At 49.3% G+C, this 70932-nt stretch overlaps 4 protein-coding genes across 4 annotated transcripts; 2 read left to right on the top strand and 2 right to left on the bottom strand.

The window, feature by feature from the left end:
* Nucleotides 1-15719: 15719 nt before the first annotated feature.
* Nucleotides 15720-19087, top strand: LOC122383544 (glycine-rich cell wall structural protein 2-like). Its single transcript, XM_043370056.1, has 3 exons — nt 15720-16287; nt 17771-17917; nt 18191-19087. The coding sequence occupies exons 1-3, from the start codon at nt 16093-16095 to the stop codon at nt 18749-18751; spliced, it is 903 nt and encodes a 300-aa protein (XP_043225991.1). The 5' UTR covers nt 15720-16092; the 3' UTR covers nt 18752-19087.
* Nucleotides 19088-19091: 4 nt separating this feature from the next.
* LOC122383543 (protein app1-like) lies at nt 19092-24339 on the bottom strand. The gene is made up of 4 exons (XM_043370055.1): nt 23296-24339; nt 20871-21024; nt 20377-20519; nt 19092-19904 (listed from the first exon to the last, which is right to left on the bottom strand). Exons 1-4 carry the CDS (start codon nt 23877-23879, stop codon nt 19748-19750), a joined length of 1038 nt encoding a protein of 345 aa, XP_043225990.1. The 5' UTR covers nt 23880-24339; the 3' UTR covers nt 19092-19747.
* An 8944-nt stretch (nt 24340-33283) lies between these two features.
* On the bottom strand, nt 33284-35050 carry LOC122383546. Its single transcript, XM_043370059.1, has 3 exons — nt 34670-35050; nt 34337-34428; nt 33284-34093 (listed from the first exon to the last, which is right to left on the bottom strand). Exons 1-3 carry the CDS (start codon nt 34868-34870, stop codon nt 33883-33885), a joined length of 504 nt encoding a protein of 167 aa, XP_043225994.1. The 5' UTR covers nt 34871-35050; the 3' UTR covers nt 33284-33882.
* A 755-nt stretch (nt 35051-35805) lies between these two features.
* LOC122383545 lies at nt 35806-38339 on the top strand. The gene is made up of 3 exons (XM_043370057.1): nt 35806-36092; nt 37563-37654; nt 38105-38339. Exons 1-3 carry the CDS (start codon nt 35892-35894, stop codon nt 38262-38264), a joined length of 453 nt encoding a protein of 150 aa, XP_043225992.1. The 5' UTR covers nt 35806-35891; the 3' UTR covers nt 38265-38339.
* The last annotated feature ends 32593 nt before the right edge of the window (nt 38340-70932 follow it).

Below are 70932 nucleotides of genomic sequence, written 5' to 3'. Positions count from 1 at the left end.
TGGCCGCCTAGGTGTTGGGAATTGAGATGCTCGCCGATTCGCCGTAAGTGTGCAGCAGTAATGGCTGACAGTGCCCTTTGACGGACCGAACTGCGCGGCGCGGTGATATCGACTTTCGCTACCTGACGTGGCGAGCTGGGACTAGCAATCGGCGGAGTGCGGGCTTTGGCTTGTTACTCGGCTGAGTCCACCGTCTTCACGTCACACGGATACCTAGAGATAGTAGGTAAGTGAACGGCGCTGGTTGTTGCCAATTCGAAAAAGGTTTGACGAAGGCTAGAATGATATATCCAATCACGAGATGTTGTGGAGTGCAGACTAATCCACGATCCGCTCTCGGCCCTCGGGGCAATTCTTTTATGTTACATGATATTTAATTAGAAAAAGTTTGATATCGATACGTGTGGCATTGAAATAGTTCAGGGAGAGTTAATTTTAACCCGGCAGTTGCTGGGGTATTTCGCCACCCACCGTTTGCTGGGGGGGGGGGGGGCGTTAAACGCCCCCAGCCGATAACTCGAGAACCAATAGGCGCAGCGAAACGCACGAGGCGGCAAACGAAAGAACGCGACGAGACGCTTCAGATGAGTACTTTAAAGTTGAATTTTGAGGTCACAGGTCGGGTCAAGGTCAGGTCAAACACCTGAAATCGGGCTTTCAGTAGCATGGACTTCAGGACTTCGCAATGGGCGCCTCTCGTCATAAACTCTGTCAAAACGGTGCACAATCCATCATATTAGGCCTACAAGAGTGTCAGCTCCATGTAGGGGTCATTCAAGCATAGGTCAGGGTCAAGGTCAGGTCAACCGGGTAGGCACATATCTCCGAAAATCAAAACTGATATTCGCAGCCTGTGACACATGTTTTATGGGTAATTTTGGGCGTAGAACACGATGGTGGCATTCATTTAATCATATGTGTACGTGTTCGGCTTAAAAAGTTAAATTTAAGAAATGCATGTATCATGGTCGTGAAGTAGTCACGAGAAATTGCCGAGATTTAGTTCAAGATTTTGGAAAATGCGGAACGATAATCAATAATCGAAGATAGCCATTTGATTGTTCATGGTATTGGCAGTCTAATGGCGTTTACGGCATGTCTGTATGTCTATTCTGTGATTTTATATGATTTTTTGAACATATGCCGTTTTTGGTCGAAAACTCAGAAATCATGACGTCACTAAAACCTCGATATCTCAAAAATTTTCCGAACGATTTTTTTTAAACTTTGTCACAATAAACTTGAATCAATTCCCTACAGGTACCCAAAATTTGGCGCCTGCGGCGCGCCGTTTTTATGCTATGGCCCGGCGAAAAAAGTGGGGGCGTTTAACGCCCCCCCCCCCCAGCAACTCGCGGGTTAATGCAAAAATGGACCAGTAGATATTTATTTATTTTTTTAAAATACAAATCTCCATTAGAAACGTCAGATTTTCATCTTTAAAGGGACACTCCCACCTTAACATTAGTTTTGAGTTGAGATAGCCAAATTGGTGGCCATGGCCTGCAAATACCGGTTTGGGCACTCACAACATCGAAAAATGCTTTAATTCGAAGATATATAATTTCAAACTTGCAGTTTTCGGATTCTAAGGGGCTAATGCATTGGAATGCCCCCTTAGAATTTGTGACGTCAGCGGAGATCTAACGATTTTTAAATCTTAGACTAAAACCATCGTTAACACGTGGTGGTATAGGTACGCTGCTTTGCGCGCAACGTCTGCCGCACTTTAAGGCTGCCAAATTATTGCTTCCAAATAAAGTCGCTAGTAAGCGTATTTGGAAATTCCGACCTCGACGAGCATCTGTGGTAGAAAACCACCACTTTGGTAGGGGAAACCAGGGGCGGTCGCAGACTTGGAGTTTGGGGGGGGGGGGGCAACTTGGCAAAGGGGCCCCTGCGCTGACCCGTGGGGCCCGGTGCTAGCTTAAAGGGGCCCACGGGCGTAGTGCATGGGTGCAGAAATCCAGGCCATGGCCGGTGAAGCGGGGGGCGGGGGGGGGGGGAGGGGTAGGGAGCGGCACCCGAGCGGAGGGTCATTGCGAGCTTTGAGGATGTTCCATGTCGAAAAGGTACCGATAAGTGCATTTTAAAGCATTGATAATGCCAATAACTCACGCAAATGTGAATGGACTACCGCAAAAGTAAAGACGGCTAACTTTGCCATTTTCTGAGATCATCGTGGTAAAACTTTTGACAGTGGGTCATCGGTATCTGTTCACTATTCAATCACACGTGTTCCGTTTCATTTTTGTTTTTTAGGTACTTGAGCACAAATGTAAGTTTTGAAGACCATTACAGTAGCAAATGCTTCGAAAGATGGATAGTGGGCAAAATATCCTAAATTTGTCGTGCTGCATGGAAAGTAGTGTTGCTGAGAAAAGGGGGTTTGTTCCAGATTATTGTGGATGCAGAATACATTGTCTGCACCCTATGCAGAATTATTGTTGGTGCAATTGCGCCCACTGCACCCATGGTTCCTACACTTATGGGCCCATCGATAGCGCTTCGGTGATACCTATCGCCTAGATGCTGCAATGGGGCCCTTATAGTACAGTGTCAGACCCCCAGAGGCCAGCGTTGTATCCAAGGGTCAGCAAAGGGCCTCAAAGGCCCCAGGTAGGGCCCCAGAGGCTGATGTGGGCCTTCAGAGGCAAGTGCGTGACGTCCAAAGGTAAGGCTTGAGCCCCCAGAGAACATAATAGGGCCATCAGTGGCCGGTGTAGAGACCTCATAGGCCAGTTTTGGGCCCCCTCAGAGGCTAGTGTGGGGCCTCAGGTGTCGGTATGAGGCACTTAAAGACCGTTATGGGTCCTCAGAAACCGGCGTCGATCCTTCAGAAGCCAATGAGGGCCCTCAGAGGCACATAAGGGTCAGTTTGGGTCCCAGAGACAGAAATGGGACCATCAGAGGCCGGTGTGGGACCTTTAGAGGCTGGTTTGGGCCCTTAGGGGCCAGTTTAGGGCCCTCAGAGACCAGTACAGGGCCTCCAAAGGGCAGTTTGAGACCATCAGAGACCGAATTGGGCACTCAGAGCCTAATCTAATGTGGGTCTTTACAGGCCAGCATGGAGCCCTCAGAGGTTAGCGTGGGGCCATAAAAGACCGACATGGGCCGGCGTTGGACCCCAGAGGCCAGTAGAGGGCCCTCAAAGGCCAAGATGGGCCCTCAGAGGCCGATGCGGGCCCTTAGAGGCCGGCATCAGGTCTTCAGAAGCCCGTGCGGGGCCCTCAGAGGCTAAGGTGGGTCCTTACAGGACAGCACGGGCCCTCAGAAGTCAGTGTGGGGCCCTAAAAGATCGGCATGGGCCGGGGTTGGACTCCAGAGGCCAACAGAAGGCCCTCAAAGGCCAATATGGGCCCTCAGAAGCCGATACTGACCCTTAGAGGCCGGCATCGGGTCTTCAGATTCCAGTGCGGGGGGCCCTTAGAGGCTAATGTGGGCCTTTACAGGCCAGCATGGGCCCTCAAAGGTCAGAATGGGACCCTAAAAGACTGGCATTGGCCGGCGTTGGACCCCAGAGGCCAGCAGAGGGCCCTCAAAGGCCAAGATGGGCCCTCAGAGTCCGATGCGAACCCTTAGAGGCCGGCATCGGGTCTTCAGAATCCAGTGTGGGGCCCATAGAGGCTAATGTATGTCCTTACAGGCCAGCATGGGGCCCCCAGGTCAATGTGGGGCCCTAAAAGACCGGTATGGGCCGGCGTTGGACCCCAGAGGCCAGCGGAGGGCCCTCAAAGGCCAAGATGGGCCCTCAGACGCCGATGCGGGCCCTGAGCGGCCGGCATTGGGTCTTCAGAATCAAGTGCGGGTGGCCCTTAGAGGCTAATGTGGGTCCTTATAGACCAGCATGGGGCCCTTAGAGGTCAGTGTGGGGCCCTAAAAGGCCGGCATGGGCCGGCGTTGGACCCCAGAGACCAGTGGAGGGCCCTCAACGGCCAAGATGGGCCCCAGAGGCCGATGCGGGCTCTCAGAGGCCGACATCGGGTCTTCAGAATCCAGTGCGGGGCCCTCAGAGACACTTAAAGGTTAGTCTTGGGACTCGAGAGACAGAAATGAGGCCACCAGAGGCCGGTTGGGCCCCTGAGGCCGGTTTAGGGGCCCTCAAAGGCCAGTAGAGGGCCCTCAGAGGTCAATGTGGGTCCTCAGCGGTCAATGTGGACGCTTGACCGCCACTGAAGGGCCCTCAGAGGTCAGTGTAGGACCCTCAAAGACTGGTGTGGGAGCTGTTAATGGCTGGCGTGGGTTTCTCGAGCCTCGTGACAATCGAATACGGGCCAGGGCCCGATACGGCCATGGGGGCCCATCGGTTGTTTGGGGGGGGGGGGCCAAATGATATGATGGCCCCCCCTGATTTGCCTTGGGGGGGGGGGGGGGGGCCATGGCCCTGATGCCCCCCCCCCCCTGCGACCGCCACTGGGGGAAACTACTGCTGTCTGCTACTATTTGCACTGCAAGTGTCGCTATAGCTGCGCCATCTATGCATAAAGCATATACCTACTGAACTGATACATATAAACCGCGACATCTGTGTGTGCTGATTCTAGTTAGCAATTACCGAGGGCACCAGGGTGGATCTTAAAAACGGCAGCGCTCCGCCGTCGGTGTTTTTTTTAACTTATTGAATAATTTTTAGCTTTAACATTACCAATCCAATACGTACCAATACATACGCATATATGTTACAGCAAGTATGCGATTTCAGTTAGTTTGCAACGACCCTAGGATGGTTGTATCCTCCCTGAACGATCAGTTTGTTTGCAACGACCCTAGGGACGTTACAAAATAACTGCTCGTTCCGGGACATTGTAACGAAACTAGGGTCGTTGCAACCTCCCTAGTTAGTATGCAATGAACCTAGGGCTGTTGCAAAATAACTAGGGAGTTTAAGAAATCATCGAGTCTCGTTTCACAGGAGGGCCGTCAACAATCTTGTCCGATGAAAATCTTGTTCAATCTAGTTCATCTAAAAAGAAAAGGAGAACAAAATTTGAACATTCAGCTCTGGTGTATTTCACGACGGCCATCAAGTACACATTTTGTGCAGATTAGGTGCACATTTGGTGCAGATTTGTTCAAATTAGATGGGCATTCGCCAGGAAGCCTTCGTAAAAACGGCTATTATCCGCTCGTTTTCAATCTTTTTGTGATTGTAAACGTTCAAACATGTGAAATGATGGTGGTCCCATGCATTATGGTGGGTGTCAAGGTAACGTGAAGGTCAGGTCAAGGTCATTGACCTTTGATGACCTTAGTTCACTTCTTCTGGGTTCATATATTTTTAGGCTAGTTTTTGGAGCTGATTTCGAATTTAGCATCCATTTGAACATTTACGAAGTGATGTTGGCGCCTTCGTACCCGGTCACGAACCTGTCAGTGTTGGTTGACACCTTATATGGTCAGCTAGCAAGACGCCTACTGGTTGACCTGACCTGACTTGACCCGACCTGGCCTAAAAACATCAAAACATCATCGGTGATCAAAGCTAATATGAAATTCGTGATCAGCGCCCCGAAAAACCTCGTAACAACCTAACTCTCTTTAACAGGTCCCGATTTTCCCGACTTTTGAGTAGGTAATAACCTAGCCCCGCCATGTGCGTTTGCGGCTAGCAAAACACCAATAAAGGCGAGAGTTGACCCCGCAGGACCTGTTGGTTTTCTACATGCGCGCCGGCCGGGGGAGGGTTGGTACGACCCCCTCGTCGTTTTTCGTCCCTGATGGAGTTAGAGCGTCGCGGAAAAAACGAGCGTGTGTGCCGTTAGGAGACACAGCAACTAGTACCCGATTTTAAGGTCTCAGGTCAACCGGTGTCCTCTGAGGTCAGGTCAAGTGACCCAACACACGGGTTCGGTTTTTGATTAATAACTTCTTAAAAAACAGTCGCCGAGGGCGATTTTAGCATCAACGTGCTCGCCTTGCTCAGGCGCGTCGAATGGTATAGGTACTTTTTGTTCGGGTGAGGTCAACTTGAGGTGTTGACCTCGGGTCAAGGTCAGGTCAGAGACACCTAGGTCGCGAAATTGGTCAAAGGAGGTCGTGTGGCATATTATTCGATTCGGCAGCGCTTCCTCAGTCCATTGGTGGCTTGACCGACTCGCTAGCTCAGTTTGATCGGGAGTTATTGACGAAAAGTTGCAAAATTGAAGCATCTAACCTTGCAAGGAGTGCATGAAATCACGATCCGTGTGCTTGAGGTAGTTTGAGATCGTTCCCGGCGCCAGAATAGCAGTTTTCATTTTTCTCCATTGACTTATAGTGGTTAGGTCACGTGACCGACCTGACCTCATGTGATCTTTAGGAAAAATCCTAGAGGTACAAGTTGTGAGGCTTCTAGAAGATGCACGTACTGTAAGCTTCATCCCCCGTAAAAGCTCCTCTGGGACTGAGGGCGTTGCGAAGTTAGGCATGATGTTTGACAAGATGTTGGAGGACCGAGACATAGCGATGCTGCGTAGGATTCTCTCGTCGGATGCGCCGCCATCTCTAGCTGGACTCGTGATGCGTCGCTCTGATGTGAATAGGAGGCTCACTCGCGGCACATGTGGGGATCAGCTGGACCTGCCTAAAATTAGAACAGAGCGAGCCAGGCGTACTTTTCATTTTAGAGCAGTAAAATCGTGGAACGGTCTCCATCGTTAGCATTCTGGCAAACAAGCTGTGATGTATTTTGTGATGATTTTTTTTTGCGCTGCTCACTTTTATTTACTTTGTCTACTTTTTACCCGCGTATTGTGCATTCTTAACTTCACATTTTGCCATCTGAGTATCTTACTGGTACAGACGATTCTCTTTACTTTTATACTGTGCGTCATTCTTATTGATGTGTGTTTTATACCCACTTGTAGTTTTATAGATTGTGAATGATTGTATGACGAGAGCACTGAAAAACCATTCACATGGAGGACTCAATACATGATTGATTGATTGATTGATTGATTGATTGATCTGAGGACCGTCCACTTATGACGTCATAGGTCAGTAGCCTGACCTGACCTGAAAATCTGGTTGGTGTCACAAGATCCGGCTTGAATCAAAGGTCAGGTATGCCTAGTTTGAGCTCTCTGTTGCTGGCATGTTCGGAGCTATCGCGAAAAAAAACTAGGGGGGGGGACGAGGATTAAGCTAGGCTGGGTTAGGTAAGTTTGGGTCAAGTAGTAGGGGTCCCACCCGCACCACCTGTTTATAGCAGGTGTACCTAAACACCAGCGACAGCTTCGTAGCAAGTTGCATTGGCACCACAACTATACATACTTCTCAACTGTCTCAACGAATGCTGGATTCGAAATAAGCTAAAAAAATCCCTTAAAATCGTAAAATTTGAAACAGTCACCCGAAGTCACCAAACGTCAATGACCTTGACCTGGCAGATAACTGACAAGTCAACTTGAAACCCATCACGATGCATGGGACAACCATCAGTTCACATGCTGGCACGTTTATATGTAATCCCAATAGAAGTCTGGAAACGCAATTTTATGTGCGCTAACATAAACGACAAATCATTTCGGTCTGCCATGGTCTCAGAAATCAGATCAAAGGTCAAAGGTCATTGGTTTCAGGATCATTTACTGTATAGCGAATGTGTAACCAGTAACGTAGATAAGTCCGAGGACACTCAAAGTTTCGTTACGATCGGCCACTTTTAGCGCGAGATAATCGCGAAAAACGAGGGATTTTATCCGGCCCGCACCCCTAAAAGTGTGAGGGATAACCCGCACACGGATAGCGACGGATATCCATCACACCTACCCCAGTAACTATATTTTCTACATGTAAGCATATGCTGGCGATATAATGCAGCCAAAATTATCACAGTTACGTGCTTTGTCCCGGGCACGACATATGCTCCTGAGCTGAATGTTCAAATTTTGTTCTCCTTTTCTTTTAAACTGAACTAGATTGAACACGATTTTCATTGGACAAGATTGTTGACGGCCCTCCTGTGAAACGAGACTCGATGAATTCTTAAACTCCCTAGTTATTTTGTAACAACCCTAGGTTCGTTGCATACTAACTAGGGAGGTTACAACGACCCTAGTTTCGTTACAACGTCCCGGAACGAGCAGTTATTTTGTAACGTCCCTAGGGTCGTTGCAAACAAACTGATCGTTCAGGGAGGTTACAACCACCCTAGGGTCGTTGCAAACTAACTGAAATCGCATACTCCCTGTAACATATGCATAGATGTCGCAGCTATAGCGACACATGCAGTGCAAATGGTAGCATGGACAGCAGTAGTTTCCCCTACCAAAGTGGCGATTTTCTACCACAAATGCTCGTCGAGGTCGGAATTTCCAAATACGCACAACCACCCTAGGGTCGTTGCAAGCTAACTGAAATCGCATACTCCCTGTAACATATGCATAGATGTCGCAGCTATAGCGACACATGCAGTGCAAATGGTAGCATGGACAGCAGTAGTTTCCCCTACCAAAGTGGCGATTTTCTACCACAAATGCTCGTCGAGGTCGGAATTTCCAAATACGCCGCTAGTAACAGGGGAGATCCCAAAAAGTAAACAAAAGTAAAAACCTAATATCTTGAAAACCAGTGAATATTTTTCGGTGAAATTTGGTAGATATTCGTTTCATCGCTCTTTCTGAACCAAGGGACATCACTTTCATGCCAATTCATTAACTTTTTTGAAGGTGGGAGGGTCCCTTTAACCCTAGATCTGATGCGTGTATTTGCAAGCTATATTTTATACAAAGTCTTTCGATGAATCCCGAAACGTAATATCACTAGCCAATGGCAATGTCGTAACTTGTTTCAGTAACCTGAGATGAAGGAGCTCAGTCACTTGGACACGGCTTGGTAGCGTGTATCCGTGTGTTTCAGCAGGATATCGCTTTTGGCACGGGCCCGTGGCCGGTGTAAGCGTGTATCTATGTGTGTTTCAGCCGGATGTCGCTGCCGGCGGGGTGGTGGCCGGTGGCCGAGTGTGCCGCAGAGCTGGTGCTCAGCCAGCGCTGGTCAGCCGTCTCGCTGTCCGCTGGTGCCGGCGCTCAGCGCTGGCTGCTGGGCGCCCTGCTGCTGGCTCTCCACCGGCGCGGCGTGTTCACCAGTGTGACCGCTGGCGGAGAGGCCGCCCCCGGCACCACCGGCACCATGCTGGTGACACCCGCCTCGCTGGCGTCGGTGGACAACAGCCGCGCCCGGCCGCTGCTGGTGGTGGCCCTGGAGGGTGCCTCGGAGGAGGACGTGCGCTGTCATGCTCACCGGCTGGTCGGTGCTCTCGTGTACGACGTACCCTCGGGCAGGGTGTACCGAGCGGCGAGGTACGCCGACGTGGGGCCCCCCGTACAGTACATGGGCACGTGTGGCAACCTCAGCGACGCTATACGTGAACCAAAACCGCTAGGCTGGCAAGACGTTAGAGTGGTCAATAAGACTTACAATATTCTCACAGCAGAGTCGTACGACAGGGAACTTGCCACGAGTCCGTTTACCGTCGTTACCGCCATTCGACAAACTGCAGAGCTACTGGAAGAAGCAATGGGTTTCAAAAGCAATGATTTAAATATGACAGGCATCCGTTTTATAGATGTGCTGGCGTTTTTCAAGAACGGTACAATCGACTTCATGCCGGACTATTTCGGCCACACGTTCAGCCGGCGCGACTACATGAGGTTCCCTCACCCCCTGTTGAAGACTGAGGGTGTGATGTTCATTGCCACCCCTCCCCTGATGCCTGATTCGGGCCTGGGCGGAGTGTTCAGCTCGGGCGCTGGTCTGGCACTGCTGGCCGGTACTGGTCTGCTGCTGGTGCTGGCCTGTCACCTGCTGCTGGCCGGCGCCGAGCCGGGTCCGCTGGCCACCGTTCTGAGCACGGTGCGCGTGCTGTGCAACCAGGGGCTGACGCTGGCGCCGGCCCGCCGTGTCACCAGCCAGTACGTGGCCGGCGCGGTGGTGTGTCTGGCCGCGCTGCTCGTCTGTCAGTTCTACACGGCCGGTCTGCTCAGCCGCATCACCACCGGCCGGCGCCGGCTGCCCTCTGAGCGGCCCGAGGACCTGCTGCTCAGCCCCGACTGGCAGAGCGTCATCTACAACGGCTCGGTGTCGCAGGAGTTCCTGCTCGCCCGCTACAGGGATCGGCCAGACTTCGTCCGCGCCATCTCACGCCTGAGCCGGCAGCCGACCGATGCGGACGAGCCCTGGGCGCAGCGTGCTGAGCGCAGCCGGTTCGTCTTCTTCTCTCCGATGGACAACTGGCAGACGCGCTGCTCGGCGCGCCGGTGTCCGCGGCTGTGCTGGTACCCGCAGCCCATCTATACCACACGCTCCGGAATGCCGTTCCGGCGCGGTCTGCCGGAGGAGGACGCCTGGCGTCTGGCGCTGCTGCGGGTCCGGGAGACGGGCCTGTGGCAGCGCCTGCTGCGCCGCCAGGTACCGGTGCTACCCGGTAGCCCGATCACCGTCTGCGACCTGGCGCCTCAGCCGCGAGACCACGTCTCCAGCCTGTCGCTGCACTCGTGTCAGCAGGCGTTCACGGTGCTGCTGGCCGGAGCGGCGGCTGCAGTGCTGCTGCTGCTGGGTGAGCTGCTGATGGCGCGGCTGACCCGGCGATACGACCAGAAACACAAGGTCACGCGGCAGGAGATCGGACTCAACCAGCAGGCGCAGAGTATAGGCGAACAGGAGCACAGGAGTATCAGTCAGCAGGAGCATAGACCAACAGCGCTTTCCCAGACTAAAGAGCAACTAGAAGACAATTGGTATTCCATTGGAACATGAGCTGACCAAATTTAACCAATTTGGAACAGAACAATTACCGCATAGCCCCTCGCAAAATGGCTATTAACCCTATTAGTGGCAGGCTCCTGGCTACCCCATATTAGTGGCAGGGGGGGGGGCTGTTTACGACCCCCCCTTGATATCTCGAGATCTAACCGGCCGATTTTCAAAATTCAAACGGCATTCGATTTGGCTCAACAAGATCTACATTTCTAAAAAAAAAATTAAAAAAGTCAATAGGGGGTAGAGGGGGGTAAAAACGGGCAAATTGCAGGTACTGTTTATCACGGCCAGGTTTCTGAACCAATCTTAACACAACTTTTGCCGAGCGATAGAGAATGAACCAGAAATTCACATGGATCCTAAAAATATGCATTTTCAAAAATCATAGGCGGATACAGATCATTGAGATTGGGGGTACACAAAAAGTATAGTAAATAAGGTTTTTGTTGGTACTGTTTCTAAAAAGGGTGGCAATGGTCTTGTTATGTTACAATTTTCTTATGAGAGAACGACTAAAATTGTATTGGTCATGCATAGGCGGTGTCAGGGCACCTATGTTGGGAGGTAAAAAATAACCCCCCCTTTTTGGACGCCTGGATCCGCCTATTATAGCAAAAACGTGTCAAAAGAGGATGCACAATAACTTTGTATATGTTATCACATGATACCTTTCATTCACTGTTCGTAAAACTGGTGCAGCATCGTGATCTTCGCCCAAATGACTCGCTTCACGAATAGGACCCCCAATTCCCAGTGCTCTGGAGCCGCCCCTGGTAAAGTTATGAACTTGAAATTTTCAGGGAATGTGCCCAATTTAGTTTTAGGAAAAGTCAGAAAATTTCAGCATCGTAGCTTCAGCGGTTTCGGAGATATTCCCGAAAAACCTGAGGGGTGGATAAAAACAACCCCCCTGCCACTAATAGGGTTAAGAGCCCTATTTGCCACAGCCACTTGTATAGTCTTTTGTCACGATTCTTACACTGGGTAAATCACGCATCGTCCGTCAACCAGTTCATGTCACATACCCGCGCATATACCATAAAGGTTAAGGTACACACTAAATGTACTTAAGTGCTAGTAAATGCTAAAATATGTAATGTATAGTCAGTCTTCGAAGTACCGCGCATCGTTGCGGTGGATCCATCAAGCCCGACCGAGGAAGGGCTGTTAAATTTGAGAGTCACCGAACCAATTGACCTGGAGGATGGATGAGGATGTCAATTGGCTCGGTGACTCTCAAATTTAGCACCCTTCCCCGATCGGGCTTGATGGATCCACTGCACCAATGTACGGTACTTTCAAGACTGACTGTACAGCCTAGCGTTCATTTATGCATCGACATGGGCATGTAGAAGTGTAGAGCCATCCACATATGCGTGGATGTAGGTATATGCATCGTTGCGCATGCTCCTAGACAACAGTATCACATTAGCCTCGCGTAGGCGCCCACAAGGGATGCCTATCTCAGACTATAGTGAGTGATGATGACCTTCAGAAGACGGCCTTCGCTGATACGGAGTTCCACAACATTTCAGCAGGAACGCCTCACCTTTGTTTTCTCAGTCACTTTCAAAAGTGAGGCGGCGTCATTGTTAGTCCTCGCGTGCTGAGGGGAGGGGGCGAGTCACGCAAACAACTCGAGATCACATTACGTGACAACGGCAGGTTCACAGCTATTACGAGGAGTCTGTCTGGTCTGAGTTAGCCCATACTTCATAGCAAAGGAATTGCGAGTGGCTAAATATACTGATATCTAAAAAAATTGTCTCATCGGGTGGTAGATTATGTGTAATAATCAAAGAGATTTTATAAACATATTAAAGGCACTCTTTGAAAGCCTTAAGAAAATAACTAAATAACTTAATACACGATCAATTTGAACAAGCTCAAAGGTCCCTCAGGTACGATAATCAGTTATCAGAAAAACAGGGTCATACATACTCTTATCATAAGTGTCACATCATATTTTCTCAGCTTTAGCTTCTCAGTTGGTGAGACGGTAACTAGTTAATTTATGTGATGCGCTCTTCTCCGTAAGCAATGCCGTTTCAATGCGTTTACTTATCCTCGACGCCCGTTTCTACTGAGAGCATCAGACAAGAGTTTAGGGATGGTAGATAAATGTCGCTGCTCGTAGAAGTTAGACGATGGCCAGCTACTCGTATGCGAAAACTTGATAGGTACAAATAATAAGTTATGGTTTGCTGGTCCAAGTCCAATCAGTATAGGCATACGTGGGATCCGACAGGGACCCGATAGGAAGTTAGGAACCCATTCGGATTCAGATCACTCCATTCATCCATTAACCGGTTGTGTGAAGCCATATTACGCCATCTGTAATATCCAGTCCAATCGCACTCATGCACTCCACCCAGGGCAGCGACTGTTCTACACAGTTACTAACAGTAACTAGCAGCTCCGCTACACGTCATTGAACGGTCAATGTCGTCTCTCCATCCACTGCACTGCGGTGTGCCCCCCCCCCGGCACCAGCGGCCCCGGCCGACAAGGACCGACACAGTGACGGGCGGTGTCAGCGCTGTGACCTCTGCACTCTGACCCACACCCGCCTGGAGGTCGATAGCACCGCGGGCGATCGAGCAGGACCTAACGGACCGGCGCGGTGGCGACAGGGAACGTGCCAGTGGAGCCTCATAGACGACGAGACATGTTAGCGAAGTAATAGTTACATCGACAGTTCCCAGCAAGAACATCGTATAAAAATCTCAATTTCGAAAAATTTGACACTTCGGATGTTCTTGCTGGGAACTGTCGAAATGTAGAACATGAATGCCTATTAATGCTACGATACCTATGTATGCTACAATTAATGACTGCTGCTAATGACCGGTACTAAGTGATATCCGGCCCACTAATCTCCAGGGCCTATACGTAATCCTCATCCTTGATCACACTCTATTGATCCGGGCTGACGCTTTCGACATCCGGGTAACCGTGTCGAGGGCAGCTTCGAGATATATAGGAGCGTGTTTCGGTAGCCGTTTGAGCGGCTGGGTGGGTTATGCCACCGGAGATGCGAGTCTTAAAGGTAGTGTGCCAGCTTTCTTGGACCATATGGAGTTAATGACCCGGATAAGGAGAACCGGATTTTTAGAACTTATCCATACCTTCAAAACTTATGGAAACGTCTTAAATTCTTCAAATTTTGAGTACCCCAGTGCGAAATTCGCCCAGACGGGTTGTCGGTCGTACCCCAACCACATTTCACACCACTATGAACAATAAATGCACACACTAAAATCGCTATTACCGATAGGCTCATCCAATCAAGTTTCGATAAACCCGTTCATCATCATCTCCTGCGGTTTCGAACACGCCTGTTAGGTGGCTTCTGATGCTCGTCGAGGTCGGAATTTCCAAATACGCGTGGTGCGTCGGGCCGCGCGCTCTGACTTCGGCCAAGAAAAATGCGTCAGCTGATCATTGTCATTTCTGCCACTTGCGTGTGGTGTAATGGGGTCATAACTTAAGAGACGGCTGTTTCATATCAATTATTTTACATAAAATCATATTTCAAACCACAAATTAATGTTCGACAGCCAAATTTAAGAAACAATACCAATACAGGCTTACAGTTTAAGGCTCGACATTGTGTTGTCTACGATTAGACAGCTGATAACTCATTCCCGTACGTCGTATGGTCGTAACACTATAATGACCTTTGCTTATTGTCACAAGTGCGCCGCATTCGCGATTGTTGCCCGACGCCTGTTTGCAGGTGAGCCCACTACAGTTGTTATACATATCTAAAAACCGATAAACTTTTAGGCGAAAAAGGCACTATTCCAGGCCCATTTTTGATTTTTTTTTGCGATATTAGGTAAAAACAGAAGCTTCTTATCCTAGGAAAAATAAAACGGGAAATCTTTCAAAGGTGGCACACTACCTTTAACCCGCGCTTGACTGAGCCTAAAGCCGAACGCCATTATTGGCTGAGCAGGGGGGGGGGGCGCTTAACGCCCACCATGTTATCTTCAAAAAGAAGCACCGTAGCGGGACGCGAGAGGCGGCGTTGGTAAGGCCTCACCGAGACGCATCAGATGCAATCCTGAAATTTGGAATTTGAGGTCACATGACCTGTCAATGTAGGGTCAAAGGTCAAATGAAGCATGTATTCACACTTTGAGCTCTGGCGCTAAAATCATAAAAAAGGATTTTTAAGGTCAAGGTCAGGTCAAAACAGGTCACTGATTTTAAAATAATGCAATTACCTTACCTACATCATCCTATTTGTAAACAATACCTACCAGCCACATTCCACCAAGCTATCTTCCACCTTGAATCGCAATTTACCTACTCCTCGGCAACCTTCATCTAACTAGGAAGTAAATAGGTATTATAGTTTCTTTTAGCAGAAAATATCCTGACATTGAATTATTTTTATCTGCAACAATTCTGCAGTCGTTATCATAAAGGCAGCGCCGCAGCAGCCAGCGTGATTAATGCCAGCGCTGCAGTGCACAGCACATTGTGTGAGATCGCTGGCCGTGAAAATGTCAGAAACTCGCTCTGAGAGCTGATGACGAGTTCCGGAGGAAGGAGGCGGAGCTAACGCCTCATTTCTGGACCGCGCGCCGCCATTCAGACTCTTCAATGAAACCGCTAGACGGAGATGACCTGGCCGTCATGAAGGGCGCTTCGGTCACAGCGTGCAACATGACCCTTGCAGCATGGCCTCCGGCGGCCAAAAATGTTCATGGTCTCTGGGTACCATGAAAGAGGTAGTGGCGGGGGCTGGTCCGGTTTTTTGGCCGGTCGGGTGGGGCAGGTGGCCGCACTCACGACTGTCGGAGGAGAGTGGCCTTGGGGCGTGCCGTGCCGATGCCCGCGCGAGTAGCGTAAAGAAGCGACGCCGCCGGATAGGGTATTGTGCGAGCCACGAGCGCGATGACCTCGCCGCCACAGGATGCGTGATAAAGTCTGCCTGCTGCCGGAGGGACTCATTGTTTGCGCCGCCGCGACGAAGGCACCTTCCCATCCTCCTGCAAGGAGCAGTGAAACGAGCCAGTCTTCCACAAACCCAGCGCCGAGTTAGAGACATCCTCTACATCCGAACACACCTGTCATCAGCGACCTCACCCGTCCCGGCATCCGCTCGTCGCTCCTGTCAAACCAGCGCCGCGCTGTCGGACAGTTTGACCCGCGCTGACACCGGCACGTGCCGCCCCGTCCGGCCCGTCCCGTCCTGACCAAGGCCACCGCCTGCCGTCGGTATAGCCGCATATTAGCGCATCACATTGTGCGCCGCGTAATTGTCTCGCGTGCCGTGCCGTCCGTGCCTGGGACGTGTCGGGTCAGTCGCTGCGCCAGCGCCGTCCCCTTCAGACCGTCAGGATGCTGGCGACCATGCTGGTGGCGACCGCCCTGCTCTCCCTATCCGTGGGCCACTGGCTCGGCGGCGGAGAGGCCTCCTGGGGCGGCAACGGCAGAGACTGGGGCTCCGGACGGACCGGCGGCGGCTACTGTCGCGACCGACAGGGCTACCTCTACCGCTGCGGAGACACCAGCTGGGGTACCGGCAGTCGCTGGGTGAGTTCTCAGGGGGCGAGATGATATCTGAGCAGACGAGATGAGTTCTGGGCAGATGAGGTGAGTTCTGAAATCCCGCTGGGCGAATTCCTTCCCAGAAGACGAGGTGAGTTCTGAGTTGACGAGGTGTGTTTAGAGCAGTCACCAGGTCAGTTCTGAGGGATGGGTTGAGTTCTGAGCAGACAAGGTGAGTTATTAGCAGACGATCAGAGTTCTGAGCCAAACGATGTCAGTTCTGAGCCGCTTGGTGAGTTCTAAGCCAGATGGTAGACCTAACTTCTGAGCCTGGAAGCTCGAGGGAGTTTTGTGATGAAACCGGAAAGGTATTTGCAGATTTTTTGCTTTTAGTGAACCCTGAAACAGGAGTTCGTGGCTGTCATGAAACAGAAATTCAGTTGAAGTTATTTAATCACTTTGTGTTTCCAAAACACCATCAGTAGCATGTAATTTAAAATTGCTTTGCGTAATGGATACACGTGCACGCTAATAGACGAGCGGATAGAAGCCGATTGAGTGTGAAAACACGAAGAGCCTTTAAAGTCACCCTAGCGTATCTAATGAGTGGTTATCTAAACGTTCCTTTCAACACTAGCGACCAGGAAACCACAAACACTGTTGATAGAGCATCGCTTTGATCCTGTTATACTTGTGTCAAAATGTACGGCTGACAAGGTTGCAGATCGGTGCAGACTCTGTTCAATTGTTCAGCCACATGAACGGTTGTCAATGCACTAAATGCAGCTGCCACAAACTCAGAGTAGCTCGCACTGTCAGTGAACTGGGTAACCCCGAGTAGCGCCGGACAGGCCGTCGTCCAGCGGTCATTGTCTGTGCTCACTCCCACTCAGTCTGTTTGTGCTGTTCCTGAGTGCTGGCCACACCCGGCAGTATCGCACTGGCCCCTGACCAGCCGAGCCCATCGACCCGGCGGTGTATTGTGGCCACCCCCTGAACCGAGGCGCGGCGCCGAATCGTGATCACGAGCGGCGCTGCTGCCATGAACTGCACGCAGTCCAAGGACAGGGGCTGTCTGCGCGTGACACGAGCATGAGGCCGAGCCACTGAGCCGCTGTCGCGCGCGGAACGGCGAGGAGGAAACGACCAACACTGCGTCATTCCTGGTCCCGGTTTTTGAAGCAGAACTTAGGATATCACCCTGATTTGACAAATTTTAGCTTCACACTTCAACGAGGTTGACATTGGAAGTCTTGTCGGCAGCGAAGCGCAGTACCCCTTCGTAATGGTCGAAAACCATGCTGCTGCATGAGCGTCACGCCATACGACACTCTATGATTTACTTTGCATTTCAGCTCATATTAAAATCTCAAATGGAGTTGCATGTGCTTACAAACTAAATTAGCACATAAAACAAATTGTGCCTACAATTTTGTGTCGGCATTGTTTCACCCTGTCGCTGCTCCGCCACCCCGTCTCCACCCAGTCCACCCCTGCCCGTCACGCTGACCCCACTCTGCTCCGACAGAATGACTACTACGGCACCGGTGGCTACTACGAGCGGGCCCGCTACGTGGGCCGCGGCCGGGTGCGCTACCGGGGACGATACGAAGGGGCCGAGCTCATCTGCGACTTCCGACGAGACGGACGGCTCGGCTACGACGAGAGGATTGAGGTGAGAATGAATAATGAATATATCAAATAAATGATATATTATGTAAGAACTTCATTGCTTAGCAGCTTAGATTGTTTCCTGCAAAATATTGCTGCATCATGTTCGTTATTTTTGCAATGTTTTTAATCATACAAGGAAAGACAGGCCCGATATCTTGGAATGTTTTCAGACATTGCTGGCAAAGTCCAAAAAGCATTGAGCCTAAATACGTCCTAACTCCTAGGTACTGCTAAGTACAACCTCGTCATTATAACATCTTTCCACGTTCTACAGAACGTGGTCTGGAAGAAGGTGCGCGACAACTACTACGGCAGCGGCGGCGGCTACTACGGCAACAACGACGGTTACTACGGCAGCAGCGGCGGCGGCAGCGGGGGCTACTATGGCGGCTGCAGCGGCTCCCGGGGCTGTGGCGGCGGCAGCTACCGGGACGTGGACCGTCACTACCCGGGCGGGTACTACCCGAGCGGCGTGGTGGCCGGCTGGGTCACCACATCCGGGGACGTCAGCACGCTGACCCTCTCCGACCCGCGGCCCTACGACGCCGGCAGGTACCGCTGCTACGCCCAGGTGCGCGGATGGTCCAGCTACGGCCGAGGCGATATGGTCTACATGGAGGTGGATTATCGCGGTAGCGACAACTGGGGCAGCGGCAGCTGGGGTAGCAGTGGCAGCTGGGGTAGTGGCAGCGGCTGGGGTAGCGGCTGGGGCAGCGGCTGGGGCGGCTGGGGGTACCGGCGCAGCGCTCTCTCCAAGACCGAGCCGGACCGCGTGGTTGACGGAGATGAAGCGGCGAAGACCAAGACCGAGTCGTCAGACAAGAAGGAGGCCTAGGGGCGGAGGATGCGGCCCTCAGCGAGTGTTCACTGCTCTCCAGCAGGCTTGGAGAGCAGAACGACCACTGAATTGTGCGGACAGACCAATCAGCCTCGCTGTAAACGGAGGAGGGGAGCTTTGTACTTTTATATAGCGGCATTAAAGAGTGCCTTTGCTGCTGCCTTAAAGTGGCGGAGAGGTATCGATATGTTGGGTCAGTCACCGGTGTTCGATGGTCAATTAATGCTGTAAATATCTGCCGTCGGTTTTGTGTTCCGAAAAAGTCGCAGATGACTGTGAGAACATACGAGATGCCTGAGGTAGAGGAATAAATGCAGTAGATGAATAAAAAATGCTAAAGCGACGTCTTATGTATTATCACAAAAAATGTCCAAATAGCACAAAAGCAACATGCAGAAAGTGACGAAACGACAAACCGGGTCATGTGATGAATTAGACCGGAATCTCCATGCGTGCAGTTTATGGAAGCGTCATCGATTTCCTTTTGGGCACGCTACGCATGCTTTTTTATGTAGCAATTATGACTATGAATACAAACTGCATGTGACTAACTATGAGTTTGTTATGTCAACTTCTTTAACACCGAGCTATATCGCAGCATTCAAACAAAAGAACAAGCGAGAATATAAGCAGTAAGCACGTAGCATTCGCATAGACCAAACAAAATATCATCAAGCGCAGATAGCATATTCAAGCGTCACTTGCCCAGTTCATGGAGGAAGCAAAGGTACATACAAAAGTTATCCGTGCCAGTGGAAGACGAGCGCTGCCTAGTTGTTGGCCGGTAGTATTAACTAGAGATAGAAGAGAGCATTTTCAGCTTCTATCGACACTTTTGGTAACAATCTTATCCCTATCCCATCGTGCCCTCCAAATATCTCACGACTCTTCCATGTCTTTTACAAACGCACGAACACGCACTGAACACCATGCAGTACCTAAGCACGCCTACTCCCTGGTCAAGGAAGGACGTTCCCTCGCTCTGGCGGATCCTCACCCCACCAGTCCAGTACGGGGCGAGTTGGCAGCGAACTGGATCTCCATGTAGACTGGATGCCGGTCGTCGGGATTCAGCCGGTTGACGCGGGTGGCGTAACACCGATAGGTGCCGTAGTCTCGTGAACTGGAGTTCTGAATCACCAGGCTTGTCCTGCGGTAAGCCGAGAAAAAGAACCGCATTATTGTAGTGACAGTCTGTTGATAGATATGCATATTGCACAAGACCGACATAGCACACATATTTCTAATAAATTTTTATTTTGAAAGCTGGTGCCTTTTTTGGCTGTAAGGAGCTCAATGCCTGCCCATGGAGGATGTATAGGATGTAGGTGAATGAAAATCAACATCACAATTCGGTAACCAAATTGCCCACTGTAGCGTTAGCGAAAATCTAGTTCGGCCCTTTTGGCAACCATCGACAGTCATAAAAACCCCACCCGTCCATGACCTGGTTCCGACATAAATCCCGTCCCGCCTCTGATCTGGTGCCGACAGAAACCCCTCTCCGCCTCTGACCTGGTACTGATAGAAACCCCTCCCCGCCTTTGGCCTCATGCCGACAGGAGCCCCCCCTTCCCCCGCCCTTGACCTGACGCCGACAGAAAACTCTTCCCGCCCCTAACCTGGTGCCGACGACGTTGAAGTCGTAGTTGACCGGGGGCGGTACGACGTAGTCGCTGGGACAGTACAGCACGTTCTCCGATCCCGAGGCCATCGGGGTGTTCAGGTAGACGTCATCGTTACCCAGCCTCTGCCACACCACGTCCTGTGTGACACAGGGGTCAGTGAGCAGCGGACGCCGTGGGAACGTTCGCAGGAACGATAAAATACGAGGGAAACGTTCTTCTCGAACTGATCTATTGATACGACACATAGACCTCTGCATACATAGTTCTTTGTCCCACAGTTACTGTACAAAAGCGCAATTAGCTGTTTAAAAAAAACGCAAAGCTTAGATAACACACTTCTACGATTATATGTCACCTTATTACGGATAAACAGATTTCAGACCGAGACAAGACGAAGAACTATGATATGGGTTTGTAGTTCAGTATGAATTTGACTCTCCAAAACCCATTCACTAGCCAAGACGTAGATCAGACCGATTGTTGCTTACGGTGAGGATGTCGGAGCTGGGGTAGGGCCCGTTGGTGGTGAAGTCGCAGATGAGCTCGGCCGTCCTGCCGCCCAGGTGGACCACACCTTCTCCCACCTGCACGGCCGACTGGTAGAACGAGCGGATGTCCGGCCGACTGGGCGCCTGCACCCGTCTGCCAGTCGGAGAGGACGTTATGTAGTTAGAGAACCCCACCGTAAACCAAGGGGAGCTGTATCCGAAGGTTGGGACTTTTCAATTAAGTCAATCACTATTCTTAAGAATTGTGTAACTGTCCCGACTGGTAGAAGGAGCGGATGTCCGGACGACTGGGCGCCTGCACCCGTCTGTCAGCGGGAGAGATCGTTATGGTTAGAGAATCCCACTGTAAACCAGGGAGAGTTGTTATTATCCTGACTGGTAAAAGGAGCGGATGTCCGGACGACTGGGCGCCTGCACCCGTCTGTCAGCGGGAGAGAACGCGAGTTAGATGAACCATATAATTATGGTTCATCCTCTCTAATCAACGGTATAGAGATCATGAACCAAGGAGAGTTCTAAACTGTCCCGACTGGTAGAAGGAGCGCATGTCCGTCCAACTCTCTTCTTCGAGTGACCGTATAGATTGACCTATACGGCGGGAGATCAATTGACGTTGGAGGCCGTATAGATTGTGGAGGGAGAGTTTCTAAACTATCCCTGCTGGTAGAACGAACGAACGGAAGTCATTCCACTAGTCGTCCCAATTGAGACGTCTAAACACCGCGCGGGTTTGCCAGCGGGATTAGACGTTTTCATTGAAACTCGGAATCTCGGGGTGGGTTCGGGGCTGAATTTTTCTCTCAAACTAAAGAAAAGAAACATCAAAAGCAGGTTAAAAGTACTATTAGCAAAAACTACATATAAGCCTAAATGATGCAAAGAACACGCTTTTTATGCATCTGTATTAGTAAACAATGCATTTATAAGTTCGTTGTCTCACTAATTGCACTATTTCAATAACGTTGTATTTCTTGAAGCGGAAAAATCACAAAGACGCCTTATTCTAAACGGCAGCATAAATGAAAGCAGTTTGAAAACAAAAGCGTCGTAAATGTGGCGTGCATCACAGAGAGGAAACAGGCAGTTAAGGACCAACTGCATTCAGGTGCCTGGGGAAGACAGGGTCCAAGGCCAAACACCGGTAATGAAGCTGCAGTTGCGCAACATTTAACCCGGCGGCCGCTGGGCCTCCGCGCCACCCGCCGGCCGCTGGGGGGGGGGGGGGGGGCATATAGTTGCCCCCCCTTTACTTCCGCGACGATATCGTCGCAACGCGAAGAGATAGAGAAGCGAAACTTTGCACACGTCTTTCTGAATACCTAGCCGAGGTTGTGTCCAAATTTGGTGTCGATCCCATTTGAAATGACGTCACAGTGACGTCATAAGCCAAATTATAGATTTGCGACTCTCAGTTTCCTCACGATACATCAGATGTATGGGACCGAATATAAAGAGCCGATTATTGGTCAGGAACTAGATGGAAGTGTGCTTAGATGTTTTAGGATGACAGCAGGTGCTGTCTAGTTCATTTGCAGTTGAGTTTCATGCTCAGCGTCATCAGAAACGGTCCATATCGGAAAACGACAAAACTTTATGACGTCACTGTGACGTCATCTTTGGTGCTACAGCCACCAAACTTTCTCCAAACATTGCCTAGGTATTCATTTGAAGCTATGCCAAGTTTCACGTTCGTAGCTTATCAGGTTTCGGAGATATTCCACAAAACGTAAAGGGGGGGGGCAACTTTATGCCCCCCCCAGCGGCTCGTGGGTTAAAAGATTCGCCTTACATATTGTATGTGGGCCTATCACCATGACTGTATAAACAAGCAAATAAGTTCACAAGTTAATCGGTTCTGGATAATAAGAAATCGGTAACAGATAAAAGCACAATCGCCGGTGAATAAACCAACTGGAACTCTCGCATTTCCGCGCTCTTTTGGGGAAGGATGTTTGAGCCGTTAACTCGGCCGCTATGTCACGTCACGACAAGAAAGTGGTGTTTGAAAAAGTGTCAAAATTGTTTAAAAAATAATGCAGGTTATCTTTAAGTCAGTCAACCGGTCAGGCTACCAGAGGCCATCAAAGATCAATTGATGTCGATTTCGACCTTTTTTTACAAATCGGCGTGCAATTTTATAGAAAGAAAACGAGCATCCCATATAGGTCTTTAGTTTATAATCCTTTCGCTACAATGCCATTATACATATCAACGATTTTACCTCATAGGTAGCAGAAACCATCAAAATAGACTTTCGTGCAGAAACGGCAGCAGTTTTTCTGCATTATCATTTGGCATTGTTTTTACCATCATCTCATCATGCTTCGATCATCTATAATCCCTACAAAGTCCTTCATTTCACTTCACCTAAGGTCAGCTTAAGGACTCAAGAGTGCGTACTCACGTGTCTGGGTACGTTGGGAAGAGTCGCGTTCGTGGGACATACGGCTGTCGGACCACAGAGACTGTCGGCTGTCGGATCACGGAAACTGTCGGCTGTCGAATCACAGAGACGATCTGCTGAGGGAGGACCGGGACGGCCCGCGGTGGCTCGAACGGCGGCAGCGGCACCAGCCGCACCGAGGGCTCGATGACGCGTACGTCAGCCGGTGGCGGGATGACGGGCGGCGGCGGGATGACGGCCACCACGGGCGGAGGGAGGACCGGCCTCACCGGGACCGGTGGCGGCAGCAGGCGGAACCGCGGCACGGGCGGCGCCGCCGGGACCACCGGCACGTAGGGCACCCTGCCCACCGAGTAGAACCGCGGCTGCTGGTAACCGGGCGAGTAGCCCGCGTCGGCTTCGGTCTCCACGCACAGGACTATGGCCGGGTCACAGGAGCGGGTCCTCCGTGGCGGCCCGGCGCGACCGACGGGCCCCCGCGGGCGGGTGGGGACGCTCGTGTTGGCACTGGCGGGCGCGGCGGCCGCTCCGGCGCTGAGCACCGCCACCAGAAGAACGGCAGAGATCACAGACGGAGAGATCATGCTGGCGGCGGAGGCAGCAGAGAGTTACCGGTCTGCCGGCAGCCTGTGCTGTTTATGTAGCGCCACACAGCACACACGCGCCGGCCGGTCGGCGGGGTGGCTACGTGCCGCTTGTGATCGCCGACCGCCGATACATTTTTTGACGGCTGCGATGTGCAGGAATGTTGTCAGGGCCATGGCGGGGTGGGGGAGGTGGCCAGCCGTGTTGGCGGAAGTGGTGTTTGTAACGTAGAGTTGCTGCTGTTGTTGACTGGAGGAAACCGGATGAAGAGTGATAAAAACGCGTGATTCCGAAGGCCAAATGACTTTTTTACCGTTTGTGCAAAATAGACGTCAAATTTGTTTCAATTTAATCACCGATATTTAAGCTTTCTTCAGTAACTTCAAAAGACAGTAAAGAAATCTCATCGTTATTTCTTTATAAACCTATCTGTTTTGCAAATCACGTCATACGATAGTCATAAATTCCTTTCCCATTTCAGCTAGCGATGCAAATCACACTTTCATGACACACGTGCCTAAATAACACACATAAGATTCAAGCAAGCGGAAATAAGCTGTCATATTCCTAAGTGTCCAGCAACACGTAAAACCATGACCTACGCCTTGAACTACGCAGTAACCATAGCACAATTCGCGGTGTGGACTTCCGCAAACTGCTTGCATCGACATAAAAGAGCCGGGCCATACAGGCTAAAATTGCCCATCGGTTCCGCAGAGAGGCGTTTCCAGAGACGCTCGGGTTGGCAGCGCGGATCTGCGGCGTTTAAGGAGCCCATTCAGCGGCCACGGACGGCGTCGGCTGCGCCACTCGTCGTCACGCTGCCTGCGTCACTCATCGTCACGCCAGCGCCACTGCACGTCTCGCGCTGTCACACACCAGTGGCCCTATCCGTAGCAAAACTCCGCCCCACCGCCGCCACCAAGGCTACTGTTTGGGCCAGTGACGCTCTTTGAAGCTTCCGTTGCGTATGAGCAAAACATGCTCTATTTTGCTGTAGCACCGGAAATATTTCAGTCTTTCTTGCCTTCCCGACAACCCAGGTTTGCTTGATTAAAAAGGCACAATTTTAATGAATAGCGTTTCAGCTACTGAACACAAACTTGCGGCTGCCGATTAATTCCCTTATTATCGGGCGATATGAAATTTGAGTATGCTTAATAAACACGACGCTACAAATGCGACTCGTTTTTGCTTTGAAAAACGTCTTACATATGTAACCATAAAACAACATTGTGTAATTGAAGCCGCTATAGAAACATTGTGCATATTATTTTTAAACAACATAAATATATTGTTCAGAGATGCGATGTAGGACCATGTCAAAGCATGACCCCGTATTCCGCTGCCCAGAACATACGCCCAACGGCCAACAGCACTGCTATCACACATGGAAACATACTGGGTCACCGTAATTAGCATTCATAGCGGGGAACACTGTCGCCGCGGGCTATAACTAGTAATGCTTTGCGCCGACACACGCTGACGCATCTCGCTTTTCATGGCCCGCTTCGACGCCGGTTTTCCGTCAGCCCATAACCGGGATATTACACACCGTACAAAGCGTTCCAGCTTTGCGACAAAAGGCTCCAACGGTGTGGAACAGCGGTCGCGGCCCGGGAGGGGTCACACAGGTCGAGCCGACGACCCCTCATCGGTGCAGGATGACGTCAATGTAGCGTCACCAGTCTCCCATCAATCCAAACGCGGGGACGGTGTAGAGGCGTCAGCGGAAACGGCGCGGGAGGGCGGAGCTAGGTCGGGGGCGGGGGCGGGCTAGGTCGACAGGGGCGGCTCGGGGTCAAGTGCGGGAGACCGGCGCGGCGGCCGGCTCGCCGGACCGTGTCGCCCCCTGACACCGGTGGTCACTCGCCGTGTGTGTCAGGCCGTGACATTGGCGGTCAGTTGGTGTGACGAACGTGAGCCAACAATAGCCGACGGGGGCGGACGCTAACCTTGGCCTGACACCATCCCTCACCGTCCGCGCTACAGTCTGTCCTACAGAAATGCACCCCTCATCCATTCCGTCCATCACTGTCCTTCAGAATATATAATTCAAATCGTACCGGACTCTGTTATTGGGTTTACCAGTACCTGCCACAGAATCGCTCACTTCTTCGTGTTTTCCAAGTCGTTCCAACCAGCACGTTCCTCGTTCTGACAGGAAGTAACAGAGCTAAAAAGGCTGATGGGGTGGAGCGACTGGCCTCACGCAGACGTACCGTTACAAACGCCGGATTACAGGTCGGTAGGCACAAACAACTGACGATGTGAGTATAGGTGTGGCTGTAACTAGGGAGTGACTCGTCATCCGAGTCCGACCATGTTCCAGAAAAGAAACAAAGCAAATGCATGCTCCGGAAGGGTATTTCGATTATCTTACATAACAAACTACGTGATAGCGAGAAGACGCATGTTTTATTTGCATGACGTTATATAATGCACCTTAAGGTACTGATTACCTTCTTGCTGGCGGGAGCTCATGTTTTGGAGGTGTATTTTTCATGCAAATTGAATGATCGAGAGCTTTATTTTGACAGATTATAGTGTGTGCGTGCTGAGAGCTCACTATCACAGCTGCACACATGCCTCTTAGCACACGTGATTTTAAATTGACAACTTACGCATATCATAAGGCTGCAAAACAGTAGCCACAATAAAACTTTTATTTATCACGCTGCGTCACTTTATAGTTCTGTGTAACACATCAGTCATCTTTTGTCACAAACTGTTTGTGATTTACGTCGCTGCTTATAGTAGCAAGTAAGACGCTCGACCGGCAGCGGAAAGGAGTTTAAAACCCGCGACCGCCTGGGGGGGGGGGGGGTCGGATCTGACCCCCCCTCCGTTTTTCTTGAATAACTCAAGAACCGCTTACACTATCAACTTGAAACTTGGCATATCTTCTCCCCCATCGATTTGACGTCTTTTGTGCAATTTTTAAGAAAAAATTTTCAAAAATATTTGAGATACATCGATTTTAGTGATGTAACTACATGGCGTTTTTAGTCAAAAAGTGGTAAATGTTTAAAAAATCGCCAAAAATCAGGGTTTAAAGCAAATTGCAAATTAAGGACATGAATAGACGCAGCTCAACGAGTTATTTAAAATGGCTATCTCGGATTTTCCATAAAATGCGTTTTCACCCCTAAAAATTCAAAAAACTACATTTTTTTGGAAAACAGCTAATAAAATCCAAAATTTTGAGAATTTCCGAAAAACCGGAATATATGTTATAGAGCTCTATTAGAACATTAGATGTCCCAAATTTCAACTTTCTATCTTGATTTTGGACCCCTAAATTGTAAAAAATAGCTCCAACATGCATAGAGCATTGTGACGTCATAAGCATTTTCGTGAATTAGAGGCACTTCTAAACATCGCATGTGAAAACAAATGGCACCACTAGATTCCTGGGACAAAGTTCGTCTAGAAAAATGCATTTTTATGTCAAAAATAAAAAGTTGAAAAATTGACCTTTTTTCTCAGCCCTCGTTTAGTTATGTATGGTATAAACGATTTTTATGCTTTCAATGCACACTTATCACCAGCACAGTGACTTGGGGTCACATATAACCATTACCATCGGATTCGGCGTGAAAAATAAGCCATAAAACATGTGTCGCACGCCCATGTAGCAGAAAGTGAAAACCGTGACCTTTCGTGACCTGACCTGACCTTGACCCGTACTTAGTATGACCCCTATACGCACACGGTACCTTCACTAGGCCTTTTGAGGTCATTTTTGGTGAGTTTTGAGCAGCAGCTATCGATTCCGCTGTCCGTAAGCCTAATCATGCAAAACCCCAGAATTTGACCTTTGACCTGACCTTGACCCGAAAGTTGACCTCAATCTTAAAATCTTAAGAGTGCTTTGGGAAGGTCTCGTAGAGACCTTTCGAACGCCGCCTCGCGGGGCTCGATGCGACCATTGGTTCTCGAGATAACAGGGGGGGGGGTCGGATCCGACCCCCCCCCCCCCAGGCTGTCGTGGGTACGGAAATAGCCCAGGCGGTGCCGGGCTAATATGCAGGTGCATTAAACATACCTCGACACCAATAAGACACATCGACTGGCTGCTTCGTGCAACTTCTCTTTCTAACGATTCTGCATCGTACGGCTCAGCCGATTGCCATTTCCGCTCTGCCATGGACCAGCACTGTGAGCTGATCTCAGCTGGCTGTCAGCTCAGCTCAGCCGTCGATGTTCAGCTCCGTTCAGCTCCGCTCATCCCACGGTCAGCGGCAGGACGCGGTCGCGGCGGCACCAGTCGTGCAGCCGCTCGGCCAGGTCGATCACCAGCTGCAGCAGCGACATGACCGACACGCCGACCAGCAGGCCCACGTAGCCACCGACCTCGCTCAGCAGGTTGACCAGGCGGTAGGCAGCGCTCTCGGTGGTCTCCATGTGCGGCTGCCGGCCGGCCAGCACCAGGATGTACCCGATGTCGCTGGTCTCGTGCGGCGCCATGTACTGGCGGTCGCTGACTGTAGCGATGAAGACATGCTCGCGGCAGGCGCGTGGGCACCCACACTCGGCTTCCTCAGTCAAAGTGAGGGTCATCTCGAGTGCCTCGGGACGCCGGCACTCTGGCAGGTGAGGGTGCGAGTCGATCATCTGAGGAGAGCGGCAGCCGTAGCGGGCGGCGCGGGTGTCGTACAGACAGCGGGTCAGGCACAGACTGCGGTCGTAGCCGGCCTGGTCGAGGCACGGGGCGCGGTACAGCGACTCACGCTGGGTCAGCTCGGAGCGCAGACGAACTGTGACGATGTCAGCCGGCTCCAGGTAGATGCGCGGGCTCGGCTCAAAGCTGAGAAAACCAGGGTTGGTCACCTGCGCCTCGTTGGCTCGGTGGAAGAATATGCTGGCACTGATCCTCGACATGTCACCGGAAGGCTTCATGCGGATTTCAAGCTGAAACAGATCCCACTCGGCGGCCTCGATGGGATTGAATCTTTGCTTTCGCTGAACATCTAACAGATCTATCATGCTGATGTTGGGCGTGAACGTGTGGCACGTGCTGTAGGCGCGGTCCACGGCCCAGGAGTGCCACGCGCCGGTCGGTGAGTCGGCCGTCCGGTCCGCGAGTCCGAGCGGTCCGGCCGGACCTGGGGAGCAGTCGTGGGCGCAGCGGACCACCATCTCGCGCAGGGAGACCGTGTGGTTCCACAGCCACTCGGACATACTGCTCTCGTTCAGCGGCATCTCACGGAACTCTAGACCGCGGCCGTTCGGACACACAGTCACTGACGGCATCGGCATCCGGTCGGCCGGCAGCCGCGAGAACGCCGTGGCAGTCGGCTCGGTCCAGAACTGGTTCAGCAGCTCGAGAGACTGGTAGCCGGTCAGGATCAGACAACTCATAGTGATTCCCAGGCGGAGCAGCAGCAGCAGCCGGCGCAGTGGGTGACGCGAGAGAGCGCCGGCGACCTGAGCGGCCCTCGCCAGCTCCACCGCACGCCGCAGCGCCGACCCCCGCGGCCTGACGTGCGAGACCTTTGATGTCTTCAGAGCTTCGGCGCGGGCTGTGTTTGGAGGTGGAGCAGACGATCGGCGCGGAGCCCTACGGGTCGGCGACCCATCACGACGCTGGTCAGAAAGTTGGTGGCCTGACGGCTGCTGGCTGGGAGTCGAGTCTTCGTCAACTTCTGGCGTGAAACTCTCTGCTGTCATCAACTGTTGGCTGGATATTACAGAAATGCGAAATGCCGACATGTTCAGCCGAGAAGCTGAGCGTGTGGCTCGATGTCGTGCGAAGAACAGACTGAATTGTACCAAAGTTCGCCGGGGTGGTCAGCGCCGCCGAACGCTTCATTCGTGATGTTTGTATGGTTAGAAGCTCTGAACAACTTAGTTCCTATTCAGTTTCATGAACGGCCAGTCAGACCATCACCAAGGATCGCTGTGGCCTTGGGACGCCAGGGCTCGATACTGGCTAAACTGAACCAACTATACAGCATAGCAGGCCATTCATGCGGGGTGGTATTGAGCCTTGAGGAGATGTGGAAAACGTTGCGATTAATATCACTTTTTGTTCATCCAGCTCCAATTCAGTAGCCATCGTCCATCAGCGCTCGATAAACATGCCTTCAATACCGTGTACGACGGTGTCGAATGGATGATGAAACAACCCTCAAACTTCAGTCGATCTATGTCGATAAAAAAGTAGCTGTGCCAGAGCTAGGGAAATAGTTCGTCAGTTTGCATCAGAAACTCTGACGGATTACGGTTACCAACAACACAACATCGCTGAGTTCCATGTCTGCTCACCCAATGAAAGACTTGGAATGGCGTTAAGCCATCGTTAAAAAGCCGATAAATGAAATTGGATCTATCGATCAGAATGACTCAACAGCGTACCTATCATAAATAATGCAGCCGGAGCCCTATTAGCTAGTGATGTCAGTTACAGAAAATCGAAATGCCGATACCAAACCAAATACCAACCAAAACCGTGGAGAAATACCGAAACCAAACCAACTAAAGAACATGAGGGAAATACCAATTTTTTACCAATTTCTTAGCTTCTTATACATCAATGAGGGTTCATGAAAACAACAAAATACCAAACTTATTAGGATTGAAATACCAAATACCAAGTTGGTATCGGTTTGGTATCGGTATACCAAAAAGTTGGTATCCGATTGACATCTCTACTATTAGCCTGTAATCGCATAACAATGATCGGACATTGCTAGACAAACAACGGCAACAACGCCTTTAGAGTTTCAGCTTCGCCGTTGCCGGTCGTGTTGACCGTGATAACTCTAGTAAAATGAAATAAAAACATCAGTAAAGAGCAATGCATAGGACCGAGTACCCTCCTTCGGTAAGCAGGATTTGGGAGGCCCTGATCCTTCGGTCTGACTCTTCGCTCATCGTAAGATAAGATGTATCGCTCCCCGTAAGTTAAGATGTATAAGTGATGTCGTCTCACTATCACTGGACACATATATTTGGGCAAGAGCTGAGAGCATCAAGGTTCATCGTGTCCTGCAGTCGGGTCAATGTTTCACCCACCATATTTCATATGCTTTATCGTATGCATAAGCCTTGCACGTATGTATATCTATAAATGTCATGCGTCACTCGTCAGGAAATCAGGCGCGCAACCAGAAAAATATTTCGGAGGGGGCACAGCACTAGGGGGCGCAGTTTTTGCCCAGGTGGGCGGCACCAACCTACCCCTCCAAATTTGTTTCTCCTCGGATTTCGTCCACTTGATTTGGTAAATTGATTAAAATAAAATAAAAGATATAAATAAAATAAATTAAAATTAAATAAAAGTTAGGCTTTCAATTTTATATCAAGGATTAAATAAATTCAAGCTTCCACTGGAATGTGTTTGTTGAAAAGTATTATATCATTTGCAGAACAAGTTTTACTTATTTACTTTTATTTTCTACAAATGTATATAAATTGTGTATGCAGTTCCTGGTGCAAGTGGCATATATTTAAAACCAGCGGAATCAGCAGAATATTGTGCTCGTTGAGAAATAGAGTGACCACTTTTTGGTCTGTGAATACATGGCCCACAGTCCTGTGAGTGAGGGGACGGAGACATGCGAACCAAAACTCGCTACATACGACACATGCCACATTTATGTTTCGTTAAATATTTCCTCAGGCCGGCATCTCTACTACCATAGTGACAAGATACTTTTGAATGCGTACCTTCGAATGGAGGTGCCATGTCTATTGTCTATTGAGGGCGATATAGAATGATTCGAGAGCGGCAAAATTGTTTCAAAACTCGGTATCATTCCTTCCGAGGTGCAATGATATATTTGGGGGTCGATTTATAACAACTAGTAGGGCGGCAGAATAACTTAATATTCCACAGGGCAACATGTTGCCAGCCGCCAGGGGCATCTACGCGCGAAAAAAGCTGGTCATACTTGCTTAGACAGGCGGCGCCAGCTCAGCCGAGGGGCGGCACGTGCTTCAGAGAGCGGCACTTCATAGCTGAGGGGCGGCACTCAGTCGGAAGGAAGGGGCGGCACTCTGACAAGGGCGGCATTTTGGGGTGCACGAAAAGTAGTTCGTCTAGTCCTGGTCTGATGACGTCGATGTCCAAGCATGTTGCTTATGGAAGGCGGCGTATTGATCACGGAGGGTGACATGACCCCTCAGAGAGCGGCATTATTCTGAGGACGGCATAACACCTTTTGTGAAATGTATGTAAACAGTTAGAGGGCGGCGTATCCAGAGGACGGCATAACATCACAGAGGGCGGCATTGTTCTGGCTGAGGACGGAATAACGCCTTTTGTTACCTGCATGCAAGCCGTTAGAGGGCGGCGTACTTACCACGGGGGGGGCGGCAATGTTCTTTCGGAGGGCGGCATTGTTCTTTCTGAGGGCAACATAATACCTTTTGTGGACTGCATGCAAGCTGCTAGCGGGTAGTGTATCGACCACAGAGGGCGGGATAACACCTCAAAGGGCTGCATTGTTCTTTCTGAGGGGGCACAACATCTTTTGTGGACTGCATGCAAGCCGTTAGAGGGTGGCATAGCGGTCACAGAGGGCGGCATAACACCTCATTAGGTGGCATTGTTCTTTCTGAGGGCGGCATAACGCCATTTCATTGCCTGCATGCAAACCGTTGGAGGGCGGCGTACTGACCACAGAGGGCGGCATGTTACCTCAGAGGGCGGCATTATTCTTTTGGAAGGCGGCATAACGCATTTTTGGACTGCATGTAAACCGGTGGAGGGCGGTAAAACACCTCAGCGGGCGGCCTTGTTCTTTCTGGGGCGGCATGACACTTTTGTAGACTGCATGCTCACATTCTAAAAGGATTTGCGGCGCCTTCGGCGCCTGCAAATCCTTTTCGTGCGCAGGGGCGGCATTTGCCTCGAGGGCGCCTTCAAAGCTGACGGGGGGGGGGGGGGCAAATGCCCAGTGTGCCCCCCCCGCCTTGGTTGCGCTTCTGCAGGAAATAGATAGTAGCCGTTTTCACGACGGCCATCTGGTACACATTTGGTGCGCATCTGTAGCAGATTAGGTGCAGATTTGGTCAAATTAGGTTCAGTGTGTCTCTTAGTAGCTATCAGCTAGGGTTGCACTAACTGCTTATATACCTGCTTTGTCATATTAATAGAGAGCATCATCGATTAAAACACTGAAATAAATTCATAAAATAAAGATATTTGCTGTAAAAGAGATTAGGTGCAGATTTGGTGCAATTAGGTGCACTCGCTGGATAGCCCGTCGTAAAAACGGCTAGTTACAGCAAAATTAATCAAACATGCGACATTTTTATTTCATCAGTGACTAACAAGCGACAGATCGTGAGGAAAGGTGCCGCAGGATCACGGATGTTCCCAAAAAACAGACATCTTATGGTGTGCTTATGGCAGTGCCTAGAAGATCACAGAATTAAAGCAAAGGAGGTAGGTAGATTTATCCTAAAACTTATGGCTGCTTTCGCTCGAAGCACTGGAGTCGCTGATCGTGTGAAAATAATCGCCATGCCATGTGTGGATTGCCCATGACGCTAATACATAGATACATGCATGCATACTTTCCAAAAAGATATATGCATGTAAGCAAGGTAGATATATCTAGTTTCAGTGCAAAGATCGATATCATTCGCATGGCTATTTGGTCTTAATCTTAAAAAATAGTGCAAAGCGGAAGGAGCCTATCTAACTTCAACCCGTTTAGTCTCATTTCAGATGGTCTACCTACCATAGCGTACCATCATCACCAACATTGGGTAATGTAATTTAGGGTGACAGAACTGGCCTAACAAGCCTCGCGCTACCTTGAGCCTGGCTAACGAAACAAACGCTGACCTCCAATGCCCTCAGAGCCTAGCTCAATGCCATGAACAATGCCATGCTCGCCTTCATAATTGTCACATGATCGTTTCATGTCGTAATACAAATCTTCATCTCACTTTTGTCTCTGCTACCATGCGCAAATACACCTTCGTTTCTGAGTCTGCAACTTTCAACGCTCGAGTGCCACATGGAGCCACATGTCTCCTCAGTCCTCAGTAACGATACCGCGACCGACCATATCTGGACGACCGACCATATCTGGAGCTGCCGCTGAAGTCGTCCGGCATGAACATCACGTCCATGAAGACGTGGTCGCTCTGACCGCGGTAGCGCCCCAGGTTTCTGTAGCTCTGTCGCACGGTGCCGAAGCAGCGGTAGACACCGTAGTCCCGGTCGTCGTATCTGGGTATGGTGAGCACCGACCTGCCAGACGTGAAGAGGAGTTAGCTTTGGTTATAACAAGGAACCGAAAATTAAGGCCCAGTTCTCGGTCCAACAGGCTTACAGCTTTCTGGGGCGTGATCATCAGTCTAAGTTCCGGAACCCGACAAGAAGTACGTCGAGCTTATGCATAATGTGCTAACTGGAACGAATTTAAACGATGCTTTCTCGACAGTTCAGTTCAACACTGAGCCATGATTATAGACGGTAAGGAGTGACCCTCACCTGCCGTCCAAGGAGTTGACGTCGATGTCCCCCCGGATGGCCTCCGCTCTCGAGCACCGACCTCCATCACCCAGCTTGATCCACGCAATGTCCTGCACGAGAAAGAATGGTAATTAATTATCAACACCTGAGGATTTGCTTTGGTGATAAGCGTAAAAGCATAAATTCGGTAGAAGCCAGCAGCTGTGGTTCAATAAAAATGTGATTAATCCATGTGAATTTAGCTAGATTCCAAATTGGAACTAGCATAAGCTAACCATTAATTGTGTTTTTAGTCTTATATAGACTGAATTTTTTCAATGCATACTTTGAGCACGTCGCGTATTATCTTACCATAACTCTGTCATAGTCGTAGCCCATTTCTCTTTTGAAGTCGCAGATCAGTTCGACGTTGCGATTGTAGCTCCTTTCCCCGGCCAGGTTGTAGTAGCCTCTGCCGACGTTTTCTCCCTCGCAGGCGTCGTAGTCGAAATACGGCCGCCCGTACGACAGGGTAAGCAAGAGGGAGCAAACAATAACCACCGGCCGGATCATGGCGAGGTCGTGGGTTCAAATCCTACCAGCTCCACCTTTCCTGCCGCTGAGCGTCACTACCTGAGTACGACGACAGCCGACAGCTAAATGCCTTGTCCGGTGCGAGGTGGCGGTACAAGTAGGCGGCGGCCGGTGGGTCGTGCTCAGCACATTGTAATCAGAGGCCGCCAGCCGTGTCGCCGAATAGGCCCGCGAAGCCAGCGCTCCTCAGACGTGAAGGTGCCCGATAATGAGCGCGACCTTGCTCGGTGGCGGACACACCACACCACTGCACGGACAGGAGCAGGGTAAACAGTCGGGGCATCTGCATGGCCCCTAACTGTCCTCTGTAAGGTCTCGGAAACAATACACGCTGTCTGGTATGCGGGGCCAGGACCTATTGTGATGGTAACTAAAAGGCTCACTTCCAGCGGAGTTTGACTGGTGTGTTCAACGCCTGGAGTAGCGAGAACAAAACACACGTGTCATAACGGGAAACAAGGCCATCCGATTGTCGGCAGAGTTTCAGTTAGAGGTTAGCTGTATCTTATGATTTTCGGGGTCAGTAGTGGACAACAACATGATGTTTCCAAGCAGGGTTTAAATACCTGGTTGTGACAAATAGCAAGAGCGAATGCTATCAGGCATAGGAGAAGAATTCGACAAAAAAGGATTATAGCTAGGAGTCTAGGGCGTAGAGCTAGAGATAATTGTCCAGTATAGCTGTGATGCATTGCCGAGGAAACCAAGCTAGACGGACACGTTGCACGTTTAAGGGCTGACTCTGTGCTATATTTAATGGTCGTCAAGCCTGTGGGCCCCTGGCGCACCGCCCTAATGCCCCTCAGCCGCCATGTTTACAATGGCAAGGTCATAGCTCAGCGGCCTCACAGCACTTGCACGCACCACGAGGCACGTGCCTATTTCTCAGGACACCTAGCCCCGACGCTGTCATTCAGCAGCCAGCCGTGGCCGGGCCTGGGCCGGTCCACCGGAGAAGGTTCTGATCGTTCCCAGATACGATCCCGGGGTCGCACCGACCATGCTACGGCTACTGTCGGTGGCGAGCTTGTTCCTGCTGGCCAGCGCAGTGAGGCGAGGCGTGCTGGACTTCGGCTACGAGCCCTGCGAGGGGAGATACGTCGGCAATGGCTACTATAACCTGGCCGGCGAGAGGTCGTACAACCGTCAGGTGGAGCTGGTCTGTGACTTCAGGAGATCCAGGAGCTACGATAGAGTGACGGTAAGAGCGGATGGCTCTAGCGCTTCAAAGTGGCACGTCTCATAAAAATAGAAATTGGTTCCTTGTGATAAGCTTTGGCAGATATAACCATGGTGAGCTTTCGAGAGAAAAAACTTTGAGTCGGACTATGAACGACTTTTAAACTTTATTTAGCTTTGTTCTGTTAGGTAGGTTATGCAAAACATGTGGCTGTATGGTAGATAAGAAAATGTGCCAGCACTGTTGCATTTTGCCTCAAATTGTTGATGTGGGTTTATAAATGCAAAGCACGTACATTATTACCTTCATTTGTTCATTCAAGTTTGCAAGAGTATACAAAGGATTATGATTATTTTTGGAGGTTAAATACGACATTTAGGGGAAGTTGGGGGAACGCCGAAGACTTTTTTTCTGACGCCCGTAGCACGCAAGGTAGACAACATACGCTATTCTTGTTGGCGTCATTCGAGAGGCCAGTCTTTTGCCTTTCAAACATACCAGGCGCATTTGATGAATTCGCATACCGTTAAGCGCACAAACTAAAAATATCAAAGAAGTGACTTTTTCGGCGTTGCCCCGGACTGCGGGGAAAGCCGAAAATGGGAGAAATGATCTACGGGGAATGCCGACATTGATGTTTTGCCATTTTATCTCAAACTTTATCCAGAATTCATCAAAGCTGACACACGTTTCAAGAGCTTGAGGACACGGTGCACACTGGAAGTTATAATTATGTGATATAATAAGAAAATGCCAGGTAAATCATTCCTTATAGGTAACAGGCCGTTGTGTCGGTTGAAAGTGTAATTTGTGTGACTAAAAATACGCGTTGCTATTCTACAGCAGTAAAGTCCAGGTAGCGTGCTTTTAACACGTGCGTAATCGCACGTTTTCGGCATTACCCCAGCCAGCCATACTTTCATTTGCAGGCCCATAACTTTTCAACGTGCTGTATAAATTTCAAATAGGCAGCACACTTATGCAAAGACATGCTAAAGATTACTTGACCGAATTGACCAGACAAACGGTAGCATAATGAGTAAAAAATGCAGCTTCAAAGGCGCATGTAGTACAAGGGAAACGTACCTTGAAAACGCTCTTGGCGCCCTCACAGTCGAAGTATTCCGAATGACGACTCGTAACAAACATGCGATAATTGTAGTCACTTAAGCTTCAGAGCATCACTGACAGGTGGCATCCATGTCTTACGGTTTTCGAAATATCTCGAATTTCGGCTTTGCCCCAACTCCGGCATTGCCCCAACTTCCCCTAGTAATTATGAGCCATTTGGTCATGTGAAAAATATTAAGTAGCTCGGAATCCGAGTTCATCGTAAATACATTAACAGAAGCGAAGCGGAGCATTTCTTCAAGTCCTGGCTGTCCCGTAAGGCACGCAGCTGAATTCCGTGCGGGCAGGACAGCCGTGCGTGGATACGGCTGGGTCAACTGGATGACCATTGAATGCAACAGCTGAATGTTCCGTGCGCAGGATATCGCCTGGATAAAGCTGGATGACTACGGCACCTGCCGGAGAGCAGAGGCCATCAGAGGAAGGCCCACTGTCATCTCACGTCGTGACAAGTAAGGGAGATAGTCGTCATATATGTGCAACGGTGTTAAGGGGACGACTTTCGTTATACACGCACTTCCCCGCACCCCCTTATTTCCCCACAGAATGTTGCTTCGGTGCTTTTATGTTCGATATGTGCCTACATGCATTGCATGTTGATGTGTCCATTGTTGGCGCCTGTTCATTGTACTCTGTCGAGTGTCGAGTATCTTCTGTAGATATTAACGTGATCGCCATTGCTTTTGCAAATAATTACATATACAGCATGATTTCTCGGTAAAGCGATCCCTCCGACAATTGTCTACAGTTCATCAGTACGATCATAGCCTCCACTGCCTCCTCAATGAAACCATTTGTGTCTGACCCGTTTCTTGGGACAGTACGTACAACTTGCTATAATACGTCTCTGAGCTGCTCCCTCTGCTACCGTCTTTCTCTGACTGTATTTCTGTGTGCTCTAGGTCGGTCCTCACCATCCCACTTCACGACACCAGAGACCACGGCGTCTACCGCTGCTTCGGCACTGTTCGCTCCGGTTACAACAGGATCGACCGGCGGGTCGTCTATATGGACGTGCCCTTCCTGCCCAGGAGCTACAGATACGCGCCAGACTTCTATTGAACGCTACTGTGCAAGATCATTATTTTCTCCAATAACGCTGAAAACATGGAAAATGCAAATAAACTGATTACCGATGAAGCGATGCATTTGAATGTCGTGCAGCTTTCTTTTGTTTGTCTGACAGGTTGAGATTCGGGTGTGTGTATGTACATAAAAGAACAGTCAGGTAAGCAGCTAGGGATTTATCAATTACCGAGTAGATAAGAGAAGACATCGACAATTGATTGGCCTAGTAATTAGTATGGCTGTTCCGAATCAATTGCATCCTGGGTCAGGAAGAATACTACCCGATAAGGGAAGAATTTCTTGTAATATTGTGAGCAACCACTTTTCGTGACTGTCTCTACGTAGTACGTAAAGTGTTTGAAATAACTTAGTCAGATACCACAAATGGTTCAGTCGCTATCAAAACTAATAGCAATCCTTAACCTTTATCTTTTGAGATCGTTTAAATATGCGCGCTGTTGAATATTTAATACCAGTATAGCGCCTTTTGGGGCGACTAACGGAGCGAGCGAGGGGGTGAGTCTTGCACGTGCGAAATTTCGAGGGGGTACCTCCAACTGACATGTGCACGGCACCCTACTGACTGGTCTCTAGCGATGTGCCAAATTTGGGCACAATCGGCCCAGCCGTTCTCGAGATCTGGAAGCGGCACCCTGCACGTGCGCACGTGCAAAATGGGTCCCAACTGACTTGTGCACGGCACCCTAGTAACCGGTCCCTAACTGTGTACCAAATTTGAGCGCAATCGGTCGAGCCGTTCTCGAGATCTGGAAACGACCCCTGCACGTGCGCACGTGCAGCGGCACCCCAACTCTGGCACATGGATATGCAGTGCCTAGTGGGTGCCTACCTACATGCCAACTTTCAGCGCAATCGGCCAAGTAGTTATCGAGATATTGCAACAATTACAAAAGTGACACCTCTTCGTTTTGCACGTGGCACGTGCATAAGGGGTCACCCACATGCATCGGGAATAGTCCAATACTTGGTAGAAGGAATGAAGCTACCCTACAAAAATTACCGCATGTAAATCGGTCAAGTGGTTGCTGAGATATAAGCCTCGCAAAAGCGTCCGCACGGCCGGCCGGCCGCTCATACTCAGAAATTTCCGTTATTCTACGTAAGACTCCGCTCGCTTCGCTCGCTCCGTAATGATATTAAAGGGACCCTCCCACCTTAACATTAGTTTTGAGTTGAGATAGCCAAGTTTGCGGCCAGGCTCAGAAACCACCATTTATCATGGTCGCAACCCCCGCAGCTTTACGGTGTTCAAGAAATTTCTTCCCTTTACTTGCAGGGTGGGACCACTCTTAACCATTACGGGAGTCTGATGACGTCATCAGGCTTTCGAACGTCGGTTAAATGTTTGACTAAAACGTTTTGTAGCACGCGGTGGTATATGCTGCTTTGCGCGCAACAAATGCCGCACTTTCAAATAAAGTCGCTAGGAACAGCAGAGATCCCAAAAAGTAAACAAAAGTAAAAGTCTAATATCTTGAAAACCGGTGAATATTTTTCGATGAAATTTGGTAGATATTCGTTTTTGCTCTTTCTGAACCGAGCGACATCACTTTCATGCCAATTCATTAACTTTTTTGAAGGTGGGAGGGTCCCTTTAAGTCAAAAGGTCTAGGTACAGCCCACCGCAAAAGTAATGTGTGGTTTTATCAATCTCAACGGATGGCTTTGACCGACGATTTTTAAATGCGGACTGATTGAAAAGAAGACTTCAAAAGATAAAGTTGTAGCTGCAAGGGTGAAGATACATGTAAGCTACATTTAAAGTCTCGTTGCAGTCTGGCTTATCGTTCCTAGGCTTCAGAAGCAGAACATACTCGAGGGCAGCGCTTTTCGAGGAGCGCTGTGGCCCGAAGGTTTGGACTTTGAATTGTGAAAAACGCCCGCCCGCCGGAAAACGCAAACACCGCAAAACGCGCAAAACGCACGCCCGAAACGCCAACGCAAACGTCGCAAAAAATAAACAAACGCCCGCCCGCCGCAAACCGCAAATAAAAAACGCAAAAACGCCGCAAAACAATAAAACCGCCCGCCAACCGCAAACAAATTTAACACCGCAAACGACGCAAAAAAAAGAAGAAAACCGCCCGCATCGCCCGCCCGCCCGCCCGCCCGCCGCCAAAGACAAACACCGCAAAAAACACAAAACGCCCGCCCGCCGCAAAACGTAAACACCGCAAAACGTGTAAAACGCACGCCCGAAAAGCCAACGCAAACGGCAAAAAATCACCCGACCGCCGCAAACCACACAGAAAAAAACGCCGAAACGCCGAAAAAAATAAAACCGCCCGCACCGCACCGACGCTAACTGCTAACCGAAAACGACTAAAAGTCGCCCGCCAGCCGCCAAACGCAAACACCGCAAATAAGCGCCCGGCCGCAGCAAGATAATAATTTATCAGCGGCTGGCATACCGCTAGGCTGGTCATTTTCACAAATCAAAAAGATATCTGCAAAAATCTCCTAGATGAAAGCGCCCGATTAAAAAACGGATGGCACGTGCGTGTTCCTCGCCCCCAACTTCCTTCAGGTCAATCGTCATTTGGGTCATCTAACGCATTGACGTATCTGCAAAAATCTCCTAGATGAAAGCGCCCGAGTAAAAAACGGATGGCACGCGCGTGTTCCTCGCCCCCAACTTCCTTCAGGTCAATCGTCATTTGGGTCATCTAACGCATTGACGACCGGCTGGGTGGAATGAACATTGCGCCAAGAAACGTAAGTATATTGTCAAAAAGAATCCCCAGAGTGGTGGATCCCAAAAGTTTGAAACTACCACTTTGGCCCACTGGACGACACCTTAAACAGTTGCCGACCGGATGACACCCATTGTTTGGTCACCCACGCCATAGTATGCATCATGGGTGCGCCGAAATGACCAAAAGTCCCAATTTCCGGTGTGCAGGGTCATTTTCAACGGCACGTGGCACGTGGTTCTGGACTTTTCCGGCCACTTTGCGACATACCCATGGGTAGTGCACCGAATGGTGGTTGATCTGCATGTAAGAAAATGGGGGGTCGTTTGGATCGTTTTCGAGCAATCTGCCGTGGAACGCATTTTTTCATTTTCCCCATTGGCTTAACACGGGAATTTTTAAAGTCACGTGGCACGTGCACCAGATGGTCCGCGGAGGGGAGACCCATACCAGAACGTAGATCACCTGGCCCACTAGAAATCCTGAAAAAATCAGAATATTTGGACCAGCCGTTTTCAAGAGCATCAAGTTGTACTGATCTCAGGCAGCTTTTGCCAAATTGTCAGGGAACTCAGATTTGTTTTTCAATAGAAAAACACAATTCTAAAGAATAGTGTTTTAACTATTGACAACAAACCTTCGGTTACCGGCATCTGCGATGCCGGGCTCCGCATCGCGGGACCGCAGGTTGTTTGAGCAAGCACCTTTGTAAACGCAGCAAAAACGCCCGCCACCAAACGAGAGGATGAGCCTTGCACGTGCAGACCGGAGTCGGTGTGCTACGGACTGACGTGCACGGCACCCTATTCGTCGGTCTATAGCGGTGTGCCAAATTTGAGTGCAATCGACCCGGCCGTTTTCGAGATCTGGAAGCGACACCATGCACGTGCGCACGTGCAGCCTAGGCCCCAATTGACTTGTGCACGGCACTCTATTCGCCGGTTTCTAGCGGTGTACCAAATTGAAGCTCAATCGGCCCCGTCAATTTCAAGATCTGGAAGCGACCCCTACACGTGCGCTCGTGGAGCTGCACCCCAACCGTGGCACATGAAAATACATACTAACTGACTTGTGCACGGCACCCTACTAACCAGTCTCTAGCGGTATACCAAATTTGAGCACAGTCGGCCCAGCCGTTCTTGAGATCTGGAAGCGTCAGCCTGCACGTGCGCACGTGCATAACGGGTCCCATCTGACTTGTGCACGGCACCCTACTTACCAGCGTCTAGCGGTGTGCCAACTTTGATCACAATCGGCCCAGCCGTTCTCGAGATCTGGAAGCGTCACCCTGCCCGTGTGCACGTGCAGCGGCACCCCAACCGTGACACATGGAAATGCATTGCGCGGCAGGTGCCTACAACCATGCCAAGTATCAGCATTCAGCGCAATCGGCAAACTAACTACAGAGTTATTAGACTTGTTACCGAACTGACACCTCTTCGTTTTGCACGTGGCACGTGCATTAGGGGTCACCCATACGCATCGAGAACAGCACACTACGTATAAGAAAGGAAGAAGCTATCCCACACAAAAGACCGCGAGTGAATCGGTCCAGTGGTTGCAGAGATATAAGGTTTGTAAAGGCGCCCCACAGGCGGCCTACTGCTAATATTTAGCAATAATCAGTGTCGCATCCGCACACGGGAGGTATCGCCGTCACCTGTTCGTATACTCTAATGTGGTTGGGTTCAAGTCACAGTCGAGCCCTGATTTTTTACAGCTTTTCTTAAAAACGTCACATCGTGCAGTGACGTCCTATGCATCAGTGGAAAGAGCATCAAAAGTTGTATATTATATTAACTTTTCACCTATATATCTTACTAAAGCTAAAAGTTATAGAGGAATAAAGACGCTCCCATTGACTTTCCATGTTAAAAAATTTAAATTTCAAATTAACTTTAAAAGAAAAAATGAGTTTTGCCACCTTAACGAAGCATACCAGCAAGTACTATGCTCTTTCCTCTACAAGATATAAGAGTTTGGGCGAAATCTATCTCTAAAATTTTGTACAAAGATCGAATGAAAATGTCTCTGCAAAGTCTCGACATCGCCATCCATTGACTTAACATGGGGCACAGCAAAATTCCAACTTTGACCTCGTGCAAAGACACGTTCCGAGATTCTGAGGGGTATACAGCGCACACTGGCGTGTACCTGAACGTGTTTGCCATAAAATGCTGGGAAGAAAACCACCTCCTTCTTGGCTAGTTTTCCCGCTATTGGCGATCGCGCAAAAAGTGTCCAAAACCCCATTGACTTAACACGGGGAAAATGGAATCGCACGTGCCACGTGCCACGAGGTTTTAAGCGAGTAGCGACCGTTGCCATCAGGTAGATCGCCTCCGGGAGCCCATACACTGAACTTTTTACGACGATTGTACATTTCGTCTAGGCCCCAATCAAGTTGCCCCAATTCGCGGCCAGACTTGCAAAACATAGCCCGGAGAACGACCGCTCCGGTTGTTTTTCAATAGAAAAACACAATTCTAACGAATAGTGTTTGTCTTTTCAAACAACCTGCGGTTACCCAGCATCTGCGATGCTGGGCTCCGCATCGCGGGACCGCAGGTTGTTTGAGCAAGCACCTTTGTAAACGCAGCAAAAACGCCCGCCGCCAAACGAGAGGATGAGCCTTGCACGTGCAGACCGGAGTCGGTGTGCTATCTTGAAGCGACCCCTACACGTGCGCACGTGCAGCTGCACCCCAACCGTGGCACATGAAAATACCGTCCGTTAAACGTAAACACTGACGCATTAAGACCCTATTCGCCGGTCTATAGCGGTGTGCCAAATTTGAGTGCAATCGACCCGGCCGTTTTCGAGATCTGGAAGCGACACCCTGCACCTGCGCACGTGCAGCCTAGGTCCCAATTGACTTGTGCACGGCACTCTATTCGCCGGTTTATAGCGATGTACCAAATTTAATCGCATTCAGCCCAGCCGTTTCCAAGATCTGGAAACGACCCTTACACGTGCGCACGTGCAGATGCACCCCAACCGTGGCACATGAAAATACATACTTACTGACTTGTGCACGGCACCCTATTAACCAGTCTCTAGTGGTGTGCCAAATCTAAGCACAATCGGCCCAGCCGTTCTCGAGATCTGGAAGCGTCAGCCTGCACGTGCGCACGTGCAAAATGAATCCCATCTGACTTGTGCACGGCACCCTACTCGCCGATCCCTAACGGTGTGCCAACTTTGATCACAATCGGCCCAGCCGTTCTCGAGATCTGGAAGCGTCACCCTGCACGTGTGCACGTGCAATAGCACCCCAACCGTGAAACATGGAAATGCATTGCCGGATACGTGCCAACATCCATGCCAAGTACCAGCGCAATCGGCAAACTAACTACAGAGTTATTAGATTTGTTACTGAACTGACTTCTCCTCGTTTTGCACGTGGCACGTGCATTAGGGGTCACCCATACGCATCGAGAACAGCACACTACGTGTGAGAAAGGAAGAAGCTATCCCACACAAAAGACCGCGAGTGAATCGGTCCAATGGTTGCAGAGATATAAGGTTTGTAAAGGCGCCCCCACAGACGGCCTACTGCTAATATTTAGCAATAATCAGTGTCACATCCGCACACGGGAGGTATCCCCGTCACCTGTTCGTATCCTCTAATGTGGTTGGGTTCAAGTCACAGTCGAGCCCTGCTTTTTTACAGCTTTTCTTAGAAACGGCACATCGTGCAGTGACGTTCTATACATTGTTGGAAAGAGCATCGAAAGTTGTATATTTTATTAACTTTTCACTTTGATATATCTGCAACGTAAAAAGTTATTAAGCAACAAAGACGCTCCCATTGACTTTCCATGTTAAAAATTTTAATTTTCAAATGAACTTTATAAGAAAAAATGAGTTTTGCCAGCTTAACGAAGCATAATTGCATGTACTATGCTCTTTCCTCTACAAGATATAAGAGTTTGGACGAAATCTATCTCTAAAATTTTGTACAAAGATCGAATGAAAATGTCTCTGCAAAGTCTCGACATCGCCGTCCATTGACTTAACATGGGACACAGCAAAATTCCAACTTTGACCTCGTGCAAAGACACGTTCCGAGATTCTGAGAGGTATACAGCGCACACTGGCGTGTACCCAAACGTGTTTGCCATAAAATGCTGGGAAGAAAACCACCTCTTCCTTGGCTCGTTTTCCCGCCATTCGCGATCGCGCAAAAAGTGTCCAAACCCCCGTTGACTTAACCCGCGCGGGGCTGGGGGGGGGGTAAATTTTACCCCCCCTCGCGAATTTTTGCGATATCTCAAAAACGGCGGCGCGCAGCGCCGCCAAACTTTCAGTACCTTTTCTTACATCAATTTGACACGTTCCCTGAAAATTTGAGCGAAATCCGTCGGAAATTTTTTGAGAAATTGACGTTTTAGTGACGTCATGTTCGCCATTTTCGCCTCAAAAACGGCAAAAGTTCAAACGCCGCTTACATCTTCATTTTTAAAGGAATCAAGACGTAACAAAAAAGGTTATACGTAATTTTACTTTGTCTATCAAATGGCTATCTCGGTTTTTTGAAACTTTTGGATTTTGGCCTAATTTTTTTCAAAAAACTGACTTTTTTGGGAAAATCATTATAAAATCCAAAATTTTGAGTGTATCGAAAAAACCGGAATATATGTCAGAGAAGTGGTCTATGTGCACCTACATACCAAATTTTAGAAGAATCGGTTCAAAAATGTGGGAGTTATTCAAAATTTTATGACGTCACGACACACAAAATTTTTGAAAATGACTTTTTTGGAAGTTCTAGACCTCGTACGGAAACAAAAATAGCACCATTCGATTCGCCGTGAAAAACTGCATCAGATAGACACCTTTTTAGGCCTTAACAACCAACTTCAAAATTTGACCTCACTTGACCTGACCTTGACCTGACCCCGACCTGAAATTCATCCAGAGGTGGTCCATATCACTTATTGAGTGTGCCTATTGAATTCTATGAGTAAAATGACCCATAAAACATGTGTCGCACATGCCCTTTTCTATATTTTGTTTTTTGGTGACCTGACCTGACCTGACCTGACCTTGACCTTGACCTCTGAATGATATTGTATGCAACTAATATTGTCTTGGTAGCCTAAGAACACGTTTTGGGCGATCAGTCTCAGTCCATGACTCCATTCTTCGGCAACTACGGTGCAAGGCCGATACTGTAGAAACTTGCAATTTGTACCCTTGACCTGACCTTGACCTTGACCTCAAACTTTAAATTAAGTACATGTTTTTAGTAGTTCGTGATGAGAGCTTTCGATTGGCGTTTGAATTTTCCAAATCGGACCATTAGTTCGGGAGATAACAGGGGGGGTAAAATTTACCCCCCCCCAGCCCCGCGCGTTCGGCTGGAGACCCCAGCCCCGCGCGGGTTAACATGGGAAAAATGGAATCGCACGTGCCACGCGCAAAAGACTTCTTAGCGAGTACCGACCGGTGCCATCAGGTAGATCGCCTGCGGGAGCCCATACCCTGGAATTTTTACGAAGATTGAGCGATTCGTTTAGGCCCCTACCAAGTTGCCCCAATTCGCTGCCAGACTTGCAAAACATAGCCCGGAGAACGACCGCTCCGGTTGTTTTTCAATAGAAAAACACAATTCTAACGAATAGTGTTTGTCTTTTCAAACAACCTGCGGTTACCAGCATCTGCGATGCTGGGCTCCGCATCGCGGGACCGCATGTTGTTTGAGCAAGCACCTTTGTAAACGCAGCAACAACGCCCGCCGCCAAACGAGAGGATGAGCCTTGCACGTGCAGACCGGAGTCGGTGTGCTACGGACTGACGTGCACGGCACCCTATTCGCCGGTCTATAGCGGTGTGCCAAATTTGAGTGCAATCGACCCGGCCGTTTTCGAGATCTGGAAGCGACACCCTGCACGTGCGCACGTGCAGCCTGGGCCCCAATTGACTTGTGCACGGCACTCTATTCGCCGGTTTCTAGTGATGTACCAAATTTAATCTGAATCGGCCAAGCCGTTTCCAAGATCGGGAAACGACCCCTACACGTGCGCACGTGCAGCTGCACCCCAACCGCGGCACATGAAAATACATACTTACTGACTTGTGCACGGCACCCTACTCGCCGAGCCCTAACGGTGTGCCAACTTTGATCACAATCGGCCCAGCCGTTCTCGGGATCTGGAAGCGTCACCCTGCCCGTGCGCACGTGCAGCGGCACCCCAACCGTGACACATGGAAATGCATTGCGGGGCGGGTGCCTACATCCATGCCAAGTATCAGCGCAATCGGCAAACTAACTACAGAGTTATTAGACTTGTTACCGAACTGACACCTCTTCGTTTTGCACGTGGCACGTGCATTAGGGGTCACCCATACGCATCGAGAACAGCACACTACGTGTAAGAAAGGAAGAAGCTATCCCACACAAAAGACCGCGAGTGAATCGGTCCAGTGGTTGCAGAGATATAAGGTTTGTAAAGGCACCCCACAGGCGGCCTACTGCTAATATTTAGCAATAATCAGTGTCGCATCCGCACACGGGAGGTATCCCCGTCACCTGTTCGTATACTCTAATGTGGTTGGGTTCAAGTCACAGTCGAGCCACGCTCCCATTGACTTTCCATGTTAAAAATTTTAAATTTCAAATTAACTTTAAAAGAAAAAATGAGTTTTGCCACCTTAACGAAGCATACCAGCATGTACTATGCTCTTTCCTCTACAAGATATAAGAGTTTGGGCGAAATCTATCTCTAAAATTTTGTACAAAGATCGAATGAAAATGTCTCTGCAAAGTCTCGACATCGCCGTCCATTGACTTAACATGGGACACAGCAAAATTCCAACTTTGACCCCGTGCAAAGACACGTTCCGAGATTCTGAGGGGTATACAGTGCACACTGGCGTGTACCCAAACGTGTTTGCCATAAAATGCTGGGAAGAAAACCACCCCTTTCTTGGCTCGTTTTTCCGCCATTCCCGATGGCGCAAAAAGTGTCCAAAACCCCGTTGACTTAACATGGGGAAAATGGAATCGCACGTGCCACGTGCCACGAGGTTTTAAGCGAGTAGCGACCGGTGCCATCAGGTAGATCGCCCCCGGGAGCCCATACACTGAACTTTTTACGAATATTGTACATTTCGTCTAGGCTGCGACCAAGATGTCTCGATTCGCTGCCAGACTTGCAAAACATAGCCCGGACAACGACCGCTCCGGTTGTTTTTCAATAGAAAAACACAATTCTAACGAATAGTGTTTGTCTTTTCAAACAACCTGCGGTTAACCTCTGTAACGCCGCAAAAACGCCCGCCGCCAAACGAGAGGATGAGCCTTGCACGTGCAGCCCGGAGCGGGTGTGTCACGAACTGACGTGCACTGCACTCTACTAACCGGTCTCTAGCGGTTTGCCAAATTTGAGTGCAATCGACCCGGCCGTTTTCGAGATCTGGATGTGACACCCTGCACGTGCGCACGTGCAACCTGGGTCCCAATTGACTTGTGCACGGCACTCTATTCGCCGGTTTCTAGCGATGTACCAAATTTAATCTGAATCGGCCCAGCCGTTTCCAAGATCGGGAAACGACCCCTACCCGTGCGCACGTGCAGCTGCACCCCAACCGTGGCACATGAAAATACATACTAACTGACTTGTGCACGGCACACTACTAACCAGTCTCTAGCGGTATGCCAATTTTGAGCACAGTCGGCCCAGTCGTTCTTGAGATCTGGAAGCGTCAGCCTGCACGTGCGCACGTGCATAACGGGTCCCATCTGACTTGTGCACGGCACCCTACTAACCAGCCTCTAGCGGTGTGCCAAGTTTGATCACAATCGGCCCAGCCGTTCTCGAGATCTGGAAGCGTCACCCTGCCCGTGCGCACGTGCAGCGGCACCCCAACCGTGACACATGGAAATGCATTGCCGGGTGCGTGCCAACATCCATGCAAAGTACCAGCGCAATCGGCAAACTAACTACAGAGTTATTAGACTTGTTACTGAACTGACTTCTCATCGTTTTGCACGTGGCACGTGCATTAGGGGTCACCCATACGCATCGAGAATAGCACACTACGTGTAAGAAAGGAAGAAGCTATCCCACACAAAAGACCGCGAGTGAATTGGTCAAGTAGTTGTGGAGATAGAAGCTTTGCAAGGCGCCCCCAAGGCGGCCGAATGCTAATATTTAGCAATAATCAGTGTCGCATCCGCACACGGGAGGTATCCCCGTCACCTGTTCGTATACTCTAATGTGGTTGGGTTCAAGTCACAGTCGAGCCCTGATTTTTTACAGCTTTTCTTAAAAACGGCACATCGTGCAGTGACGTGCTATGCATCAGTGGAAAGAGCATCAAAAGTTGTATATTATATTAACTTTTCACCTATATATCTTACTAAAGATAAAAGTTATAGAGGAATAAAGACGCTCCCATTGACTTTCCATGTTAAAAATTTTAAATTTCAAATTAACTTTAAAAGAAAAAATGAGTTTTGCCACCTTAACGAAGCATACCAGCAAGTACTATGCTCTTTCCTCTACAAGATATAAGAGTTTGGGCGAAATCTATCTCTAAAATTTTGTACAAAGATCGAATGAAAATGTCTCTGCAAAGTCTCGACATCGCCGTCCATTGACTTAACATGGGACACAGCAAAATTCCAACTTTGACCTCGAGCAAAGACACGTTACGAACTTCTGAGGGGTATACGGCGCACACTGGCGTGTACCGGAACGTGTTTGCCATAAAATGCTGGGAAGAAAACTACCTCTTTCTTGGCTCGTTTTTCCGCCATTCCCGATGGCGCAAAAAGTGTCCAAAACCCCATTGACTTAACATGGGGAAAATGGAATCGCACGTGCCACGTGCCACGAGGTTTTAAGCGAGTAGCGACCGGTGCCATAAGGTAGATCGCCTCCGGGAGCCCATACACTGAACTTTTTACGAAGATTGTACATTTCGTCTAGGCCTGACCCAAGTTGCCCCAATTCGCGGCCAGACTTGCAAAACATAGCCCGGAGAACGACCGCTCCGGTTGTTTTTCAATAGAAAAACACAATTCTAACGAATAGTGTTTGTCTTTTCAAACAACCTGCGGTTATGTTTTTCAATAGAAAAACACAATTCTAACGAATAGTGTTTGTCTTTTCAAACAACCTGCGGTTACCAGCATCTGCGATGCTGGGCTCCGCATCGCGGGACCGCAGGTTGTTTGAGCAAGCACCTCTGTAACGCCGCAAAAACGCCCGCCGCCAAACGAGAGGATGAGTCTTGCACGTGCAGACCGGAGTGGGTGTGCTACAAACTGACGTGCACGGCACCCTATTCGCCGGTCTATAGCGGTGTGCCGAATTTGAGTGCAATCGACCCGGCCGTTCTCGAGATCTGGAGGCGTCACCCTGCACGTGTGCACGTGCAATAGCACCCCAACCGTAGCACATGAAAATACATACTAACTGACTTATGCACGGCACCCTACTAACCAGTCTCTAGCGATATGCCAAATTTGAGCACAGTCGGTCCCGCCGTTCTTGAGATCTGGAAGCGTCAGCCTGCACGTGCGCACGTGCCAAATGGGTCCCATGTGACTTGTGCACGGCACCCTACTCGCCGATCCCTAACGGTGTGCCAACTTTGATTGCAATCGGCCCGGCCGTTCTCGAGATCTGGAAGCGTCACCCTGGCCGTGCGCACGTGCAGCGGCACCCCAACCGTGACACATGGATATGCATTGCCGGGTGCGTGCCAACATCCATGCCAAGTACCAGCACAATTGGCAAAATAACTACAGTTATTAGACTTGCTATCGAACTGACACCTCTTCGTTTTGCACGTGGCACGTGCATTAGGGGTCACCCATACGCATCGAGAATAGCGCACTACGTGTAAGAAAGGAAGAGGCTATCCCTCACAAAAGACCGCGAGTGAATCGGTCAAGCGGCTGTGGAGATATAAGCTTCGCAAAGGCGCCCCCACGGCGGCCGACTGCTAATAATTAGCAATAATCAGTGTCGCGTCCGCACATGGGAGGTGTCCCCTTCACCTGTTCGTATATTCTAATGTGGTTGGGTTCAAGTCACAGTCGAGCCCTGCTTTTTTACAGCTTTTCTTAAAAAAGGCACATCGTGCAGTGACGTTCTATACATTGTTGGAAAGAGCATCGAAAGTTGTATATTTTATTAACTTTTCACTTTGATACATCTGGAACGTAAAAAGTTATTAAGCAACAAAGGCGCTCCCATTGACTTTCCATGTTAAAAATTTTAAATTTCAAATTAACTTTATAAGAAAAAATGATTTCTGCCAGCTTAACGAAGCATACCAGCATGTACTACGCTATTTCCTCTGCAAGATATAAGAGTTTGGGCGAAATCTATCTCTAAAATTTTGTACAATGAACGAATGAAAATGTCTCTGCAAAGTCTCGACATCGCCGTCCATTGACTTAACATGGGACACAGCAAAATTCCAACTTTGACCTCGTGCAAAGACACGTTCCGAGATTCTGAGGGGTATACGGCGCACACTAGCGTGTACCGGAACGTGTTTGCCATAAAATGCTGGGAAGAAAACCATCCCTTTCTTGGCTCGTTTTTCCACCATTCGCGATGGCGCAAAAAGTGCCCAAAACCCCATTGACTTAACATGGGCGAAAATTGAATCGCACGTGCCACGTGCCACGAGGTTTTAAGCGAGTAGCGACCGGTGCCATCAGGTAGATCGCCTGCGGGAGCCCATACCCTGAAATTTTTACGAAGATTGAGCGATTCGTCTAGGCCCCGCTCAAGTTGTACTGATTCGCTGCCAGACTTGCAAAACATAGCCCGGAGAAGGACCGCTCCGGTTGTTTTTCAATAGAAAAACACAATTCTAACGAATAGTGTTTGTCTTTTCAAACAACCTGCGGTTACCAGCATCTGCGATGCTGGGCTCCGCATCGCGGGACCGCAGGTTGTTTGAGCAAGCACCTTTGTAAACGCAGCAAAAACGCCCGCCGCCAAACGAGAGGATGAACCTTGCACGTGCAGACCGGAGTCGGTGTGCTACTACGGACTGACGTGCACGGCACCCTATTCGCCGGTCTATAGCGGTGCGCCAAATTTGAGTGCAAACGACCCGGCCGTTTTCGAGATCTGGAAGCGACGCCCTGCACGTGCGCACGTGCAGCCTGGGCCCCAATTGACTTGTGCACGGCACTCTATTCGCCGGTCTCTAGCGATGTACCAAATTTAATCTGAATCGGCCCAGCCGTTTCCAAGATCGGGAAATGACCCCTACACGTGCGCACGTGCAGCTGCACCCCAACCGCGGCACATGAAAATATATACTTACTGACTTGTGCACGGCACCCTACTAACCAGTCTCTAGCGGTATTCCAAATTTGAGCACAGTCGGCCCGGCCGTTCTCGAGATCTGGAAGCGTCACCCTGCACGTGCGCACGTGCCAAATGGGTCCCATCTGATTTGTGCACGGCACCCTACTCGCCGATCCCTAACGGTGTGCCAAGTTTGATCACAATCGGCCCAGCCATTCTCGAGATCTGGAATCGTCACCCTGCCCGTGCGCACGTGCAGCGGCACCCCAACCGTGACACATGGAAATGCATTGCCGGGCGGGTGCCTACATCCATGCCAAGTACCAGCGCAATCGGCAAAATAACTAGAGTTATTACACTTGTTACCGAACTGACACCTCTTCGTTTTGCACGTGGCACGTGCATTAGGGGTCACCCATACGCATCGAGAGCAGCACACTACGTGTAAGAAAGGAGGGAGCTATCCCACACAAAAGACCGCGAGTGAATCGGTCCAGTGGTTGCAGAGATATAAGGTTTGTAAAGGCGCCCCCACGGCGGCCTACTGCTAATATTTAGCAATAATCAGTGTCGCATCCGCACACGGGAGGTATCGCCGTCACCTGTTCGTATGCTCTAATGTGGTTGGGTTCAAGTCACAGTCGAGCCCTGCTTTCTTACAAATTTTCTTCGAAACGGCACATCGTGCAGTGACGTTCTATACATTGTTGGAAAGAGCATCGAAAGTTGTATATTTTATTAACTTTTCACTTTGATACATCTGCAACGTAAAAAGTTATTAAGCAACAAAGACGCTCCCATTGACTTTCCATGTTAAAAAATTTAAATTTCAAATTAACTTTATAAGAAAAAAACGATTTCTGCCAGCTTAACGAAGCATACCAGCATGTACTACGCTCTTTCCTCTGCAAGATAGAAGAGTTTGGGCAAATTCTATCTCTAAAATTTTGTAAAATGAACGAAAGAAAATGTCTCTGCAAAGTCTCGACATCGCCGTCCATTGACTTAACATGGGACACAGCAAAATTCCAACTTTGATCTCGTGCAAAGACACGTTCCGAGATTCTGAGGGGTATACAGCGCACACTGGCGTGTACCCAAACGTGTTTGCCATAAAATGCTGGGAAGAAAACCACCTCCTTCTTGGCTCGTTTTCCCGCCATTGGCGATCGCGCAAAAAGTGTCCAAAACCCCGTTGACTTAACATGGGGAAAATGGAAACGCACGTGCCACGTGCCACGAGGTTTTAAGCGAGTAGCGACCGGTGCCATAAGGTAGATCGCCTCCGGGAGCCCATACACTGAACTTTTTACGAAGATTGTACATTTCGTCTAGGCCCCACCCAAAATGTCTCGATTCGCTGCCAGACTTGCAAAACATAGCCCGGAGAACGACCGCTCCGGTTGTTTTTCAATAGAAAAACACAATTCTAACGAATAGTGTTTGTCTTTTCAAACAACCTGCGGTTAAAAACAAAACATAGCCCGGAGAACGACCGCTCCGGTTGTTTTTCAATAGAAAAACACAATTCTAACGAATAGTGTTTGTCTTTTCAAACAACCTGCGGTTAAAAATAGAAAAACACAATTCTAACGAATAGTGTTTGTCTTTTCAAACAACCTGCGGTTAAAAACACAATTCTAACGAATAGTGTTTGTCTTTTCAAACAACCTGCGGTTACAGACCGGAGTGGGTGTGCTAAGAACTGACGTGCACGGCACCCTATTCGCCCGTCTAGAGCGGTGTGCAAAATTTGGGTGCAATCGGCCCGGCCGTTTTCGAGATCTTGAAGCGGCACCCTGCACGTGCGCACGTGCAAGCTGGGTCCCAACTGACTTGTGCACGGCACTCTATTCGCCGGTCTCTAGCGGTGTACCAAATTTAATCGCATTCGGCCCAGCCGTTTCCAAGATCTGGAAACGACCCCTACACGTGCGCACGTGCAGTTGTACCCCAACCGTGGCACATGAAAATACATACTTACTGACTTGTGCACGGCACCCTACTAACCAGTCTCTAGTGGTATGCCAAATTTGAGCACAGTCGGTCCAGCCGTTCTTGAGATATGGAAGCGTCAGCCTGCACGTGCGCACGTGCAAACTGGGCCCCATCTGACTTGTGCACGGCACCCTACTCGCCGATCCCTAACGGTGTGCCAAGTTTAATCACAATCGGCCCAGCCGTTCTCGAGATCTGGAAGCGTCACCCTGCCCGTGCGCACGTGCAGCGGCACCCCAACCGTGACACATGGAAATGCATTGCACGGCGGGTGCCTACATCCATGCCAAGTATCAGTGCAATCGGCAAACTAACTACAGAGTTATTAGACTTGTTACCGAACTGACACCTCTTCGTTTTGCACGTGGCACGTGCATTAGGGGTCACCCATACGTATCGAGGGTAGCACACTACGTGTGAGAAAGGAAGAAGCTATCCCACACAAAAGACCGCAAGTGAATCGGTCAAGCGGTTGTGGAGATATAAGCTTTGCAATGGCGCCCCCAGGGCGGCCGACTGCCAATAATTAGCAATAATCAGCGTCGCGTCCGCACATGGGAGGTGTCCCCTTCACCTGTTCGTATACTCTAATGTGGTTGGGTTCTAGTCACAGTCGAGCCCTGATTTTTTTACAGCTTTTCTTAAAAACGGCACATCGTGCAGTGACGTTCTATGCATCAGTGGAAAGAGCATCAGAAGTTGTATATTATATTAACTTTTCACCTATATGTCTTACTAAAGATAAAAGTTATAGAGGAATAAAAACGCTCCCATTGACTTTCCATGTTAAAAATTTTCATTTTCCAACGAACTTTATTAGAAAAAAACGATTTCTGCCAGCTTAACGAAGCATACCAGCATGTACTACGCTCTTTCCTGTACAAGCTATAAGAGTTTGGGCAAATTCTATCTCTAAAATTTTGTACAATGAACGAATGAAAATGTTTCTGCAAAGTCTCGGCATCGCCGTCCATTGACTTAACATGGGACACAGCAAAATTCCAACTTTGACCTTGTGCATAGAGGTGTTGCGAGATTCTGGCGGGTATACGGCGCACACGGGCGTGTACCGGAACGTGTTTGCCATAAAATGCTGGGAAGAAACCCACCTCTTCCTGGGCTCGTTTTCCCGCCATTGGCGATCGCGCAAAAAGTGTCCAAAACCCCGTTGACTTAACATGGGGAAAAGAATTCGCACGTGCCACGTGCCACGAGATTCTGGCGGGTATACGGCGCACACGAGCGTGTACCTGAACGTGTTTGCCATAAAATGCTGGGAAGAAAACCACCTCCTTCTTGGCTCGTTTTCCCGCTATTAGCGATCGCGCAAAAAGTGTCCAAAACCCCATTGACTTAACATGGGCGAAAATGGAATCGCACGTGCCACGCGCAAAAGACTTCTTAGCGAGTAGCGACCGGTGCCATCAGGTAGATCGCCTACGGGAGCCCATACACTGAACTTTTTACGAAGATTGTACATTTCGTCTAGGCCCCGCTCAAGTTGCCCCAATTCGCGGCCAGACTTGCAAAACATACCCCGGACAACGACCGCTCCGGTTGTTTTTCAATAGAAAAACACAATTCTAACGAATAGTGTTTGTCTTTTCAAACAACCTGCGGTTACAACCTGCGGTTACCAGCATCTGCGATGCTGTGCTCCGCATCGCGGGACCGCAGGTTGTTTGAGCAAGCACCTTTGTAAACGCAGCAAAAACGCCCGCCGCCAAACGAGAGGATGAGCCTTGCACGTGCAGACCGGAGTCGGTGTGATACGGACTGACGTGCACGGCACCCTATTCGTCGGTCTATAGCGGTGTGCCAAATTTGAGTGCAATCGGCACGGCCATTTTCGAGATCCGGAAGCGACACCCTGCACGTGCGCACGTGCAGCCTGGGTCCCAATTGACTTGTGCACGGCACTCTATTCGCCGGTCTCTAGCGGTGTACCGAATTAAATCTGAATCGGCCCAGCCGTTTCCAAGATCTGGAAGCGACCCCTACACGTGCGCACGTGCAGCTGCACCCCAACCGTGGCACATGAAAATATCTATTCGCCGGTTTCTAGCGATGTACCAACTTTGAACTCAATCAGCCCATTCAATTTCAAGATCTGGGAGCGACCCCTGCACGTGCGCACGTGCAGCTGCAATCCAACCGTGACACATGCAAATACATACTCACTGACTTGTGCACGGCAACCTTCTAATCGGTCTCTAGAAGTGTACCGAATTTGAGTGCAATCGGCCCAGCCGTTCTTGAGATCTGGAAGCGTCAGCCTGCACGTGCGCACGTGCCAAATGGGTCCCATCTGAGTTGTGCACGGCACCCTACTCGCCGATCCCTAACGGTGTGCCAACTTTGATCACAATCGGCCCAGCCGTTCTCGAGATCTGGAAGCGTCACCCTGCCCGTGCGCACGTGCAGCTGCACCCCAACCGTGACACACGGAAATGTATTGCCCGGCGGTTGCCTACATCCATGCCAAGGATCAGCGCAATCGGCAAAATAACTACAGAGTTATTACACTTGCTACCGAACTGACACCTCTTCGCTTTGCACGTGGCACGTGCATTAGGGGTCACCCATACGCATCGAGAATAGCACACTACGTGTAAGAATGGAAGAGGCTATCCCACACAAAAGACGGCGAGTGAATCGGTCAAGCAGTTGTGGAGATATAAGCTTAGCAAAGGCGCACCCACAACGGCCGACTGCCAATAATAAGCAATAATCAGTGTCGCGTCCGCACATGGGAGGTGTCCCCTTCACCTGTTCGTATACTCAATGTGGTTGGGTTCAAGTCACAGTCGAGCCCTGCTTTTTTACAACTTTTCTTGAAAACGGCACACCGTGCAGTGACGTGCTATACATCGTTGGAAAGAGCATCGAAAGTCGTATATTATATCAACTTTTCACCTATATATATTACTAACGATAAAAGTTATAGAGGAATAAAGACGCACCCATTGACTTTCCATGTTAAAAATTTTCATTTTCAAACGAACTTTATTAGAAAAAAACGATTTCTGCCAGCTTAACGAAGCATACCAGCATGTACTATGCTCCTTTCTCTACAAGATATAAGAGTTTGGGCGAAATCTATCTCTAAAATTTTGTACAAAGATCGAATGAAAATGTCTCTGCAAAGTCTCGACATCGCCGTCCATTGACTTAACATGGGACACAGCAAAATTCCAACTTTGACCTCGTGCAAAGACACGTTCCGAGATTCTGAGGGGTATACAGCGCACACTGGCGTGTACCCAAACGTGTTTGCCATAAAATGCTGGGAAGAAAACCACCTCTTCCTTGGCTCGTTTTTCCGCTATTGGCGATCGCGCAAAAAGTGTCCAAAACCCCGTTCACTTAACATGGGGAAAATGGAATCGCACGTGCCACGCGCAAAAGACTTCTTAGCGAGTAGCGACCGGTGCCATCAGGTAGATCGCCTCCGGGAGCCCATACCATGAACTTTTTACGAAGATTGTACATTTCGTCTAGGCCCCACCCAAAATGTCTCGATTCGCTGCCAGACTTGCAAAACATAGCCCGGAGAACGACCGCTCCGGTTGTTTTTCAATAGAAAAACACAATTCTAACGAATAGTGTTTGTCTTTTCAAACAACCTGCGGTTACCGGCATCTGCGATGCCGGGCTCCGCATCGCGGGACCGCAGGTTGTTTGAGCAAGCACCTTTGTAAACGCAGCAAAAACGCCCGCCGCCAAACGAGAGGACGAGCCTTGCACGTGCAGACCGGAGTCGATGTGCTACGGACTGACGTGCACGGCACCCTATTCGCCGGTCTATAGCGGTGTGCCAAATTTGAGTGCAATCGACCCGGCCATTTTCGAGATCTGGAAGCGACACCCTGCACGTAGGCACGTGCAAGCTGTGTCCAATTGCATTGTGCATGGGACCCTATTCGCCGGTCTCTAGCGGTGTACCAAATTCGAGCTCAATCGGCCCAGCCGTTTTCAAGATCTTGAAACGACCCCTCCACGTGCGCACGTGCAGTTGCATCTCAACCGTGACACATGGAAATACATACTAACTGACTTGTGCACGGCACCCTACTGATCGATCTCTAGATGTTTGCCGAATTTGAGTGCAATCGGTCCAGCCGTTCTTGAGATCTGGAAGCGTCACCCTGCACGTGCGCACGTGCAAGATGGGTCCAAACTGACTTGCGCACGGCACCCTACTAATCGGTCTCTAGCGGTGTACCAAATTTGAACTCAATCGGCCCGGCCGTTCTCGAGATCTGGAAGCGTCACCCTGCACGTGCGCACGTGCAGTTGCACCCCAATCGTGGCACATGGAAATACATACTAAATGACTGCAACCTACTGATCGGTATCAAGCATGCCAAATTTGAACACAATCGGTCCAGCCGTTCTCGAGATCTGGAAGCGTCACCCTGCACGTGCGCACGTGCAGTTGCACCCCTACCAAGACACATGGAAATGCATCGCCTGGAAAGTGTCTACCTCCATGCCAAGTTTTAGCGCAATCGGCCCAGTAATTACCGCGAGCTATTGCGCTTATTACAAAACAGGCACCTCTTGGCTTTGCACGTGGAACGTGCGTTAGGGGTCACCCATATGCATCGAGAGTAGCACACTATGTGAAAGAAGGGAAAAAGCTACCCCACACAAAAAACCGCACGTGTATCAGCCCAGTGGTTGCCGAGATATAAGTCGTACAAAAACGTCCCCACGGCGGCCGGCCGCTATTTAGCAGTAAAATCGTGTCGCATCCTTCTATGGGAGGTATCCCCGTCACCTGTTCGTATACTGTCTGAGCAAAGGCCTTACGTTACGGTCCAAACTCCATAGTGAGGCGGACATACGAATTTACGAGAGTTTAGCGACGAAATGATTCACTTAATTGTTAAGTAATGGGTACCATTAGGTAGACCATAAATTTTATCTAGCATCTCACCGTAGATGCAGTAAAAAGTGCTTTACTTTTCAATGTATATAAAGACTTGCTCAGCTCAATCAGTTCACTCTGTATTGGCTCAAGCCGTATCATGCGAACGCAATACAAACTAGAGCACCGACAGCGCAGCGCTCCCCAACTCACTGCTCGCCCAGTCCACCCGGGCCGCCGCCACGACGGCCCCCCGCAAGTAGGCATCCCGCACTGCACCGACAGCCGCGGGCGACCAGCTGACCGGCCAGCTGACCGGCCAGCAGCCGGCGGGCGGCAAGCCGCGGATGGCCGACCCGCCGGCGCGGCGAGGGAGGGGAGGGACGCAGCTGAAAGACCCGACTACATATATATCAAAGAAACATTATATGTAATCATCGATGACGCGACATAAATCTGCTTTATTGGGTTTAGCGGTGTAGTCTGTGATGCCATCACAATGAAAATAGCCTAGTTTTGTAGAGCATCAAATTCTGATTCCATAACGACTCTCGCTAGTCCATTTTCAATTGTAAATAAGCCTTTTATTGCGATGCAAAGTCCCGAAATGGTGCCGACGGCGGCCGGTCCCCCGATGGTACCATACCATAGATGGGCTGTTCACGGGCCCTGTGTGCGGTCGGACCGCACACAGCCTCCAAGCTCCGCCCACTGCGTCCCTACGTCAGCCTTCCGTCACCGCACACAGCGATCGCTGTGGCCGGTCGGGACTGGCCACAGCGGACCGTCCACCGCACGCAGCCGTGACGTCAGAACCGCCTACCCATCCCCTACCCCCACGCCTGCTGGACGCACCGCACACAGCGCACGCAGCAGTGTGCGGTGCCCGTGAACACCCCTAGATGGTATACAGGTTAGTTCACATTCCCGCCGCTATGCGGGCGGCGGCGGCGCCACCTGTCCTCGTGTCCGCCTGACACCGTAACCAAGGCCCTAAAACATAAGGTTGGACGAAGTTTTCTACCAAAAATGTACTAGAATAGCGTACGAGTCAAAGCTATTTCCGTTGTTTCTTTACAAATATGTCGCAAACAAGCTTTTTCTGTAATAAATCATTATTTCGAAGTTAAGCAACCAGGTACTATAAATTTGATAAGCAAACACTTATTTTGTATATAAAAGCCTAGCTTATATAGTCCAACTCTAGTTGAATAATCAAGTAGCTACTAAATTTTCCAGATGTGACACATATTGCGCACTTCAGACAAATGCGTTGCTAAGGCGTTGCTAAGGACTCTTTCACATGTTTTGCTGCGTGGTTTGTTTTTGTTATGTATGAAATGAGGGAAGTGAGATGGACAGGCTGTTTGATATTTTTTTTCTGGTTTTCTAGGACCGTCGCAATTATTTAACTTGACATACTTTTCTTGCTTTTTTATCCGAGGCTTTTTCAATAATTGGTAGATTCTATCGTGGAAATAAAAGGGCCAGCAGGCCACAGGGGTAAATGCAAGTCGACTGATCGTGAAATAAAAGGTAGAAGTGTCTGTTCCATTATAAATTTAATGTGATATGATGGAACATGAAGCGACAGGATCAGACGCAAGAACCACCAATAAAGAGCCCAGAACCAGCAAGCGCCATGCCATCAAGAGCAGCCATGATAACGTTTGATAAGCTTTCAGAAAACCTTTGAACTATATGCCAGACGGCTGACGGTGAGCAATCAAGATATCTTACAAGACCAGTAGTTACTTGAAAACGAGAGCCGCCAGGAAAATCAGCAGATTCTTCAATGGCAACACATTTCAACATCTATCTAGCAATGATTTGCACCAGCGAGGTGGCTATCATTGTGTTTTGTGTCTGTATCCCTAACTGCTCAAAAATATTTGTCAATAAATAAACAAACAAATAATGCGTCTTTTTCTACTGAAAGTAAGTCCTCCAAGTGGCAAGGGATGAATAATAGCAGGTACCTAATTAATTGCCATCTATTCATTCAATTCATAAATCATAGGCAATTTCAGGGCATCGATCGGCAGCGCCCTTACTGCATGGTACTGCGGATCGTCCATGGGTTTCTTGATGACTCCGACTCTGACTCAGACTTTCAAAAAGCAACTCTGACTTTGATTTCAAATGTTGGCTCTGACCGACTCCGACTCCACAGCCTTATCAGGTCTGCAGGGGCAATGGATTTTTGGTGACTCCGACTCCGACTCTGGCTTTCAAAATCGACTCTGACTCTGACTCTGGTCAGAACTGTCGACTCCGATCGACTACAACTCCGACTACGGAACCCTGAAAGGTCTGCGGAGGGGATCGAATTTCGGTGACTGACTCAGACTCCAGCTTTTAAAATCGACTCTGACTCCGACTCGACGACTCAGGTCAAAACTGTCAACTCCGACCGACTTCATGACTCCGACTCCGGAGCCCTACTGGCAGCTATCACGCCAGGGAGCTGCAAATCATATGTTCCGTGGCGGTTTATGGCATTAAAGTCGATAATGCGGCTGAATCGCACTATGAAACACCCTTATTGGCTGCAAGAACCACGAAAGTTAGCGCATCACCACTGGAAAACGTGACAAGATATCGATTAATTGGCCCTGGATTTGGATAAATAACATGTTGATGATCATATTAGCACACATTTACATTATCATCTATCTCAAGGTTGCCCTCCAGGCGGCTCTAAACTATGGCAATTTCCCTATCTTCAACACGTAAATGCCCTCGGGCGTCCTCGTGGTGACGTAGGCATGGGAGTGCCAGGTTGGTAGGAACTAGACTTCGACGCCCCCTGACCGTAAAGCTCAGGCTACACTATCAGCGTTTTTTCGGTTTCTGCGTGATTTCGGTTTCCGCGTTTTTACGGTTTCTGCGTTTTTTCGTTCCGGGCGGCCGCCGCGTGGACGGTGTTGTTTATAGCATAGTGATGGATAAGTATCAAATTAATTAATTATTCATGTTAAATGTTATCGTGTTTTAACAAAATCATAATTAAATAATTGTTTTAAAGATTTTAAAACTAACAAGAATATATTTTCGATCATAATCATTTGTCAGCTTAATTACAATTATCATATTTGAAGTAGAATGATGAGTTTTGAAACACATCTTGTCTTCTTTAATCATGAATTACACCATTTTCATTATTTACACTTGAAACTGTTCCATCGTCACACTATTATTAGCAACAATCCCTTCTAATCATTCATCACTAAAACGAAATCCCGCAGAAACCGAAAAAAAGTTCACAGCTCTGAACTTTTTTTCGGTTCCGACTCGTCGGTTTTTGCGGGTTTTCGTTCCACGGGACGCCAGACTGGCAGTGTAGCTTGCGCAATGCATTCGCTATGAGGCGAACTTGACGACGCGAACCGAAATCCCGCAGAAACCGAAAAAACGTCGGAATTCATGCTAGTGTAGCTTAGGCTTTACGATATAGGTCTGAGCTCAAATCTCGGTAATGTCGTGCTTTTTTACTATATTTCTCAAAAACGGCACCACGTGCAATAAAGTTGTATATATCATTGGAAAGAGCATCAAAAGTTGTATAACCTATCAACTTTTCACTTAAATATATCTCAACTGTAAAAAGTTATTAAGCAGCAAAGGCGCTCCCATTCACTTTCCATGTTAAAATTTTTCATTTTTAAACGAGCCTAAAAAGAACAAACGAATTTGCACAGCTTAAAGAAGCATAACAACATGTTCTATGGTCTTTTCTCAATAAGTCCTGAAAGTTTAAACAAAATCGTATCATATAATTTTGTACAATGAGCGAATGAAAAAGTCTCTGCAAAAACGCCCATTGACTTAACATGGGGAGCGAAAAAAGTTCAACTTTGACCTCGTGCAAAGACACGTTACGAAGTTCTGAGGGGTATACGGCGCACACTAGCGTGTACCCAATCGTGTTTGCCATAAAATGCTGGGAAGAAAACCACCTCTTCCTTGGCTCGTTTTCCCGCCATTGGCGATCGCGCAAAAAGTGTCCAAAACCCCGTTGACTTAACATGGGGAAAATGGAATCGCACGTGCCACGTGCCACGAGGTTTTAAGCGAGTAGCGACCGATGCCATCAGGTAGATCGCCTGCGGGAGCCCATACCCTGAACTTTTTACGGAAATTGAGCGTTTCGTCTAGGCCCCGCTCAAGTTGCCCCAATTCGCTGCCAGACTTGCAAAACATAGCCCGGAGACGGACCGCTCCGGTTGTTTTTCAATAGAAAAACACAATTCTAACGAATAGTGTTTGTCTTTTCAAACAACCTGCGGTTATGTTTTTCAATAGAAAAACACAATTCTAACGAATAGTGTTTGTCTTTTCAAACAACCTGCGGTTACAATCAGCCCAGCCGTTTCTGAGATCTGAAAGCCTCACCCTGCACGTGCGCACGTGCAAGCTGGGTCCCAAATGACTTGTGGACGGCACCCTAGTTGCCGGTCTCTAGCGGTGTACCGAATTTAAGCTCAATCGGCCCAGCCGTTTTCAAGATCTGGAAGCGACCCATACACGTGCGCACGTGCAGTTGCACCCCAACCGAGACACATGAGTATACATACTAACTGACTTGTGCACAGCACCCTACTAACCGGTCTCTAAAGGTGTGCCGAATTTGAATGCAATCGGCCCAGCCGTTCCTGAGATCTGGAAGCGTCACCCTGCACGTGCGCACGTGCAACCTGGGGCCCAGCAGACCTGTGCAAGACACCCTACTACGCGATCTCTAGCGGTGTGCCAAATCTGAGCACAATTGGCCCGGCCGTTCTCGAGATCTGGAGCGTCACCCTGCACGTGCGCACGTGCAGTTGCACCCCAATCGTGGCACATGGAAATACATACTAAATGACTGCAACCTACTGATCGGTATCAAGCGTTATGCCAAATTTGAACACAATCGGTCCAGCCGTTCTCGAGATCTGGAAGCGTCACCCTGCACGTGCGCACGTGCAGTTGCACCCCTACCAAGACACATGGAAATGCATCGCCTGGAAAGTGTCTACCTCCATGCCAAGTTTTAGCGCAATCGGCCCAGTAATTACCGCGAGCTATTGCGCTTATTACAAAACAGGCACCTCTTGGCTTTGCACGTGGAACGTGCGTTAGGGGTCACCCATATGCATCGAGAGTAGCACACTATGTGAAAGAAGGGAAAAAGCTACCCCACACCATAAACCGCACGTGTATCAGCCCAGTGGTTGCCGAGATATAAGTCGTACAAAAACGTCCCCACGGCGGCCGGCCGCTATTAAGCAGTAAAATCGTGTCGCATCCTTCTATGGGAGGTATCCCCGTCACCTGTTCGTATACTGTCTGAGCAAAGGCCATACGTTACGGTCCAAACTCCATAGGTGAGGCGGACGTACGAATTTACGAGAGTTTAGCGACGAAATGATTCACTTAATTGTTAAGTAATGGGTACCATTAGGTAGACCATAAATTTTATCTAGCATCTCACCGTAGATGCAGTAAAAAGTGCTTTACTTTTCAATGTATATAAAGACTTGCTCAGCTCAATCAGTTCACTCTGTATTGGCTCAAGCCGTATCATGCGAACGCAATACAAACTAGAGCACCGACAGCGCAGCGCTCCCCAACTCACTGCTCGCCCAGTCCACCCGGGCCGCCGCCACGACGGCCCCCCGCAAGTAGGCATCCCGCACTGCACCGACAGCCGCGGGCGACCAGCTGACCGGCCAGCTGACCGGCCAGCAGCCGGCGGGCGGCAAGCCGCGGATGGCCGACCCGCCGGCGCGGCGAGGGAGGGGAGGGACGCAGCTGAAAGACCCGACTACATATATATCAAAGAAACATTATATGTAATCATCGATGACGCGACATAAATCTGCTTTATTGGGGTTAGCGGTGTAGTCTGTGATGCCATCACAATGAAAATAGCCTAGTTTTGTAGAGCATCAAATTCTGATTCCATAACGACTCTCGCTAGTCCATTTTCAATTGTAAATAAGCCTTTTATTGCGATGCAAAGTCCCGAAATGGTGCCGACGGCGGCCGGTCCCCCGATGGTACCATACCATAGATGGTAAACAGGTTAGTTCACATTCCCGCCGCTATGCGGGCGGCGGCGGCGCCACCTGTCCTCGTGTCCGCCTGACACCGTAACGATATAGGTCTGAGCTCAAATCTCGGTAATGTCGTGCTTTTTTGCTATATTTCTCAAAAACGGCACCACGTGCAATAAAGTTGTATATATCATTGGAAAGAGCATCAAAAGTTGTATAAAATATCAACTTTTGACTTAAACATATCTTTAACGTAAAAAGTTATAAAGCAGCAAAGACGCTCCCATTGACTTTGCATGTTAAAAAATTTCTTCTTTAAACGAGCTCAAAAAGAACAAACGAATTCTGACAGCTTAACGAAGCATAACAACATATTCTATGGTCTTTTCTCAACAAGTCCTGAAAGTTTAAACAAAATCGTATCATATAATTTTGTACAATGAGCGAATGAAAATGCCTCTGCAAAAACGCCCATTGACTTAACATGGGGAGCGAAAAAAGTTCAACTTCAAAGTCGTACTACAAAAAGTATCGACTTCTTACGGGTATACGACGCACAGGGGCGTGTACCTGAACGTGTCGGCCATAAAATGGTGTGCAGCAAACCATACCTTGACCTGCGATTTTTCCCGCTATTCGCGATCGCGCAAAAAGTGTCCAAAACCCCGTTGACTTAACATGGGGAAAATGGAATCGCACGTGCCACGTGCCACGAGGTTTTAAGCGAGTAGCGACCGGTGCCATCAGGTAGATCGCCCCCGAGAGCCCATACGCTGAACTTTTTACGAAAATCGCAATGCACGTTTAGGCCCCACCCAAAATGTCTCGATTCGCTGCCAGACTTGCAAAACATAGCCCGGAGAACGACCGCTCCGGTTGTTTTTCAATAGAAAAACACAATTCTAACGAATAGTGTTTGTCTTTTCAAACAACCTGCGGTTACACCCTACTAACTAGTCTCTAGTGGTATGCCAAATTTGAGCACAGTCGGTCCAGCCGTTCTTGAGATATGGAAGCGTCAGCCTGCACGTGCGCACGTGCAAACTGGGACCCATCTGACTTGTGCACGGCACCCTACTCGCCGAGCCCTAGCGGTGTGCCAACTTTGATCACAATCGGCCCAGCCGTTCTCCAGATCTGGAAGCGTCACCCTGCCCGTGCGCACGTGCAGCGGCACCCCAACCGTGACACATGGAAATGCATTGCGGGGCGGGTGCCTACATCCATGCTAAGGATCAGCGTATTCGGCAAAATAACTAGAGTTATTACACTTGCTACCGAACTGACACCTCTTCGTTTTGCACGTGGCACGTGCATTAGGGGTCACCCATACGCATCGAGAGTAGCACACTACGTTTGGGAAAGGAAGAAATTATCCCACACAAAAGAGCGCGAGTGAATCGGTCCAGTGGTTGCAGAGATATAAGGTTTGTAAAGGCGCCCCCACGGCGGCCGACTGCTAATATTTAGCAATAATCAGTGTCGCATCCGCACACGGGAGGTATCCCCGTCACCTGTTCGTATATTTTAATGTGGTTGGGTTCAAGTCACAGTCGAGCCCTGCTTTTTTACAACTTTTCTTAGAAACGGCGCATCGTGCAGTGACGTTCTATACATTGTTGGAAAGAGCATCGAAAGTTGTATATTTTATTAACTTTTCACTTTGATACATCTGCAACGAAAAAAGTTATTAAGCAACAAAGACGCTCCCATTGACTTTCCATGTTAAAAAATTTAAATTTCAAATAAACTTTATAAGAAAAAACGATTTCTGCCAGCTTAACGAAGCATACCAGCATGTACTACGCTCTTTCCTCTACAAGATATCAGAGTTTGGGCGAAATCTATCTCTAAAATTTTGTACAAAGATCGAATGAAAATGTCTCTGCAAAGTCTCGACATCGCCGTCCATTGACTTAACATGGGACACAGCAAAATTCCAACTTTGATCTCGTGCAAAGACACGTTCCGAGATTCTGAGGGGTATACAGCGCACACTGGCGTGTACCCAAACGTGTTTGCCATAAAATGCTGGGAAGAAAACCACCTCCTTCTTGGCTCGTTTTCCCGCCATTGGCGATCGCGCAAAAAGTGTCCAAAACCCCGTTGACTTAACATGGGGAAAATGGAATCGCACGTGCCACGTGCCACGAGGTTTTAAGCGAGTAGCGACCGGTGCCATAAGGTAGATCGCCTCCGGGAGCCCATACACTGAACTTTTTACGAAGATTGTACATTTCGTCTAGGCCCCAATCAAGATGTCTCGATTCGCTGCCAGACTTGCAAAACATAGCCCGGAGAAGGACCGCTCCGGTTGTTTTTCAATAGAAAAACACAATTCTAACGAATAGTGTTTGTCTTTTCAAACAACCTGCGGTTATGTGCCAAATTTGAGTGCAATCGACCCGGCCGTTTTCTAGATCTGGAAGCGACACCCTGCACGTGCGCACGTGCAGCATAGGTCCCAATTGACTTGTGCACGGCACTCTATTCGCCGGTTTCTAGCGATGTGCCAAATTTAATCGCATTCGGCCCAGCCGTTTCCAAGATCTGGAAACGACCCCTACACGTGCGCACGTGCAGCTGCACCCCAACCGCGGCACATGAAAATACATTTTTACTGACTTGTGCACGGCACCCTACTAACCAGTCTCTAGTGGTATGCCAAATTTGAGCACAGTCGGCCCAGCCGTTCTTGAGATATGGAAGCGTCAGCCTGCACGTGCGCACGTGCAAACTGGGTCCCATCTGACTTGTGCACGGCACCCTACTCGCCGAGCCCTAACGGTGTGCCAACTTTGATCACAATCGGCCCAGCCGTTCTCGAGATCTGGAAGCGTCACCCTGCCCGTGCGCACGTGCAGCGGCACCCCAACCGTGACACATGGAAATGCATTGCGGGGCGGGTGCCTACATCCATGTCAAGGATCAGCGCAATCGGCAAAATAACTACAGAGTTATTACACTTGCTACCGAACTGACACCTCTTTGTTTTGCACGTGGCACGTGCATTAGGGGTCACCCATACGCATCGAGAATAGCACACTACGTTTGGGAAAGGAAGAAACTATCCCACACAAAAGACCGCGAGTGAATCGGTCTAGTGGTTGCAGAGATATAAGGTTTGTAAAGGCGCCCCCACGGCGGCCGACTGCTAATATTTAGCAATAATCAGTGTCGCATCCGCACACGGGAGGTATCCCCGTCACCTGTTCGTATAGTCTAATGTGGTTGGGTTCAAGTCACAGTCGAGCCCTGCTTTTTACAGCTTTTCTTAAAAACGGCACATCGTGCAGTGACGTTCTATACATCGTTGGAAAGAGCATCAAAAGTTGTATATTATATTAACTTTTCACCTATATATCTTACTAAAGATAAAAGTTATAGAGGAATAAAGACGCTCCCATTGACTTTCCATGTTAAAAATTTTAAATTTCAAATTAACTTTAAAAGAAAAAATGAGTTTTGCCACCTTAACGAAGCATACCAGCAAGTACTATGCTCTTTCCTCTACCAGATATAAGAGTTTGGGCGAAATCAATCTCTAAAATTTTGTACAAAGATCGAATGAAAATGTCTCTGCAAAGTCTCGACATCGCCGTCCATTGACTTAACATGGGACACAGCAAAATTCCAACTTTGATCTCGTGCAAAGACACGTTCCGAGATTCTGAGGGGTGTACAGCGCACACTGGCGTGTACCCAAACGTGTTTGCCATAAAATGCTGGGAAGAAAACAACCTCTTCCTTGGCTCGTTTTTCCGCTATTGGCGATCGCGCAAAAAGTGTCCAAAACCCCGTTGACTTAACATGGGGAAAATGGAATCGCACGTGCCACGCGCAAAAGACTTCTTAGCGAGTAGCGACCGGTGCCATCAGGTAGATCGCCTGCGGGAGCCCATACCCTGAACTTTTTACGAAGATTGTACATTTCGTCTAGGCCCCCGTCAAGTTGTACTGATTCGCGGCCAGACTTGCAAAACATACCCCGGACAACGACCGCTCCGGTTGTTTTTCAATAGAAAAACACAATTCTAACGAATAGTGTTTGTCTTTTCAAACAACCTGCGGTTACCAGCATCTGCGATGCTGGGCTCCGCATCGCGGGACCGCAGGTTGTTTGAGCAAGCACCTTTGTAAACGCAGCAAAAACGCCCGCCGCCAAACGAGAGAATGAGCCTTGCACGTGCAGACCGGAGTCGGTGTGCTACGGACTGACGTGCACGGCACCCTATTCGCCGGTCTATAGCGGTGTGCCAAATTTGAGTGCAATCGATCCGGCCGTTTTGGAGATCTGGAAGCGGCACCCTGCACGTGCGCACGTGCAGCCTGGGCCCCAATTGACTTGTGCACGGCACTCTATTCGCCGGTTTCTAGCGATGTACCAAATTTAATCTGAATCGGCCCATTCAATTTCAAGATCTGGGAGCGACCCCTGCACGTGCGCACGTGCAGTTGCAATCCAACCGTGACACATGCAAATACATACTCACTGACTTGTGCACGGCACCCTACTAACCAGTCTCTAGTGGTATGTCAAATTTGAGCACAGTCGGCCCGGCCGTTCTCGAGATCTGGAAGCGTCGTCCTGCACGTGCGCACGTGCAAACTGGGTCCCATCTGACTTGTGCACGGCACCCTACTCGCCGAACCCTAACGGTGTGCCAACTTTGATTACAATCGGCCCAGCCGTTCTCGAGATCTGGAATCGTCACCCTGCCCGTGCGCACGTGCAGCTGCACCCCAACCGTGACACATGGAAATGCATTGCGGGGCGGCTGCCTACATCCATGCCAAGTCTCAGTGCAATCGGCAAAGTAACTACAGAGTTATTAGACTTGTTACCAAACTGACGCCTCTTCGTTTTGCACGTGGCACGTGCATTAGGGGTCACCCATACGCATCGAGAATAGCACCATACGTGTCAAAAAGGGAGGAGCTGTCCCACACAAAAGACCGCGAGTGAATCGGTCCTGTGGTTGCAGAGATATAAGCATTGCAAAGGCGCCCCCGCAACGGCCGACTGCTAATATTTAGCAATAATCAGTGTCACATCCGCACACGGGAGGTATCCCCGTCACCTGTTCGTATACTCTAATGTGGTTGGGTTCAAGTCACAGTCGAGCCCTGATTTTTTACAGCTTTTCTTAAAAACGGCACATCGTGCAGTGACGTCCTATGCATCATTGGAAAGAGCATCAAAAGTTGTATCTTTTATTAACTTTTCACCTATATATCTTACTAAAGATAAAAGTTATAGAGGAATAAAGACGCTCCCATTGACTTTCCATGTTAAAAATTTTAAATTTCACATTAACTTTAAAAGAAAAAATGAGTTTTTCCAGCTTAACGAAGCATAACGGCATGTACTATGCTCTTTCCTCTACAAGATATAAGAGTTTGGGCGAAATCTATCTCTAAAATTTTGTACAAAGATCGAATGAAAATGTCTCTGCAAAGTCTCGACATCGCCGTCCATTGACTTAACATGGGACACAGCAAAATTCCAACTTTGACCTCGTGCAAAGCACCGTTCCGAGATTCTGAGGGGTATACAGCGCACACTGGCGTGTACCCAAACGTGTTTGCCATAAAATGCTGGGAAGAAAACCACCTCTTCCTTGGCTCGTTTTCCCGCCATTCGCGATCGCGCAAAAAGTGTCCAAAACCCCGTTGACTTAACATGGGGAAAATGGAATCGCACGTGACACGCGCAAAAGAATTCTGAGCGAGTAGCGACCGGTGCCATCA

The sequence above is a fragment of the Amphibalanus amphitrite genome, unplaced genomic scaffold (assembly GCF_019059575.1).
Source record: "Amphibalanus amphitrite isolate SeventyFive unplaced genomic scaffold, NRLGWU_Aamphi_draft 000167F_arrow, whole genome shotgun sequence".
In the NCBI taxonomy this organism is placed as follows: domain Eukaryota; kingdom Metazoa; phylum Arthropoda; class Thecostraca; order Balanomorpha; family Balanidae; genus Amphibalanus; species Amphibalanus amphitrite.
This window is presented reverse-complemented; position numbering and strand designations above follow the sequence as displayed.

What these genes read in the sequence shown, in the direction of transcription:
- LOC122383546 (XM_043370059.1), bottom strand. Translation starts at nt 34,870, where the DNA reads ATGATCCGGCCGGTGGTTATTGTTTGCTCCCTCTTGCTTACCCTGTCG. An exon ending in ACGACTATGACAGAGTTATG is followed by an intron (nt 34,429 to 34,669) that starts GTAAGATAATAC and finishes TTTCTCGTGCAG; the next exon opens with GACATTGCGTGGATCAAGCT. An exon ending in GTCAACTCCTTGGACGGCAG is followed by an intron (nt 34,094 to 34,336) that starts GTGAGGGTCACT and finishes CACGTCTGGCAG; the next exon opens with GTCGGTGCTCACCATACCCA.
- LOC122383545 (XM_043370057.1), top strand. Translation starts at nt 35,892, where the DNA reads ATGCTACGGCTACTGTCGGTGGCGAGCTTGTTCCTGCTGGCCAGCGCA. An exon ending in GGAGCTACGATAGAGTGACG is followed by an intron (nt 36,093 to 37,562) that starts GTAAGAGCGGAT and finishes TTCCGTGCGCAG; the next exon opens with GATATCGCCTGGATAAAGCT. An exon ending in GTCATCTCACGTCGTGACAA is followed by an intron (nt 37,655 to 38,104) that starts GTAAGGGAGATA and finishes TGTGTGCTCTAG; the next exon opens with GTCGGTCCTCACCATCCCAC.
- LOC122383543 (XM_043370055.1), bottom strand. Translation starts at nt 23,879, where the DNA reads ATGATCTCTCCGTCTGTGATCTCTGCCGTTCTTCTGGTGGCGGTGCTC. An exon ending in CCAGCTCCGACATCCTCACC is followed by an intron (nt 20,520 to 20,870) that starts GTAAGCAACAAT and finishes TGTGTCACACAG; the next exon opens with GACGTGGTGTGGCAGAGGCT. An exon ending in TTCAACGTCGTCGGCACCAG is followed by an intron (nt 19,905 to 20,376) that starts GTTAGGGGCGGG and finishes GGCTTACCGCAG; the next exon opens with GACAAGCCTGGTGATTCAGA.
- LOC122383544 (XM_043370056.1), top strand. Translation starts at nt 16,093, where the DNA reads ATGCTGGCGACCATGCTGGTGGCGACCGCCCTGCTCTCCCTATCCGTG. An exon ending in GGGGTACCGGCAGTCGCTGG is followed by an intron (nt 16,288 to 17,770) that starts GTGAGTTCTCAG and finishes CTGCTCCGACAG; the next exon opens with AATGACTACTACGGCACCGG. An exon ending in GCTACGACGAGAGGATTGAG is followed by an intron (nt 17,918 to 18,190) that starts GTGAGAATGAAT and finishes CACGTTCTACAG; the next exon opens with AACGTGGTCTGGAAGAAGGT.